Source organism: Manis javanica, chromosome 17 (genome assembly GCF_040802235.1).
Source record: "Manis javanica isolate MJ-LG chromosome 17, MJ_LKY, whole genome shotgun sequence".
NCBI lineage: Eukaryota > Metazoa > Chordata > Mammalia > Pholidota > Manidae > Manis > Manis javanica.
Window position 1 is genome coordinate 113,760 of NC_133172.1, and position 68,581 is coordinate 182,340.

Consider the following 68,581-nt stretch of genomic DNA (forward strand, 5'->3'; position numbering starts at 1 on the left):
GGCCTTGCACAGTCCTGGACAAATTTACTTCTTCCTTCAACCATTTTTCTCCTCATCTGCCCCTTGTTACCCGTTTCCTATTTCTGCTGGGCTCCCCAATGTTGCCTTCTCTGTCCGTCTCTGTCTCTCCGGTTCCGGATCCCTCTGGCCCGGTCTCTGCTTCTGTCTCTTCTCTGGCAGGGTCCTATTGATCGAGAGTCCTCCGTCGTTGGAAAGCCCCCCTTGGGGCATGGTGGGATCATTTATTTATTTATTTATTCATTTATTTATTTAATTATTCATTCATTCATTTACTTATTTATTTATTATCATTGATCTACAATTACATGAAGAACATTGTTTACTAGGCTCCCCCCTTCACCAAGTCCCCCCCACACACCCCATTACAGTCACTGTCCATCAGCGTAGTTAAGATACTGTAGAATCACTGCTTGTCTTCTCTGTGTTGCACAGCCCTCCCCGTGCGACCCCCACATTACACATGCTAATCGTAATGCCCCCTTTCTTTTTCCCCGTCCTGCGGTTCTTGACGAGGGTTGATGCCCAGCCCTTACTCCTACTCCCAGGAGAGGCGGGGCTCCTGCTGACCCAGGTGCTGAACCGCCACCCTTTCGTGGGCTACCGCGGGCCGCGAGAGCAGACAGAACGGAAGTTGGTACAAAACGTGCGGCGCTGGGGCGACGTTTACTACAACACCGGGGACGTGCTGGCCATGGACCACGAAGGCTTTCTCTACTTCCGCGACCGCCTCGGGGATACCTTTCGGTCCGGCCCAGGAAGGGGTTTCTTGAGGCGGAGCTGGGAGGCGAGGCCGCCTGGCCTTCCTGACCCTAGAGGGGGCAAGGCTGAAGGGGTGGGACTGCAGGGTTCCGCAGGGCGGAGCTGGGGACAAGGGTCGGGGACTCCCCTTACCAGGGGCGTGTCCCAAGCATTGGCTCCGACCCCGCAGATGGAAGGGTGAGAACGTGTCCACGCGGGAAGTGGAGGGCGTGTTGTCACTCGTGGACTTCCTGCAGGAGGTCAACGTCTATGGTGTGTCTGTACCAGGTGAGAGGGGTTACCTCGTTTTAAGCTAACAACTTTGTAGGTGGAGGGTTGTTATCCTAGTTTTACAGGTGGGGGACCTACTGGGGCATAGCCTGCAAGCAGAGGTGACCCAGACGAGTGGGTCGGCCACGGGCACTATGAGGTGGGTGAGTCAAGAATGCCCCATGTGCTTCCCAGGGTGTGAGGGCAAGGTGGGCATGGCTGCTGTGCAGCTGGCCCCTGGCCAGACCTTCGATGGGCAGAGGCTGTACCAGCACGTCCGCGCTTGGCTCCCTGGCTACGCTGCACCGCATTTTATCCGTGTCCAGGTGAGCGCAAGGGTGGTAGAAACGGGGGTGGGAGGTCTCTGTGGAGGCAGTCACAGACGGGGTTACGGTCACCGCCCCTGCAGGACGCCCTGGAGATCACAAGCACGTTCAAACTGGTGAAGTCCCGGTTGGTGCGTGAGGGCTTCAACGTGGGCGTCGTTGCTGACCCACTGTTCGTGCTGGACAACCAGGCTCAGGCCTTCCGGCCCCTGACGCCTGACACATACCGCGCTGTGTGCGAGGGAACCTGGAGACTGTGATGATCTGGCCACCCCATAGGACGCCACAGGAGCAGGGCCCAAAGCTGACCCCCCCCCCCACCCCACTTGCAGCATCACCTGCACAGAGGCATCATGAATTCCAGCTTGGCCATATCCTTAGCTGCCCAGGGTGGGACAACACTGGGCCAGGTAGCAGAGCAAAAATAAATTGGGATGTGGAGAGAGATGTCTGTGTGAATGAATACGCAAGCAAGGAGTGCAGGGCCTAATGCCTCCCAGGAACCTTACTTCGGGATCACCCCTCCACATCCCACCAAGAACCTTGTTAACCTCAAAAGAGTCCATTAGAATTAACGCCCACCTGTCTATGGCTTCTCATTGGCTGAGTTGTAACCATCTCCTATTGGCTGGGCTGTAACTGGGAGGTGGAAGGTGGAAGCATTCTTACTCTTGCTGGCTGGTGAAACCGATGAAACAGTATGGCGGCCGTCTTTAACCATGGGATCTGAGAATTAAATGATGGGCATGAAAGCGTCTCCGGCAGGCCTCCTGATGCCACATCAGTGAGGTGACCCGTAATTTTCACAACTTCAACTAACGTGGAGCAGTGGTCCTGTCTGGGCAAGACCGGGGCGTGGAATGAGCTGGTAGCCCCCAACCCACTGCAGGGTTTAAAAGATGAGAACACTGACCCTATATGTGGGTCTTTTGTGGACTATGATGGAGCTGGTCCCGGGCCAGTGGGCGTGGGTCTGGTCTGGAGGATGTGGGGAGAAGTGCTACGATGGGCGATCTGACAGGGCCACTGGAGTGAGGCAAGACGGGGGAGCCGGAAGTAGCTGAGGGAGGTGCACGTGCAAAGGCCCTGGGGCGTTAGCCTTGGGGTCAGATGTCGGGTACAGAGGCCGCTAGGAAATAGAGTCCGCAGTGCCTTAGGGCTGGAAGTGCCCTCTGGGGCATTGTGGGGGCTGCAGACTGGGACACGCGAGAGCCCTTCTTAGGGAACTGTGGTCCGCGCTGTGACAGGGGTTTTAAATGCCGCCTAATCTTTGTGGGAAACGTGGCCTAGGGGCAGGGGAAAAGGAGTGCTCCTCAGCTCCGAAGCCTTGGGGGAATAAATAGGCCTTGAGGTCTCCAGGAAGGAAGTGTTGCTAGGGCATCAAGCTGGTGTAGGTGGCGGCGCGCCAGCGTTGATGCCTGGAGCGTTCTAGGAGCTGTGGCGGAGGCCTCTTGGAAGTGTAATCAGCTGCGTGGAGGACCTATGGTGGTTTCTGCAGCGTTCTGGGAGCTGTAGCAGAGGCCGCGGACGCGGAGGCCTCTGGGAAGTGTAGTCTCCGCTGCGTGGAGGTCCCGCGGCCCCGCCTGGAACTTTCTGGGAGCTGCAGTAGAGGCTGCCGTCGCAGAGGCCTCTGGGAAGTGTGGTCTGGGCCGTGTGCAGATCCCATGGTGGCGTCTGGAGCGTTTGGGGATCTGTAGCCAAGGTGGCTTGAACAGGACCAGTTGCGGTGGTCGGTGCCCAGGTCGCGTCAGTCTTGGGCGCGCCCTGGGGGCGGGAGACAGGTCCCATTGGAGTCTCGGCATTTTTAGCATGAGTCTCTATAAGGCTGGGGAGAGGAAATCCCGGGGCAAAATACCTCTAAAAACCGAAATCAGTCAAAGGGAGAAATAAAGTTTAAAATCCGTTTATTGCTCACAAACTGCAGTCCTGCGCTCTCTTTCCTGCTCAAGCAGCAGCAAAACGGGCCCTCCCCCGTCCCCTCTCGGGTACGGGCCCTCCCCCGTCCCCTCTCGGGTACTGATAAGCCCTCCGTTGCCCAGGTAATTACCCATTGATATGGAGATGAACTTCTCCACCCCTGAGGAAAGATGCAAATGCACTAAAGCCATACTTCTTTCCACCTCTGAACGCCTGTTGATATGCAGATGTACCAAAGCCAGGCGAGATATTCTGGAAATGTTAGAATATTACCCACAAGGTTCAAAGAAAGAAATGCATATGTGTCTTTATGTTGCAAATGTTTTCCTGTTAGTATTTTGCTAACCTTTTATATATATTTGTGGTAACTTTTCTCAGATTTATTAAGTTGTCAGTTGTTTCTTGAGTGATCTGTGTGCTTTTTTAAAAATCCTTTTAATTCCAGAGGTCATAACCTTTTATTTTCCTAATATTTAGTAAATCTGTAACCTAATTTGGAGTGTGTATGAGGTGAGAATCTATTTTTCTTCCATATGGGAAGCCAATTGTTGCAGTATGTGAAGTCCCCCTTGTCTTCACATGTACCAAGTTCCAAAGTGTCTATTTCTGGATTCATCTCGTTGCCCACTCCTGCACCAGTATCACAGTTTTAGTATCATGTAATTTAACAATGTTTTTGCCTGGTAAAGCAAGCCTTCCCTACTTGTCATATTTTTCCAAATTGTCATAGCAATTGTTGGACTCTTCCACATGCATTTTAGAATGATTTTGTGGGTTATACCTATGGGATTTTTTATTGGAGTTGTACTTAATTTATAGGTTAACTTGGGATGACGTATGTATAATGTTGTATCTTCTGATTCATGAACATAGTTTGTAGTTCCAGAGTCAGGCTTTTTATGTACATTCCATGTTGTGACACAGGTAGACTGTCATTAAAGGCTACTAATTATTTCATTGTACAAGAAGTACTGTAGTCACTGTAATGAAACTGCTAGCACTGAACATTCTGTTGTGTCTTTTCTCCCTCCATTACAGCCAACACCTGCAGTGTATGCAGACCTTCGCACACTTTGTCCTGGTACTTTCATGTCCTTAACAAATGAGTCACCCAGTTTATCTCTGACCTGACAATCACATATTTACATTATGTGCAGAATTTGGTTTCGCCCAAAGGGATCATAGTATAATACCTTAAGAAAACCTCTCCAGTTCATAAGATCTAGACCAACTCCTTTTAAAGCTTCGTAACATTCAAGGTACTGTCCCCCCAGTTAAACAAACATCCTTATATGGATAGGTATTCAGGGCTTTTTTCATTTTTTCAGTTCTGAGTCTTTTCTTGCTTCTAAACGAAGTTGCAGGCATCCCTGAAAACATACCTTTTGTACTGATATATTTCTATAGGCTAAAGTCCAAGAAGTGGTGTTGCTGAGTCAGAGTCCATTAATTTAAAAATGTTAATAGCTACTGCCAGCTTGCTTTCCCAAAGGTAAAGCAGTCGCTGTTAATGCCAGCAAGGGGTTTTGCCTCCGCATTATTGTTTTCTGCCACATCATCAGATAGCCACTTCAAAAAAACACTTACCTAGGCCCCAAATAACAGGGACATTAGCTATTCCTCCTTGTGACTTGTCCATTTGTGTGTTCTGCCAATTTTTCTTTGGCTGTTTGCCTAGTTCTTATCGATTCACAGAAGCTGTCTGTCTCTTCTGGATAGTGTGTGGCACACATTTGTCTCGGACTGTTCTGATCTTGTTTACCTCTGTGCTATACATGAATTAGACTTTTAGGTAGTCGCATAAGATTATGCCACCTCCATAAGATAACTGGATAGATTTCTGAATTCATTGGGCTTCTATTGTAGAAAACATTTCTATTAGATTTTTAGATGTGTTGCCATGGAGTTGTTCATGATATACATTTGTGTCTTTATATCTCTGGTGTAAATCTCTTCAGTGGGTATATTTTTTTTCACTTTTAGACATACACTTTAGCACACTCTCTTATTTCTTCCCTAGAGTTTACAGAAGGAATGCAGTCCTGCCAGCACTTAGATTTCAGTTTAGCAAGACTGTCTGACTTCTGATCTCCAGAACTGTAATTTTTTATCTAAGGCAAAAAAACAAAAATACCATGCTCCCTAAAACTCACCAGTCCTACTTTGGGAGATATACTCTAAGGAAGTAGTAACCAGAGTAACATTGGAAGTGTAACTGGATACCATGGGTGGAGAACAAGGAACTATCTGGACTTGATAGAAATGACAGTGCTGACCAGAAAATGGCATTAAAGCACATGTTGCATTTTTAATAACAGGGGAATGAGGGGTGATAGAACAACCTACAGCAGCCTCACAAAAAGCTTTATAAAGCAAACATCCCTGTGAGCGAACATCTGGAAAAAATACAGCTGTGAAGACAATGGAGTAGGGGCTATTTTCCTTACCTGTTTTCCTCTTGTATCAAAATTTTTCTAAGTGAACATAAACTACTTTTAAATATGAAAAATATTATTAAAAAACTGCCCACGAACTCTCCCTCAGTGCGGTGCTTCCCTTCATCCCTTTACCTTTCCTGTGTGCTTGGGCCCCCTCACAGCCATCCACACCCTGGCTTTCCTTTCTGGGGCCTGGGCCTGGCTTGAGTATATGGGCACTACTCCATCCTCTTCCTCCATGCCCCCAGCACAGTTATTGCCCACCAGACTACCGCTCCCAGGTCCAGCTCCAACCTGGCTCTGCTTCCCTAGGACGGAGCGCAAGTTAGCAGGTCATCCTAAGACCAGGGATGTGGAAGACACGCCTCCCCCAGGTGGAGACATCCCCTCCCAGCCTCAGCTGCAGCAATGTCGCCATCCCCAGCACAAGTGTTGCCTGCAGGTAGCCCTTCCCCTCCCAAGGTGAGAGGGTCACCGCCACCTTCAAACACCCACCTGCTGCTCCTGCATGTGCCCCAGGCTGCACAGGGCTCCTTCCTTGAGTACACTTCCTGAAACCATCCCCTATAAGAATGACCCTAGTTTTCATGGTAAAGGGACAGAGAAGGGTGCTGAGTAAGTCAACCAAAGACATCCCTGTCCTGATCCTCTGAACTGTGAATATATTATGCGCAAAAGGGATTTTGCAGATGGGGTCAACTGTGCAGGTGGGGATGTGGACAAGATGTGATTAAGGATCCTGAGATAGGGAGATTATCGCAGATTACTAGGTGAGCCCTGAATCAACCCTAAGGGTCTTTACAAGGAGACAGGAGGATCAGAACCAGAGACAGCAGCATAAGAAAGACTTGACCCCTCATTGCTGGCTTTAAAGATGAGGAAAAGGGCTGCAAAACAAGGTCTGTAGTGGCTTCTAGACACTAGGAAAGGCAATAAAAAGGGATTCCCTTCCAGAGCTTGCAGGAGGAACCAGTCCTGGTTCCAAAATAACACCTTGATTTTAGCCCAGTGAGACCCATTTCAAAGTCATAAGAAAATAAATGTGTTGTTTCAAGCCACCAAGTTTGTTAAGAGCAACAGTATCAAACTAATACAGTGCACTGGCCAAAGTCCCAAATAACTGCCCAAGAATCCAGATTGGGGGTATAGCAGGCAGCTGATCCTTTGTCCTACTTTGTCACCCACTGGCCAGCTGTGTAGGCTGTGGGGATGTAGCCCTGACCTGTAGGGGCAGATGGCCTAAATGATACCTATTTGTGGCCCCCTTTCTTGGAGATCACCCTTGTCCATCCACACTTGAAAACAAAGTCCCCTTTGTGCCAAGAGCTCAAAGGACAATGAGGCTGGGGAGTGATGTGAGTGGCTAAGTAATAAGGTAGGCCAGGGGGAACATGGCTGCCCTGTGGCTCCAGCTGTTGGGCAGGAGTGGTGTTGCTCATCTCCTGATTAGCAGAAACCAGGATCCTTACGCAGAAATTTCCCCACTATAAAAGTGGAATTTGTTAAACATCGAGAACTAAGATGGAGAGCCATTTGTCCTTCTAAGGCCTGCAAACAGAAACAGGCCATGCATTCCTGGGCTTGCTGCATCTTCCATACCAAGACCTTAGGTCCATCTGCTTCAGGAAGGGTGGGCAGTTCGTAAGCATCCATCTGGGCCCACCGGGTCCCAGGGGTAGGGAGTCACCAGCATGCTCCATGTCCCAGGTGGGGAGCTGGGAGCTTGGAAGTCACTGGCCACAAGTCAGCAGTGGATTCCAATCCAGGCCTCACCCCGAAACGGCAGGGGAAGGGGAGGACACCACGTCGGGGGCAGGGGGAGCTCATTTCCTTGCACCCAGGCGACTTTTTGGGAGACTGAGTCAGGGGCGGGGACCCTCCTGGGAACTGCTGCCTCCAAGTCCGCCAGGTCAAAGCCAAGCAGCAGGGACAGGCTGGAAGCAGAGGTGAACAGACTGTCCAGGCCCGCAGGGCTCCACGGCCCCAAGGGAGACTGCCTCTCTCTGACTGTTCACGGGGCCGGCCGGTGGCTCTTCCTGTGGATGACCAGCTGGGACTTCCAGTCAAAGCTGCGGCCGCAGTCGCTGCAAAAGTGGCGCCGCTGGCCAGCGTGGCTCTTGCGATGGATGACCAGCTGCGACTTCCAGCTAAAGCTGCGGCCGCACTCCTCACATGCATAGCTCCGCGGGCCCAGGGGTGTGCGCCTGGGGTGGCGCAGGGCACAGGGCTCCCGAGGCCCCTGCACCAGTTTCTCTACACCCCCAGTGGCCCGTGCATCTGCGTGCGTCCGATGGTGGATGACAAACACCGACTTCCAGTCGAAGCTGCGGCCGCACTGCTCGCACATGTAGGGCTTCTTCCGCAGGGTGCCGGGCTCCAGGGCCACTCCTGGGCGCATCCCCACACTGGCTGGCACCGGGGGCAGTGGGGTGGCCCCAGACCGGCCCTCCCAGGTGACAAGCCCTGGGCCCCGGGGTGGCTCTTCACTCTCATCTCCTGGGGAAAGAGGTGGCCGGCCCAGGTCACCTCGTGCACATGATGCTGCACCCCCTCCAGGTGTGTGGGGGGCTCACATCACACTGAGAAGTACTCACCTGAGCAGAGGTTTCTTCCATCCTCTGGCCTCACGCTTGGCATCCCTGGCTCTGACTGGGCCCTTGTCTCCAGCTGGTGGTACGGCAATCCTGTAGGAGGTGGGACTGTCAGGTGCCAGTTCTGGCACAGGGCTGGGTGAGGGGCTCATACCGATGAGGGACAGGGTGGGTGCCCCTTGGGAAGGAGGAAGAACCAGGCAGGAACTGGGAAGTGCACATGGGGGGACTGGGGAGGTCCTCACCCAGGGAGACCACCTTGCCGTACTTCTCCAGCATTGTATCCCAGTACAGTTCCTTCTGCGATGGGTCCAGGAGTCCCCAGTCCTCCTGCAGGGACATGGCCTATCACTGTGGGCGCCTGTGTTGCATCCTTACTAATTACCTGAAGGCACAGGCTGGTTACCGAAACCTCTTATGCCTGCTGGGCTTAGGCTGAAGTTGAGATGGAGGTGAGTGTTGGGAACACAGGGCCAGGAGGGAGCTGTCCTCCTCTCACTGGGCCAATGCTGCCGGCACCCATCCCCTACAGCTGTCCCACTCCATATTCTGGCCAGAGATACTGAAGCTGAGAACCCCTGGATGGGCTTTGGGGTTAGCTAAGGCAGGGGTATGTGTGACTGGCCCCATCCCCTGCCTTGAACAGCATGTGCTAACCAACAGCAAAAAGCCAGAGGACCGAGGAGACGCCAGCCCTCTCGCCCAGACTCTTGTTACAAGAGTGAGAGACTCTCCTCATGGGCGCTGTTGAGGGACATCAGCATCGCTGGGCATGGGGACTGGCGGTAGGGAGGTAGAGGGCAGGAGGACTCCAGCTGGGAGGTGTAACCGTGCACCTCATGGCACAGATGACCTCCGCGGGCAGGGTGGTGGGCTGGCTCCCGTGTTTGCCAGAGGGTGAGCTCAGCCCCCAGTTTTGTTGTGTCAGCAAGACCCTTGTGGCCTTACCAGGGCCTGCTGCTGGGATTTGCCTTCCTTGCTTCCCAGCATCCTATCAACTGGGGCTTTGCTGGGTTGGAAAAAGTAATCTTGACAGTCAAGCCTCAGCAGGGCCAGAGGCCAGGTGGCAGCAGTCACACTGGGCCACAGCCAAGATGCTTGTTGGTGGTGAGGAAGCCTTGGGAGGTGTGGGCTTCCCACTTGCCCACTTCCAACTGTGCCTTCAGGCTGTGGAGAGAGTCTGGGGGTCCCTGCAGCTGCCAACCACATCTCAGCAGCTCTTCTGCTGGGGATGCTCCTGAGTGGAATGGCTCAGGAACAAAGTTGCTGGGAGAGGACATGACCCTGTTACCCACACTCCAGAACCAAGCACTCCAAGTAGCAGAAGTCTCAGCTGAGCTTCCATGCCCAGTGGCCACTAAGGGCTTGTTGACCTTTGAGGAAAGCCCCAGGATAGACGGGGCTGTGGGCATTTCCCAGGAAGAGCTTCTTTATTCTGACTTCAGGTGTGCTGGGGAGGCCAGACTGCTGTGGTGGCACTCAGGCTTTCCTGCCAAGGGTTGGTCATCTTGTCCCTTCCCCACTGAACAAAGGATTCAGATCCCCAGGTACCAGCTCATGGCTGGTGGGAACTGCAACACCCCTACCTTCTCTGTAAGTGAGGAAACCAACCCCAACCAGTTCCCCTCACTCTAAATCTGATTCCATGGTCTGAGGCCAAAATCCTTCTCAACTGTAACTCCCCCAGGACCTGCAGGGGGCACCCTGATACCAACTCCACTTCCGGGCAGCAAAGCTCACAAGAGTCACTGGCCTAGAAGCTGGAGAACTGGCAGGGCAGACAGTAGCTACAAGTGACACACCTCTCACAAGGGACCTCACGTCCCCCCTGGCACTGCTTACCTGAATCCGGGGTGGCTGGAACGACACAGAGACTCGTTCCTGGTATCTGGGGTTCCCTTCATGGCACTGGGCTGGAGTTGGGGGGCTGGAGGGTGCTAGGAAGTGAGGCAGAGAGGATAAGGGCTACTCGTGTGATCAGAGCAGGTGAGCTGCTGTTGGTGGTTTGGCCCTGGCCCTCCTCTGCCAGCAGGCAGGAGGCCACTGTGTGTGCCAGTCACAAGCAGGCAGCCAGCCCCCTCTCCTCCTGCCTCCCACCTCTGTGGTCTGCAGTCCCTCCTCGGCCCCTACCCTCAGCAGGGCATGTCCACACTCTCCCCAGGGGCTCCCCAGCTCAAGCATCGCCCCCGCTCTCACCCATCTGCTTATCCGCATCAGGATCCTCCTTTACACTGCAGCTGATCTGGGCAGACCCCTCCATCTGGGATTCCTGGGGCTTCTCCCCAGCGGCTTCCCTGAGGGGCTCCACTGTTCCTACAGAGTGGGGGCTCCCCAAGGACTCGTCCATCTTCTGAGCTGCCGGGAGCACCATTCGCTTCAGAACGTGGGCTGTAATCTGAGGGGAAGAGGCAAGCTATGAAAATTCTAGTCTCACTCTGTCCCTTCAAGCGGCCCATTTCAGTCACACTCACCCAGCCCAGCAGCTGCCCAGGGTCCTGCTGCAGGTCCTCAACCAGGGCTGCTGCCTCCTCAGGGCTGCCTGGCCTCTGCTCCCGCACCCAGGCCTGGATCTCAGGGGGCAGCGCGCCCAGGAACTGCTCCAGCACCAGCAGCTCCAGCATCTGCTCCTTGGAGCGCACCTCGGGCCGTAGCCAGCCTCGGCACAGCTCTTGAAGCTGGGCTAGGGCCTCACGGGGACCTGCCACCTCCTGATAGCAGAACCCCCGGAAGCGCAGGCGAGCTGCCTCGGGCTCCTCCAGGGTGGCTGTGGAGACCACGGAGGGCAGACGTGGGGGACCCAGTGGGGATGGCATTGTGCTGGCAGTCTTCCTGGAATCACCAAGAGGGTCCTGCAGAAAAGAAGGAGTTATGGTGCTGGACAAGAGATTAGGGCTAGAGGATGACAGACATATGCAGACAGGCTGAGCCCTGGCCAGAGAGGTCCCTGGCATAGGGATGCATGAGGCTGGGAAAGCTTCATGGAGGGAGGGGTCACAGGAGCTGGATGCTCGTGGGAACTGAGAGCAAAAAAAAAGCCCTGCGAGAAATGCTTGGAGGCAGTTTGTCCAAAGGAGCTTCCAGAAAACTGCACATACTTGGGTACAATGGGATTGTTGGAAGATGATGGAGAGATAGGCAACGGGAGTCATAAGCTTCTAGGGTTAGGCTGAGGAGCCACCCAAGTGCCCAGCAGAGGAAGGAGCTGAGGAGTCTGGCAGGAGGCAGAGGGACAGGCAGCCAGGAAAGCGGTGGGCTAATCCAGATGAGCGGTAGCCATGAGGGTGGGAAGGAGCAGCAATAGGATGTGGGGCCAGGCTGGGCTATGGCAGGGCACGTCTGTTCCCAAAATATCAGACATGTTGCCAGAAGTGGGTCACTCTGAGGGGCTAGCTACAGCGACAGGGCACGCCTGCGTCTCGGGTCGAGGCAGGGGCTGATGAGGACTTCGAGACGTCGCATTCACTGACCACAGCGAATCGTGGATGACACACCATCTGGACCGTGCGTGAGAAAAGCAAAAGCCAAGCAAAACAGAACCACGAGTTGTGTGGAGTGTTGGGCGTCAACTGGGTCCCTGCCCTAAAAGAGAGTCTAGAGTGCAATACGCACACCCAGGGGCCTGCCAGACCCGCTAGACAGGTCTGACCCCCGGAGTCCTCCCAAAAAGAGAAGGGAGGGACAGCAGGGGAACCACGGTCGGGGTAGGAGAAAGCCCGGGCAAAGGCTCGGAGGCGGGGCGCGCAGGGCAGGACGGGAGGTAGGCGGGGACTCCGCAGCGCCGGGAGCCCTGGCCGGCCGCTCCCACCGCAGCCAGGTCCGCGTTCACCCCAACAAGCAGCGACGCCGCTGCCAGAAGGCCACTTCCGGTCAACGGCACGGCGCCTTCCCGCCAGTCTCTCGCAGGACGCATCGATCCGTCCCTCTAGACCATGCTCGCAGACACCGCTCTAGCCAATCACGCGCCTGCTCCGAAGGCACCGCCTCCCCCTCCCTTTGGACTACGTTTCCCACGAGCCTCAGCAAGCAAGACCAGGCGCGGCCTCTGCCAGCGGACGCTCACTTTCAGAAGCTTCTTACGACTGAGAGGCACTCCGTTCCTCCTAGAGGAAGCTGAAGTAATCGCAGAGTTTGGGGGTTCTCCCTCCCTCAACGGCGGCCGCTCCTTTGCCTCCGAGCCTTAGGAGTTGCCAACTGCGGAGATGGACGGTACATTACAATGTCGCGCACGCGCACAACGGAAGCGGGTTCCTATTGGCAAACTGGGCGAGGGGCGGAGAGAAGCGTGGCCTCGTAACCAATCACAGCTGATACTCCACCTAGGTCCCTCCCCTATCGCTATTGAGGCTTCTTTATGGTCGTGCAGCGGTCTCTTTGGGAACCACTGTAAGCACCTACGCCCACCTCGGGCTGCTTTCGAGGCCATGGCCGGAGCGCCGCCTTGCCTTCCCGGGAGGCCGGAAGTGGCGGCCTGGTTAGTTCTGCGGAGATTCACCTCCAGGTGGTCCCCGGAGGAAGCGGGGTCACCAGGTGGTCCGCGGCCTTTCTCCGACATACCGGCGAGCATCTCCAGGGAGGAGGGTGCTGCGGTTCTTCACGAGCTCCTTACAGACATAAGGGGACACGAAGACAATGGGGGAGCCGGAAGGGCACCCTCTTACTGATGAGGAAACTGTCCCGTGATTTACACCCAGTTTCAGATGTATATTCAGAAATCACTTCTGCAAAGTGAGGGATGAAGGTTTTTGTCCATTCTTATGGGACGTGCTTAACCTTTATTTGGGGGACATAACTAGTAAGAGGGTGATATTTCATTTATCTCAAGAGGCAATGTACCTGTTTTTAAAATCTGTGAGATGAGGTCTGTTTTGCTTCCACACCTCAAGCAGCCAAACCATGACTTATTTCAATCCTGAATTGCATCTGCCTTTTTTTTTTTTCTCCCATGTCTAGGAATCCCTGGCTGCCAGCTCTCTATAAAGGGTAGTGGTCTTAAACTGATTGGAAGCTGTAAGCTTCATCATAAACGACTCATTCACCGTGTGCAGAAAGAGCTGGTGCTCTGATAGCTTCTCCAGTAGCTAGCTCTCCCCTAGCAGTCTTTGTTTTAGGTCTCCCCTCTCAGGGGGCTGCTGGTTTTCAAGCTTTCTGGAGGTCTGCAGCATAAACCTGGTGGGACCTCCCACCACTTCCCGTGTTGCCAACTCAGTACTTGGCTGAGTGACTGCTCCTCCATCTCCATCTGCTTCTAGCTACATGATGCTATTGCTATCGGCCCCTTTTACCACCTACCTGTGGGTTTGTTTTAAACACTTCTCTGTGGTTCAGTGAATTTCTGAACCAAGTGAGATGCATATATTCAGTCCTCCATCTTGACTCAGAAAGCCCAAGGACGCTTTTACAGGCACCACCTACTCAGGGTTATTAGCAGAGGCCAGCCTGACACAACAGGGTCCAACATGACGAAGAGATTCGAGGGGAGGACAACTTAGGGGCCAAAACAAGGGCAAGAAGGGTACTTATGGTTGTTCCTGTAAGAGAGCAGAGGGACTGAGGGATAGCAGGGGCTAAGCCCACAGGTGTGAAGGAGCTCAATGAAGTGGGGATGAGGCTGATGAAGAGACAGAACAGGGCATCAGGCCCACCTTGAGGGGCCAGGAGGGATTAGGGTGAAACTGCTCCAGGAGCTTTTGTCCAAGGTGCAGACATTGCATGTGACTCTTGGGGTATCTACTTGCTATTCAACCGATGCCTTTGCTACTGAATCCCACCGGTTCCCCAGAAGAGCCTTCTGTCAGTCAGAGAAGGGATGTGACTGTTTCACAGCTATGCGGACTGAGATTGGCGTGACCTGCTCAAGCCTCTCTCATGGAGGTCAATTTGGGTTAGATGGGGGCAATGCCAAATAGACCAGAGCATGAGAAAGGATGAGTCCATGAGGGGCAGACAATAGCTCAGGGGTCCACAAGGTTATCAGGAGGCCTGGCTTAGAGTACCTACCCTTGAAAGGTCATGGGGAGCCAAGTCCTGCAAGACTCCACTCCCCACCCCAGTGTCTCTCCTTTGCAGAACTTGTGGGGTCCCAGGGGCAGAAGATAGGTCTGGCACTGCTGGCAAGTCAAGAATGGAGGACATCATGTCTGTGCTGTGTATGGCAGTTGCCTATGAGGTCTTGATGATGGGATTGGGGCACCCACTAGGGTCAATCTTTTGGGTCAGAACTTGTGGCCCCTAACTCAAGACTCCCTTCCTGGGGTCCATAAAAAATTAATCTCCTAGTAGAGCTGCTGCTTGGGGCAGCCTACCCTGCCCAGTTCTCCTGGCTTCCCCCCAACCCACTTCTGGCTGTTGAGACACAGGTGTCCCAGGCCCTCCATAGGCCACAGACAGGCTTCGTCTCTTCCCTGTGGCCTCTCAAAGGTACTTCAGGGTTGCAGCCAAATCCCCACAGCTTTGTGATGACAGCATACCCTGATGCCATGTGCTAGGGTGAAATGGGAATCATGCTGTTACTTTTCACGTTTTTAAAGTCATCTTTATCATGGACCTTCCCTGGACTCTGTTGTTAAAACCTTTTTAACCATGACCTGGAAGCTGGTAGGGGAGGTGAAGACAGTGGGATGCAAGAATTTACAATATACATCCATTCAAATTTGTAACTTTCGCTCTTTTTCTTCTACCTAGTAAAAACACCAGTAATTTCCCTGGGGGTGAGGCCTGAGGTTGTTATGTGTCTTGGTTAGCTGAGGGCCACAGGAAGCAAACTGGGCCCCCACCCCACCAGTCTGCCAAGGTGTTCCCACCATGTAGGCTATCATGGTGTGGGGGCTGGGGGCGCATATCGCAGCAGGGCACCACACACAGCCTTAGGTAACAGCAAGTGCTCCTTCCAATCGAAGCATCATATACTCAAATTATACTATGCTGTACACAACTCACATGGCGTCTCGCCGCTGTGGATGCGCTGGTGCTGCGTCAGGTGTGAGGTCTGGCTGAAGGCCTTGCCCTACTGCGGGCATTCATACGGCCGCTCCCCAGTGTGGGTGCGCAGGTGCTTGAGGAGGTCGGAGCTCTTGATGAACACTTTGCTGCACGTCCTGCATTCGAAAGGTTTCTTCCCCGGGAGGAGGCCAGGGCCCACATGGAGGGCTTCGCCCAGCTCGTCCCAGGTCGGGGACTCCTGGCCAGCGGGCAGTCTCTGAGGCTCGTGCTAAGCCTCAGCCTTTCCTCGTGGGCACATGGCCAAGGAACCCAGCAAAAACAAACAGCCCCATCTTATCTCTTCTGAAACTGTTACTAAGGTCACCTCATCAGGGCAGTGGGGATATAAAGGATCCTGGCAATGCTTTGGTGGCAATAGGACAAGGCCAAGGTTGAGGCCTGGATGAGAACACGAACAAGTGAGTACAGCTGGAGAGCTACCATTCTTGAGCCTTGTCTCCCTGCAAGAATCTCCACCCCCCTCATCCACCTCCACTGGCTTTACCATGTGCAGGAAGCCAGACCATGCCTGGCTGGCCCTCAGATAGAGCTGCAGATAGAGCATGGGCGTGGAGTGGTGAGCTGTCTGGATGCTGGGCCAGTGGCCTGGGCTTAAATTATACTTATGCTGTACACAACTCACACCCCCTCTCTGTGCCTCAGTTTCCTCATCACAAAAGTAGGGATACCAGCCCACAGCAGCCACCTTATAGTGCTGTTAGGAGGAAATTTGTGGTTCTCTGAACAGGGGCCTGCAGTTGGCATGTTAGCCATTATCAATGCCCTGCCTGTCAGAGTAGAGCAAATACTCTACGTAGACCCAATCTTTTTCCTTCTTTTTCTTGATTTTCCTATAGGAGGAAACTGAGGCTCAGTGCCCAGTCACTTGCCCTACACCATCCATTGACCTTACATGACCACCTTTCCACTGGGCCTGCTCTGAGGAAGGCCCCGTAACCCGAGCCCTGGGGGAACTATCCTGAGTATCACCACAGCCAGTTTCTGAGTGGACATAACAGGTTCTCTGGACCACTTCCACCCTATACCACACTCTGAATCCTCACCTTAGCCCCCACGAGTCACAATACACCTGATGTGGCACTAGTTGACTTTCAGGTCTCCATCCCACCAAAGTTCCACCTTTTAGGTTTGGCCCCACACCCAGTATTTTGGCTGCTTGCCCTGCGAGGAATAAGCTGTGTCTAAAATAGCATAGCTTGTCTCCATGTGCATGGGAACTGCTATAAACATACTAGGATACTATGCAGTGGCCATTTGCAGAGGAGACGTGATGTTCAGCCTTGGGAGGGATTCAGGATAGGCAAGAAAGGGCGGGGCTGTGACCTTACACCTTGGATGCTTTGGGAACTTCTGCTGGCCCTGAGACAGGGGTGGGGCCGGTCTCCCTCCCCAGTGCAACCTCTGACGATGCCCCCGAAGGAGGCCTAGCTCGGGGCCGCCGCACGGGCCTCTCACCGGTGTGGATCCTCTGGTGGTGGAAGAGGGCGGGGCGCTCACGGAAGCCCCGGCCGCACTGCGTGCACACAAACGGTTTCTCGCCCGTGTGGATGCGGCGGTGGCTGAGCAGCACAGCACCCTTGGCGAAGGCCTTGCCGCAGTCCCCGCAGCGGAAAGGCCGCTCACCCGTGTGCAGCAACTGGTGCTGCGTGAGGTTGGAGCTGTGGCTGAAGGCGCGGCCGCACTGCGTGCAGGCAAAAGGCTTCTCCCCAGTGTGCACGCGCTGGTGTTTGAAAAGCGACGAACCCTGGCTGAAGGCCGCCCCGCAGAGCGCACAGGTATACGGCTTCTCGCCCGTGTGAGTGCGCTCGTGCTGGATCAGGTGCGAGTTGCGGCAGAAACGGCGGCCACACTGCGCACAGGCATAGGGCCGCCCGCCAGCGTGGATCTTGCGGTGCTGGCTGAGGTTGGAGCCGTGGCTGAAGGCCTTGCCACACTCGCCGCAGCGGAAGGACTTCTCGGCCGTGTGGATGCGCTGGTGCCGCACCAGCGAGGAGCTGTGCCGGAAAGCCTTGCCGCAGGCCGGGCACGCGTACGGCGTCTCGCCGCTGTGGATGCGCTGGTGCTGCGTCAGGTGTGAGGTCTGGCTGAAGGCCTTGCCGCACTGCGGGCATTCATACGGCCGCTCCCCGGTGTGGGTGCGCAGGTGCTTGAGGAGGTCGGAGCTCTTGACGAACACTTTGCTGCACGCCCTGCATTCGAAAGGTTTCTCCCCCGGGAGGAGGCCGGGGCCCGCACGCAGAGCTTCGCCCAGCTCGTCCCAGGTCGGGGACTCCTGGCCGGCGGGCAGTCTCTGAGGCTCGTGCCAAGCCTCAGCCTCCCCTCGTTCCCCGCCAACACGACCGGCCAGGAGGTCCGGGACACCCAAGAAGGCTCTCCCAGAGGCCTCCCGCACACATGGCTTGTGCCGCTCGGGCGTCCTCCGCTGCTTCCCTGGCGCCAGGCGGCCTATGAGGGTCTTCTCCCTGGGCGGGCCGCTCTCGGAAGCCCTCAGTGGGGCGGTCAGCCGCAGGCTAACGCCGGCCTCCCCGCTGCCCGGGCCCAGCAGGAGTCTTTCCCAATAGATCACAGACACCCCTGTGGGTTTTCTCTCCCGAGACGGGGAGGTGCCCCGCCGACCCTCCAGGCTTTTCCCACGTTCACAGGCACCAGTGACGGAGAGGACCCTAGTAGGTGCCATAGGGGGGCTATCCCAGAAGGCCCCTGGCAAACCTGGTTCTCCAGAAACATCTCTGTCCTCTGCCAGAAGCTGGGAACCTGTAGGCACAGAAACGGGGATGATGCCTGGGTCACCCTGGCCAGGGCACGTCGAGTTGGTGGGCAAGGGTGCGGAAGCCGGGTAGGAAAGCAGAGGGGCCAGACACCCTTCCTGCATGTGGCTTGCACCTGTCTCGGGGTTGCGGGGACTCTCCAGCCTGCTTCTGCTGCTTACCCTGGTGGCCGCTCGGCGCTACGGATCTTACTCAGGGACTGTTTGCCGACAGGCCCTCTCACCTGGCCTGGTCGGGACCAGGAGCGCCCCGGTCAGGGCTGGGTCCCCAGTGCCTGGAATGGGCCTGGCTGTCTCAAGTACTCAAGAAACGATGAGCACGTGAACAAATGAAGAAAGGAACGGCCCCACAGATGGCCCGGGGGGTACCCTTGGAGCCCCCGTTTCTAGGGCAGGCAAGGCCAGAGCCTCCAGGAGGGCTGATGAAGGAAGAACAGAAGCGAGCTGGGTGGGAGGCAGGAGAGGAGCATGTGTGCCAGAAGGGCAGGGAAAGGGGAACAGAAGCTTGGCCACAGACGGCCCCCAAGTTCACGCACCCCAGGCCCCCACTCACCAGGACAGGGCTTCCTCTGGGCATTCCTGGCCGGGGCCACATCTGTCCCACCGAGAACCCAGGGCTCCTCGCCACGCTCGAGCTGGATGACCACACGGGGTCGGGAGGCAGAGAGTCCTGTGAGAGGACCAGCAAGTGAGGGGGCCGGCCCCAGCTCGGGACGACCCACCGCCCCAGAGGATGGTGGAAGTCAGGGTTTCACGGGACTTAGACGGTGTCATCTATGAAGCCAAGAAAACCCCAAGGTCATGCCACGAGGCAGGACTCACAGGAACAGCTCAACGGTCCTTGTGGGGGGAACCGTGTTGGCAGTGCACCAGAGGAAGGGAACCGAGCCCGGGAACAGAGGCGCCACAGCTGGACGGGAACGTTCCGTTGGCGGGTGCAGGGCTGCCCATGGCCGCCAGGAGATTAGGCGTTAGTGTTGGTGGCCCAGCCTGACGACAGCTGAGCTTTCCCTGGAGGACCCAGGGCCTTACCCAGCGAGGTCACTAGTGAGAAGTTCTCCAGCATCACGTGGCGGTACAAGGCCCTCTGGGCTGTGTCCAGGAGTCCCCACTCCTCCGGGGAGAAGTACACGGCCACGTCCTCAAACGCCATCAGGCCCTACAACAGCAAGGGCAAGGGAAGACGGACACGACCTAAGTCACAGCTGTGCGACCCGGGGCTCACCAGCCTGTCCCAGGGGCTACCTCCCTCGGGGCTCTGCAGATGGGACTTCCTCACCTGTCTGGGCGCCCCCCTCCACCCTCCCAGTCTGGGCCCCAGATGCCTCCTCGACCTCTCCGCTGGCCACTCCACGCAAGGCAGCAAGAGAACGCTCGCCCCAGGGGCAGCCCCAGGCGTCCACTCGTGATCCAGCCTTTGCACAAGGTGACCCTCCCCAGACATGCCCTTCCTGCTCATGCAATATGCAACCGCACGTGTCCCAGCTGCGGGACCACGCCGGGCGTGCCCATCCCTGTAAGGTGCCTCCTCCCCCACCCCTGTGGAACTTAGGCCTGACATTTCAAGGCTGCTCCTCCCGCCTGAAGGACTGCCTGATCCCCTCGTCACCCCAGGTGTGGACCCAAGGATCTGGTGGGCACACAGGAAGCCAGTTGCCGCCTCCCTCCATAGCCACGCTCCCTCCATTTGCTTCTCACTTGGCTGCACCCTCCCTTCCCTCAGCCACCTGCCAGACTTCCCCTCAAGGCCCCAGGGACTGCCAGCCACTCTTCATCTCCCTGGAGCCCTAACTGCCCGTCCCCGGCTGAGTCTGTGAGATCCCCTCTTCCTGAGGTTCCTGAGGCCCGGCCTCGGCTCAGGACACCAGGACTCTGTCCTCCAACATCTGCAACTCTAGGTCCACGTGATGCCTCCGCTATGGGACTTCCTGACTTTTCCCTGGAACGTGCTTCCCTCCAAATTCCTGTTTTTTTTCTACCGCAGTTCCATTCTTATGGGTGCTGAGGCCGAATAACTTGCGAAGTTCTTCACTCAGGACACTCGCTCACACCCCCGCGCCTGATGTATCAGCCAATCTACCCAGAATCCAACCGCTTTGCCCATTTCCGCCGCCCCAATGTGGTCCAGCTGCCATCATCGCCCCACCAGGACCGTGGCAGTAAATCGCGTCCGCCCTACACACCGCCAACCACCTCTGCGTCCGTTCTCCGCTCAGCAAGTGGCGCGATTCTTTTAAAAACCCTAACTCGAGGCACGGCCAGCCTCTGTTCAAAACCGTCCCTGGCTCCCGGCGTCCTCGGGATAAAGCCCGAACTCCGCGGCTTGCTTGCCATTTCAGGCACACCCAATCTTCTCCCTCTCCCGGAGCTCCACGACAGGGCGTTCAGTTCCGGAAGCACCTAGGCTCAGTCTCCCCTCACAGTTTTTTTAAGTGCGGCACCGTCCCTCCCCTCGGAACTTCCTTCCACACCTCGCCCCTCTGGCTTCCAGAAGCGGGGATCCCACACGTGCACGCCCCACTGGTCTGGCAACAGGGGCCTACGACGAACCGAGAGAGGAAGACACGTCGTCCAGGTGAAGTCCCTCCCTCAGTCAGGGCCCGGGTCCGGGGACGCGGGACCCGGGCGGGTGGGGCTCTGGGGCTCCCTCCACCCACCTGCGCTGGGTCTGTCAGCACCGCCTCCATCGGGCCCTGCACCTGGGACGGCGCAGATGCGGGCGGACGAGCCAGGCGCCCCGGCTCCCGTCTTCAGTCTCCCCGTACGGTAAGGGCGCAGACGCCCGGGGCGCCGCCTCAGGGGACGCCCGGAGAGCACGTGGCTCGGGGCACCGCCCGCACCACACCCGGAGAAACCGAGGCTGGCGGGCGGGGCGCGGCCGTCGGCCCGCGGTTACGGGACGCGCGCGAGGCGGGCTCTGCCCGCACCTTCCTCGCTGCCCTCGCCTCGGGTCTCCAGAACCTCCTGGAAAACCGGCCCCGACGCGGCGCGCTGCAGTCCCCAAGAGCGGGGTAGCCCAACGACCGGCAGCAAAGTGACAGTCCCACACGCCGGAAGCTCAGTCCCCACAAACCCACATTGGCCCAATGCGCGCGGTGGGCTCACGCGCACCGCCTTCTGGGAAGCGTAGTTCCCGCCGTCTTTCTGCTGCGGCCGGCCGTTGGCGGCGTGAGCCTTCCCGGTATCGATGGCAACGGCGAAGCATCACCGCGTGGTCGCTGGGAAGTGGAGTCCCGCGGCCGCGCCCCAGTCACCGCGGGCCTCGCTCGTGGACGGCGTCGACCTTCTGTCCACGCGCCCACACAAGCCGCCCGGGAGGTCAAGCGCTGGAAGTACGAAACGGAAAATACTGCAGCCGCAGGAGGCGACGCAAGCGCGGAGCTGTAGGATCGAGCGTACGGGGAGGAGCGGGATGGGAGGAAGACGATCTTCGGTCCAGAGACCCGCATGCCAGCTCCACCTGGTGACTTCTCGGAGGCTGGTCGCTCCGGTCAGCGCTTTCACCTCTGTGCATCATTTGGTGACTATGATCAGGAGGGGTTCGAAAAGTAGCAACTGAACTTTGTATAAGCCATCTCTAGTGTCTACTGTGCGCATAGTCACTGGTCTATTATGCCAACATGCAAACAAAAGAAAGGTGAATCTGTGGCAGATTTTAAGCCCTCTTCCTGTGTCATTCAGGCTTCCATGCCATAAACTTACCACGCCTATCCTAGCTGACCTACTTGTAAATACGTTATACTCTGAGGTTAGTGCATGGAAAAAAGCAGAGTAAAGGGTGGAAGGCCACCAGAACAATTGAACTCAATGACTATACCGGAGCATTTGAAAGGACACTTGAGCAAGATTGAAAACGAAAATCCCCCAACACTTCAGGTTCAAGAGAAAGTAAGGCTTCCAGTTCTTCGTGTACGGGCTGCAAAACCGATGCCAACATTTTCTGGTCACGGATGTCAACCCTTTTCAGGGGAAGTCGGCGGGAACTACGCTTCCCAGAAGGCGGTGCGCGTGAGCCCACCGCGCGCATTGGGCCAATGTGGGTTTGTGGGGACTGAGCTTCCGGCGTGTGGGACTGTCACTTTGCTGCCGGTCGTTGGGCTACCCCGCTCTTGGGGACTGCAGCGCGCCGCGTCGGGGCCGGTTTTCCAGGAGGTTCTGGAGACCCGAGGCGAGGGCAGCGAGGAAGGTGCGGGCAGAGCCCGCCTCGCGCGCGTCCCGTAACCGCGGGCCGACGGCCGCGCCCCGCCCGCCAGCCTCGGTTTCTCCGGGTGTGGTGCGGGCGGTGCCCCGAGCCACGTGCTCTCCGGGCGTCCCCTGAGGCGGCGCCCCGGGCGTCTGCGCCCTTACCGTACGGGGAGACTGAAGACGGGAGCCGGGGCGCCTGGCTCGTCCGCCCGCATCTGCGCCGTCCCAGGTGCAGGGCCCGATGGAGGCGGTGCTGACAGACCCAGCGCAGGTGGGTGGAGGGAGCCCCAGAGCCCCACCCGCCCGGGTCCCGCGTCCCCGGACCCGGGCCCTGACTGAGGGAGGGACTTCACCTGGACGACGTGTCTTCCTCTCTCGGTTCGTCGTAGGCCCCTGTTGCCAGACCAGTGGGGCGTGCACGTGTGGGATCCCCGCTTCTGGAAGCCAGAGGGGCGAGGTGTGGAAGGAAGTTCCGAGGGGAGGGACGGTGCCGCACTTAAAAAAACTGTGAGGGGAGACTGAGCCTAGGTGCTTCCGGAACTGAACGCCCTGTCGTGGAGCTCCGGGAGAGGGAGAAGATTGGGTGTGCCTGAAATGGCAAGCAAGCCGCGGAGTTCGGGCTTTATCCCGAGGACGCCGGGAGCCAGGGACGGTTTTGAACAGAGGCTGGCCGTGCCTCGAGTTAGGGTTTTTAAAAGAATCGCGCCACTTGCTGAGCGGAGAACGGACGCAGAGGTGGTTGGCGGTGTGTAGGGCGGACGCGATTTACTGCCACGGTCCTGGTGGGGCGATGATGGCAGCTGGACCACATTGGGGCGGCGGAAATGGGCAAAGCGGTTGGATTCTGGGTAGATTGGCTGATACATCAGGCGCGGGGGTGTGAGCGAGTGTCCTGAGTGAAGAACTTCGCAAGTTATTCGGCCTCAGCACCCATAAGAATGGAACTGCGGTAGAAAAAAAACAGGAATTTGGAGGGAAGCACGTTCCAGGGAAAAGTCAGGAAGTCCCATAGCGGAGGCATCACGTGGACCTAGAGTTGCAGATGTTGGAGGACAGAGTCCTGGTGTCCTGAGCCGAGGCCGGGCCTCAGGAACCTCAGGAAGAGGGGATCTCACAGACTCAGCCGGGGACGGGCAGTTAGGGCTCCAGGGAGATGAAGAGTGGCTGGCAGTCCCTGGGGCCTTGAGGGGAAGTCTGGCAGGTGGCTGAGGGAAGGGAGGGTGCAGCCAAGTGAGAAGCAAATGGAGGGAGCGTGGCTATGGAGGGAGGCGGCAACTGGCTTCCTGTGTGCCCACCAGATCCTTGGGTCCACACCTGGGGTGACGAGGGGATCAGGCAGTCCTTCAGGCGGGAGGAGCAGCCTTGAAATGTCAGGCCTAAGTTCCACAGGGGTGGGGGGGGAGGCACCTTACAGGGATGGGCACGCCCGGCGTGGTCCCGCAGCTGGGACACGTGCGGTTGCATATTGCATGAGCAGGAAGGGCATGTCTGGGGAGGGTCACCTTGTGCAAAGGCTGGATCACGAGTGGACGCCTGGGGCTGCCCCTGGGGCGAGCGTTCTCTGGCTGCCTTGCGTGGAGTGGCCAGCGGAGAGGTCGAGGAGGCATCTGGGGCCCAGACTGGGATGGTGGAGAGGGGCGCCCAGACAGGTGAGGAAGTCCCATCTGCAGAGCCCCGAGGGAGGTAGCCCCTGGGACAGGCTGGTGAGCCCCGGGTCGCACAGCTGTGACTTAGGTCGTGTCCGTCTTCCCTTGCCCTTGCTGTTGTAGGGCCTGATGGCGTTTGAGGACGTGGCCGTGTACTTCTCCCCGGAGGAGTGGGGACTCCTGGACACAGCCCAGAGGGCCTTGTACCGCCACGTGATGCTGGAGAACTTCTCACTAGTGACCTCGCTGGGTAAGGCCCTGGGTCCTCCAGGGAAAGCTCAGCTGTCGTCAGGCTGGGCCACCAGCACTAACGCCTAATCTCCTGGCGGCCATGGGCAGCCCTGCACCCGCCAACGGAACGTTCCCGTCCAGCTGTGGCGCCTCTGTTCCCGGGCTCGGTTCCCTTCCTCTGGTGCACTGCCAACACGGTTCCCCCCACAAGGACCGTTGAGCTGTTCCTGTGAGTCCTGCCTCGTGGCATGACCTTGGGGTTTTCTTGGCTTCATAGATGACACCGTCTAAGTCCCGTGAAACCCTGACTTCCACCATCCTCTGGGGCGGTGGGTCGTCCCGAGCTGGGGCCGGCCCCCTCACTTGCTGGTCCTCTCACAGGACTCTCTGCCTCCCGACCCCGTGTGGTCATCCAGCTCGAGCGTGGCGAGGAGCCCTGGGTTCTCGGTGGGACAGATGTGGCCCCGGCCAGGAATGCCCAGAGGAAGCCCTGTCCTGGTGAGTGGGGGCCTGGGGTGCGTGAACTTGGGGGCCGTCTGTGGCCAAGCTTCTGTTCCCCTTTCCCTGCCCTTCTGGCACACATGCTCCTCTCCTGCCTCCCACCCAGCTCGCTTCTGTTCTTCCTTCATCAGCCCTCCTGGAGGCTCTGGCCTTGCCTGCCCTAGAAACGGGGGCTCCAAGGGTACCCCCCGGGCCATCTGTGGGGCCGTTCCTTTCTTCATTTGTTCACGTGCTCATCGTTTCTTGAGTACTTGAGACAGCCAGGCCCATTCCAGGCACTGGGGACCCAGCCCTGACCGGGGCGCTCCTGGTCCCGACCAGGCCAGGTGAGAGGGCCTGTCGGCAAACAGTCCCTGAGTAAGATCCGTAGCGCCGAGCGGCCACCAGGGTAAGCAGCAGAAGCAGGCTGGAGAGTCCCCGCAACCCCGAGACAGGTGCAAGCCACATGCAGGAAGGGTGTCTGGCCCCTCTGCTTTCCTACCCGGCTTCCGCACCCTTGCCCGCCAACTCGACGTGCCCTGGCCAGGGTGACCCAGGCATCATCCCCGTTTCTGTGCCTACAGGTTCCCAGCTTCTGGCAGAGGACAGAGATGTTTCTGGAGAACCAGGTTTGCCAGGGGCCTTCTGGGATAGCCCCCCTATGGCACCTACTAGGGTCCTCTCCGTCACTGGTGCCTGTGAACGTGGGAAAAGCCTGGAGGGTCGGCGGGGCACCTCCCCGTCTCGGGAGAGAAAACCCACAGGGGTGTCTGTGATCTATTGGGAAAGACTCCTGCTGGGCCCGGGCAGCGGGGAGGCCGGCGTTAGCCTGCGGCTGACCGCCCCACTGAGGGCTTCCGAGAGCGGCCCGCCCAGGGAGAAGACCCTCATAGGCCGCCTGGCGCCAGGGAAGCAGCGGAGGACGCCCGAGCGGCACAAGCCATGTGTGCGGGAGGCCTCTGGGAGAGCCTTCTTGGGTGTCCCAGACCTCCTGGCCGGTCGTGTTGGCGGGGAACGAGGGGAGGCTGAGGCTTGGCACGAGCCTCAGAGACTGCCCGCCGGCCAGGAGTCCCCGACCTGGGACGAGCTGGGCGAAGCTCTGCGTGCGGGCCCCGGCCTCCTCCCGGGGGAGAAACCTTTCGAATGCAGGGCGTGCAGCAAAGTGTTCGTCAAGAGCTCCGACCTCCTCAAGCACCTGCGCACCCACACCGGGGAGCGGCCGTATGAATGCCCGCAGTGCGGCAAGGCCTTCAGCCAGACCTCACACCTGACGCAGCACCAGCGCATCCACAGCGGCGAGACGCCGTACGCGTGCCCGGCCTGCGGCAAGGCTTTCCGGCACAGCTCCTCGCTGGTGCGGCACCAGCGCATCCACACGGCCGAGAAGTCCTTCCGCTGCGGCGAGTGTGGCAAGGCCTTCAGCCACGGCTCCAACCTCAGCCAGCACCGCAAGATCCACGCTGGCGGGCGGCCCTATGCCTGTGCGCAGTGTGGCCGCCGTTTCTGCCGCAACTCGCACCTGATCCAGCACGAGCGCACTCACACGGGCGAGAAGCCGTATACCTGTGCGCTCTGCGGGGCGGCCTTCAGCCAGGGTTCGTCGCTTTTCCAGCATCTGCGTGTGCACCGAGGTGAGAAACCTTTTGCCTGCACGCAGTGCGGCCGCGCCTTCAGCCACAGCTCCAACCTCACGCAGCACCAGTTGCTGCACACGGGTGAGCGGCCTTTCCGCTGCGGGGACTGCGGCAAGGCCTTCGCCAAGGGCGCTGTGTTGCTCAGCCACCGCCGCATCCACACGGGCGAGAAACCGTTTGTGTGCACTCAGTGCGGCCGGGGCTTCCGTGAGCGCCCCGCCCTCTTCCACCACCAGAGGATCCACACCGGTGAGAGGCCCGTGCGGCGGCCCCGAGCTAGGCCTCCTTCGGGGGCATCGTCAGAGGTTGCACTGGGGAGGGAGACTGGCCCCACCCCTGCCTCAGGGCCAGCAGAACTTCAGAAAGCCCTGAGACCTCAAGTTACAGCCCGGCCCTTCCCTGCCTATCAGGAATCCCTCCCGAGGCTGAATATCACGCGTCCTCTGCTCGTACATACTTCGGAGTAACCCTTTACGTTTATAGCGGTTTTGTTGCACATAGTGACAATGTGTTAATTCCTCTATCCCCAGGAGGTCAAGCAGCAGAAATATTGTCGGTGGGGTACTGACACAGAGGCTGTAACGTGGTGGGACCAAGATCTGAGAGTCAAGAGTGCCACGTCAGGCATATTGTGACTAGAGGGGCTAATGTGAAGAGTGGGAGTTGCGGTATACGGGGTGGAGGTAGTCCAGAGAACCTGTGATGTCCACCCACTGACAGCCACGTTTTGGAGGTCCAGGTGGCATATGGGGGTAGGGGTTGTTGTAAAGCAGTCGTCAGGTACCTTTGGCTGCCTGCTGGGTGGTTGACCACCAATATCTAGCCAGTGTCCCCTGATCCTGCATCAGTTCTGCCGCCATCCCAGAGAGTGGCTACTCTTCCCCATTCCAGGCAGTTGGTGGCCCTGGCCTGGGCCCTCTGCTTTAAGGAATTGAAGGGAGTGCAGCCTAGAGAGTTATGCCCTACGCTGACCTCCTGGGCCTGTGGTGGCACCCCTCTGACCTCCTCCCTGTGTCTGCCTCCCAGATGGGAGGGCCTAAGTAAGGCTTTCTGGGTCCAACACCATAGACTGCCCCACTCACCTTCCAGGCACAGTTCAGCCTCCTGAACCCCAAGCGTGGTCCCTGCTTATGCCAGAGAGCAGCACACTGGGGGGTGGTCACAGCGGGGTTTGAATTCGGCCACTGCACGTGTTTCTTCAAGTATTTATTGAGCATCTGCTGTGTACCTGGCAACAGGCCAGGGGCTCAGTCCCACCGAGCCCCATCTCCCTGCCCTTGAGGTGGTTGCCACAGGAGAACCTCCCAGCAAGGTGTGCAGAGTGGCAGTGCTTGCAGCCAGATTTGCCTTGCTGTCCTGAAATTTCGCATTCGTTCTGACCAAAAGGTCAGTTCCCTGAGAGAAGGGATTTCTGCCTGTTTCCCGAGGGCCTGGCACACGGTGGGTGGCGACAGGCAGAAGAGACAAACAGATGGGTTAAGACAGGCTGGGAGCAGAGTCCTGGTGACAGGAACACCACTGCCAACAGCTCTGGGCCACAGCCAGGGGGCGGGGTTGATGGGTTGCCCTATGGGGCACGGGGGCAGAGACCAGGCCAAGACAGCCCTGGACAGGGGTGAGCATTCCGTGGACACCTCTGAAGAGGGAGCAGGTTCCATGGGCCTTGGGTCGCGAATGGCCTGTGGTGGTGGCTCTGGCTCTGCTGTGGCTTCTGGGGACTCGCCTGCAGTGTGCTTCTCAGCCTGATGGTGCTGCTTTGGTCCCAGCTCAGCCCCTGTATGCCCCCCCCCCCCAGCTGCGACTGGTGACCATGGCCCTTACACTGGTTCTGCTGTCCCTGTGGCTGCCTGCTGATGTGGCCTTCAGTGTCAGGATCCCCCATAGGGGATGGCCATCAGGGATCCCTTGAGCTGCTGTCTGACCAGCACCATAGTCTGTCACTGACCCTGTAGCTCAGTAAGAAGCTGCCGACCGTGGAGGTGTACAGCCTGCAGCTACTGAGGTCCAGTGGGCCAGGGGTGGGGGTGGGAAGCTGGTAGTACTGACCATACCTCAGGTGTCCAGCCTGCCCAGGTAAGGCTTGGAGATGCCATGTATTCCCAGCTGGGTCCTCCTCCTGGCAAAAGGTCACCTCATTCCGCAGAAGTCTGAATGGCTTGTCCTGACAGATAGACTGACTGTCTTTGTTCATAGACAGATGGCCAGAAATTGCAGTGGGCATAAGACGTAAGAACCCTAGAATCATTAAAGAAGGGAAATGTGTCATACTTTGTGATCTAGTGTAGAACACTTAAAGATATTTTATATAGTTATTCATTTTCTAAACTATGGGAATTCAGAAACCAATTTCTTGAAATAAAGTCTTTGAAACAGTAACTCATAAACTCAATATTTGAGCCCAGAGGTCATATAACTTGACATTTGGTTCTGTAGAGTCTTCTAATGTGTTAGCTAGGTCTTTGTTTCCTCTTGTGTATATATTCCTGTGTTACCAGTAACATATTCTTGGTCTTGTCACAAGAAAGAATTCAAGGACAGACACAAAAAAGACTGAGTTTTATTTTTTTGGAAAATAAGAGTTTAAGGAAAGAGAAAGTACTTGGTTGGGAGTTGTCCCGAGGGTAAGTCTCGCCAAGGATACAGTAAGGAGCTTTTCTATGTCAAAGGTGATGAATATTGACTAAGTGGGAATAGGTTGCAAAGGGAACAGGTGGAGTCTTCTGGGAGTTCCAGCATGTAAACAACCAGCTGTATGTGTGTACAACATCCTGCTAAAGTCCTCTTCCCTCATTATGTCTATCTACCTACTCTAACACCTGTATTAAATTTTTTGCTATAAAGTGGTATTGTAGTATGTAGGTATTTGTTGGTGGCTGTGCATGGGTATTCTCTCGAGACTTTTTTCGTTCAAGAAAGCTAGTTCTCCAGTTCTCTAATACCACTGGCTGTCCAACAGTTCAGTTCTGACACAATCTACCCAGCGTGGACGCAGACCCCATGGGTATAGGGCTCAGTTCCTCAAGAATGCCTCTGCTTCTGTTGGATTCTCCCTGAGGAGGACGCCGCCCCAAATCACTCACGAAAGGCGTCTCTTGATGCAACAAGCAAGAGGAATTTATTCAGGAACCAGCTAGCAGGGGTCCAAGTTAGCCCGACGCAGTGGGTCTCAACGAGGACCCAGAGCACACAAAGCCAGAAGGTTTTATAGCATTTTGAAAAGGGGTAAAATTTTCCATAATCACAATAGAGGGTTTTTTTCTATAGGCTCATAAATCTTTTGCTGGCACCACATCCTGGGGTCTGGTTAGATGAGATCACCTTCGGAATGTCTAGGGTGGTTCTAGCAAGATAAGCTAGGCATGTATGATTAACTGATTTACAGTTGCTAACTAAAGGTCACTACAATCGACACAGGCTGACTAACTTGTTTTTCAAGATTCTAATGATTTTCTTTCTTCTAGGTTAGGGGGTGGTATTTAAGCCTTAAAATGGCTGTACTTATGCTAACTTTTGATTTTTCAGATCCTACACTTCAGATGCCAGCCCCAAATGGGGTCCCAAGGCACCCACTTTTCTGCCTGGCAGATTACAGATTCAGCGTTTCCACACCCCATGTCCCCCCCATTCATTTATTTACTAGAACATCTCACAGAACTCATGAAAGTGCTTTACTTACTGATTTATTATTATTATTATTATTTTTTTTTTTGAGAGGGCATCTCTCATATTTATTGATCAAATGGTTGTTAACAACAATAAAATTCAGTATAGGGGGGTCAATGCTCAATGTACAATCATTAATCCATCTCAAGCCTAATTCTCGTCAGTCTCCAATCTTCTGAAGCATAACGAACAAGTTCTTACATGGTGAACGAATTCTTACAGAGTGAATAAATTCTTACATGGTGAACAGTACAAGGGCATTCATCGCAGAAACTTTCGGTTTTGATCATGCAATATGACCTATAAACCATCAGGTCAAATATGAATATTCATTTGATTTTTGTACTTGATTTATATGTTGATCCCACATTTCTCCTATTATTATTATTATTTTTATTTTTCATAAAATGCTGAAGTGGTAGGTAGATGCAAGATAAAGGTAGAAAACATAGTTTAGTGCTGTAAGAAGGCAAATGTAGATGATCAGATGATCAGGTATGTGCCTATGGACTAAGTATTAATCCAGGCTAGACAAGGGCAGCAAGACATCCACGGATGCAGAAGATTTCTCTCAAAGCAGGGGGGGTGAGGTTCTGAGCCTCACCTCTGTTGATCCCCAAATTCTCACCTGATGGCCCCCCTGCGACTGTGCCTGTCTTAGGTTGTTCCTCCCTTGAGGAATCTTACCCGTCTCTGGCTAACCAGTCATCTTCCGGGGCCATACAGGGAAATGTAAAGTTGGTAAGTGAGAGAGAAGCCATATTGTTTGCAAAGGTTAGCTTTTTACTTCTTTGCAGATTTATGCCCTGTGGCTTCTATGCCCAGCACTTGTCTCGAGGTATCTTTACCACCTGGAGGAATTATGATACTCGGTAAATTCGATATGAGGCACGAATTCTATTTAAGGGTTGTAATTAGGAAGGAAGAAGAAAAGCTATAGATGTAGCATATGAAGGAAACTTGGGAGGATTGATTATTTCTTTGACATATCTTCTTGTATAGTACCTTAAGTATGTATAGGTTTTAAACTACTAACTAATTTGCACACACATATTAACATAATAGGAATACGGTGACATAAACAAAGCAAATCTATAATTACCAGCCATCTCCAGTGAAGCCAAGAAAACCATTTAGGCACCCTAGGCATTTGTGAAAATTTATCTATGATATGATGGATATTTTCCAACTGTACTTGAACCATCAGACAAATTAAAGCAGCCCATTTCTGGGATCTGTTCACATCCCATATGTTCTTTTAACCATAGATAGTCTATAGTCATGAGATTTTGGGGTGCTACAACTTGCACCCCTCCCAACTCCTGGTTGAGTTCCAACAGTACAGATCCAGTCAAATTCGTTGTCTCACTGTATGCACATGCCAGCCTAGACATCTCCCTCCTCATTCCTATGGCAAGTCCAGGAGACGGTGGGCTGGATGCAGCCACAACCGCAGCATCGTCCGGATCCCTGTGGAGGCTTTTTGATGATCATCCCCCGGCACGAGTCCTCCAGAGAGTGCTAATGCCGGAAGCTCCTCCTCATATCGTATCTTAGTTCATTTTCTGGGTATCCAAGCTAGGCTTTGATCTTCTGCGTAGAAACAAACAGACCCTTTGCCCACACTTTGACATGCCCTCTATACCACTGTGAACTCATTGGAGGTCAGCACACAGTAACTGCTTTTTTTTTTTTTTTTTTTTAATTAAGAGAAAGGAATATTATCAGAAAAGAGTACCTCCATAGCTGATCATCTGACACCCTTTAAGTGATCAACATTAAGGATATTTAAAGCATGCGTTGATCTTTGATTTACCAATAGTTTTATCCTGTTAAGGAGTAATCCCCCTTTTCTTTCTTTCTTTCTTTTTTTTTTTAAATTTTTAATCTACACTTACCTGAAGAATACTATGTTTACTATGCTCTCCCCTATATCAGGTCCCCCCTAACAACCACATTACGGTTACTGTCCATCAGCTTAGCAAAATGTGGTAGAGTCACTACTTGTCCTCTCTGTGTTGTGCAGCCCACCCTCCCCTTTCTCCCTCCCCCCCATGCATGCTAATCTTAATACCCCCCTTCTTCTTCCCCCCCCTTATCCCTCCCTGCCCACCCATCCTCCCCAGTTCCTTTCCCTTTGGTACCTGTTAGTCCATTTTTGGGTTCTGTAATTCTGCTGCTGTTTTGTTCCTTCAGTTTTTCCTTTGTTCCTATACTCCTCAGATGAGTGAAATCATTTGGTATTTCTCTTTCTCCGCTTGGCTTATTTCACTGAGCATAATACTCTCCAGCTCCATCCATGTTGCTGCAAATGGTTGGATTTTTCCACTTCTTATGGCTGAGTAGTATTCCATTGTGTATATGTACCACATCTTCTTTATCCATTCATCTACAGATGGACATTTAGGTTGCTTCCAATTCTTGGCTATTGTAAATAGTGCTGCGATAAACATAGGAGTGCATCTGTCTTTCTCAAACTTGATTGCTGCGTTCTTAGGGTAAATTCCTAGGAGTGGAATTCCTGGGTCAAATGGTAGGTCTGTTTTGAGCATTTTGATGCACCTCCATACTGCTTTCCACAATGGTTGAACTAATTTACATTCCCACCAGCAGTGTAGGAGGGTTCCCCTTTCTCCACAGCCTCGCCAACATTTGTTGTTGTTTGTCTTTTGGATGGCAGCTATCCTTACTGGTGTGAGGTGATACCTCATTGTAGTTTTAATTTGCATTTCTCTGATAATTAGCGATGTGGAGCATCTTTTCATGTGTCTCTTGGCCATCTGTATTTCTTTTTTGGAGAACTGTCTGTTCAGTTCCTCTGCCCATTTATTTATTTATTTATTTATTTATTTATTTATTTATTTTTTTTTTTTGAGAGGGCATCTCTCATATTTATTGATCAAATGGTTGTTAACAACAATAAAATTCAGTATAGGGGGGTCAATGCTCAATGTACAATCATTAATCCATCTCAAGCCTAATTCTCGTCAGTCTCCAATCTTCTGAAGCATAACGAACAAGTTCTTACATGGTGAACGAATTCTTACAGAGTGAATAAATTCTTACATGGTGAACAGTACAAGGGCATTCATCGCAGAAACTTTCGGTTTTGATCATGCAATATGACCTATAAACCATCAGGTCAAATATGAATATTCATTTGATTTTTGTACTTGATTTATATGTTGATCCCACATTTCTCCTATTATTATTATTATTTTTATTTTTCATAAAATGCTGAAGTGGTAGGTAGATGCAAGGTAAAGGTAGAAAACATAGTTTAGTGCTGTAAGAAGGCAAATATAGATGATCAGATGATCAGGTGTGTGCCTATGGACTAAGTATTAATCCAGGCTAGACAAGGGCAGCAAGACATCCACGGATGCAGAAGATTTCTCTCAAAGCAGGGGGGGTGAGGTTCTGAGCCTCACCTCTGTTGATCCCCAAATTCTCACCTGATGGCCCCCCTGCGACTGTGCCTGTCTTAGGTTGTTCCTCCCTTGAGGAATCTTACCCGTCTCTGGCTAACCAGTCATCTTCCGGGGCCATACAGGGAAATGTAAAGTTGGTAAGTGAGAGAGAAGCCATATTGTTTGCAAAGGTTAGCTTTTTACTTCTTTGCAGATTTATGCCCTGTGGCTTCTATGCCCAGCACTTGTCTCGAGGTATCTTTACCACCTGGAGGAATTATGATACTCGGTAAATTCGATATGAGGCACGAATTCTATTTAAGGTTTGTAATTAGGAAGGAAGAAGAAAAGCTATAGATGTAGCATATGAAGGAAACTTGGGAGGATTGATTATTTCTTTGACATATCTTCTTGTATAGTACCTTAAGTATGTATAGGTTTTAAACTACTAACTAATTTGCACACACATATTAACATAATAGGAATACGGTGACATAAACAAAGCAAATCTATAATTGCCAGCCATCTCCAGTGAAGCCAAGAAAACCGTTTAGGCACCCTAGGCATTTGTGAAAATTTATCTATGATATGATGGATATTGTCCAACTGTACTTGAACCATCAGACAAATTAAAGCAGCCCATTTCTGGGATCTGTTCACATCCCATATGTTCTTTTAACCATAGATAGTCTATAGTCATGAGATTTTGGGGTGCTACAACTTGCACCCCTCCCAACTCCTGGTTGAGTTCCAACAGTACAGATCCAGTCAAATTCGTTGTCTCACTGTATGCACATGCCAGCCTAGACATCTCCCTCCTCCTTCTTATGGCAAGTCCAGGAGACGGTGGGCTGGATGCAGCCACAACCGCAGCATCGTCCGGATCCCTGTGGAGGCTTTTTGATGATCATCCCCCGGCACGAGCCCTCCAGAGAGTGCTGATGCCGGAAGCTCCTCCTCATATCGTATCTTAGTTCATTTTCTGGGTATCCAAGCTAGGCCTTGATCTTCTGCGTAGAAACAAACAGACCCTTTGCCCACACTTTGACATGCCCTCTATACCACTGTGAACTCATTGGAGGTCAGCACACAGTAACTGCTTTTTTTTTTTTTTTTTTAATTAAGAGAAAGGAATATTATCAGAAAAGAGTACCTCCATAGCTGATCATCTGACACCCTTTAAGTGATCAACATTAAGGATATTTAAAGCATGCGTTGATCTTTGATTTACCAATAGTTTTATCCTGTTAAGGAGTAATCCCCCTTTTCTTTCTTTCTTTCTTTTTTTTTTTAAATTTTTAATCTACACTTACCTGAAGAATACTATGTTTACTATGCTCTCCCCTATATCAGGTCCCCCCTAACAACCACATTACGGTTACTGTCCATCAGCTTAGCAAAATGTGGTAGAGTCACTACTTGTCCTCTCTGTGTTGTGCAGCCCACCCTCCCCTTTCTCCCTCCCCCCCATGCATGCTAATCTTAATACCCCCCTTCTTCTTCCCCCCCCTTATCCCTCCCTGCCCACCCATCCTCCCCAGTTCCTTTCCCTTTGGTACCTGTTAGTCCATTTTTGGGTTCTGTAATTCTGCTGCTGTTTTGTTCCTTCAGTTTTTCCTTTGTTCCTATACTCCTCAGATGAGTGAAATCATTTGGTATTTCTCTTTCTCCGCTTGGCTTATTTCACTGAGCATAATACTCTCCAGCTCCATCCATGTTGCTGCAAATGGTTGGATTTTTCCACTTCTTATGGCTGAGTAGTATTCCATTGTGTATATGTACCACATCTTCTTTATCCATTCATCTACAGATGGACATTTAGGTTGCTTCCAATTCTTGGCTATTGTAAATAGTGCTGCGATAAACATAGGAGTGCATCTGTCTTTCTCAAACTTGATTGCTGCGTTCTTAGGGTAAATTCCTAGGAGTGGAATTCCTGGGTCAAATGGTAGGTCTGTTTTGAGCATTTTGATGCACCTCCATACTGCTTTCCACAATGGTTGAACTAATTTACATTCCCACCAGCAGTGTAGGACGGTTCCCCTTTCTCCACAGCCTCGCCAACATTTGTTGTTGTTTGTCTTTTGGATGGCAGCTATCCTTACTGGTGTGAGGTGATACCTCATTGTAGTTTTAATTTGCATTTCTCTGATAATTAGCGATGTGGAGCATCTTTTCATGTGTCTCTTGGCCATCTGTATTTCTTTTTTGGAGAACTGTCTGTTCAGTTCCTCTGCCCATTTTTTATTATTTATTTATTTATTTATTTATTTATTTATTTTTTTTGAGAGGGCATCTCTCATATTTATTGATCAAATGGTTGTTAACAACAATAAAATTCAGTATAGGGGGGTCAATGCTCAATGTACAATCATTAATCCATCTCAAGCCTAATTCTCGTCAGTCTCCAATCTTCTGAAGCATAACGAACAAGTTCTTACATGGTGAACGAATTCTTACAGAGTGAATAAATTCTTACATGGTGAACAGTACAAGGGCATTCATCGCAGAAACTTTCGGTTTTGATCATGCAATATGACCTATAAACCATCAGGTCAAATATGAATATTCATTTGATTTTTGTACTTGATTTATATGTTGATCCCACATTTCTCCTATTATTATTATTATTTTTATTTTTCATAAAATGCTGAAGTGGTAGGTAGATGCAAGGTAAAGGTAGAAAACATAGTTTAGTGCTGTAAGAAGGCAAATATAGATGATCAGATGATCAGGTGTGTGCCTATGGACTAAGTATTAATCCAGGCTAGACAAGGGCAGCAAGACGTCCACGGATGCAGAAGATTTCTCTCAAAGCAGGGGGGGTGAGGTTCTGAGCCTCACCTCTGTTGATCCCCAAATTCTCACCTGATGGCCCCCCTGCGACTGTGCCTGTCTTAGGTTGTTCCTCCCTTGAGGAATCTTACCCGTCTCTGGCTAACCAGTCATCTTCCGGGGCCATACAGGGAAATGTAAAGTTGGTAAGTGAGAGAGAAGCCATATTGTTTGCAAAGGTTAGCTTTTTACTTCTTTGCAGATTTATGCCCTGTGGCTTCTATGCCCAGCACTTGTCTCGAGGTATCTTTACCACCTGGAGGAATTATGATACTCGGTAAATTCGATATGAGGCACGAATTCTATTTAAGGTTTGTAATTAGGAAGGAAGAAGAAAAGCTATAGATGTAGCATATGAAGGAAACTTGGGAGGATTGATTATTTCTTTGACATATCTTCTTGTATAGTACCTTAAGTATGTATAGGTTTTAAACTACTAACTAATTTGCACACACATATTAACATAATAGGAATACGGTGACATAAACAAAGCAAATCTCTAATTGCCAGCCATCTCCAGTGAAGCCAAGAAAACCGTTTAGGCACCCTAGGCATTTGTGAAAATTTATCTATGATATGATGGATATTGTCCAACTGTACTTGAACCATCAGACAAATTAAAGCAGCCCATTTCTGGGATCTGTTCACATCCCATATGTTCTTTTAACCATAGATAGTCTATAGTCATGAGATTTTGGGGTGCTACAACTTGCACCCCTCCCAACTCCTGGTTGAGTTCCAACAGTACAGATCCAGTCAAATTCGTTGTCTCACTGTATGCACATGCCAGCCTAGACATCTCCCTCCTCCTTCTTATGGCAAGTCCAGGAGACGGTGGGCTGGATGCAGCCACAACCGCAGCATCGTCCGGATCCCTGTGGAGGCTTTTTGATGATCATCCCCCGGCACGAGCCCTCCAGAGAGTGCTGATGCCGGAAGCTCCTCCTCATATCGTATCTTAGTTCATTTTCTGGGTATCCAAGCTAGGCCTTGATCTGCGTAGAAACAAACAGACCCTTTGCCCACACTTTGACATGCCCTCTATACCACTGTGAACTCATTGGAGGTCAGCACACAGTAACTGCTTTTTTTTTTTTTTTTTTAATTAAGAGAAAGGAATATTATCAGAAAAGAGTACCTCCATAGCTGATCATCTGACACCCTTTAAGTGATCAACATTAAGGATATTTAAAGCATGCATTGATCTTTGATTTACCAATAGTTTTATCCTGTTAAGGAGTAATCCCCCTTTTCTTTCTTTCTTTCTTTTTTTTTTTTTTTAATTTTTAATCTACACTTACCTGAAGAATACTATGTTTACTATGCTCTCCCCTATATCAGGTCCCCCCTAACAACCACATTACGGTTACTGTCCATCAGCTTAGCAAAATGTGGTAGAGTCACTACTTGTCCTCTCTGTGTTGTGCAGCCCACCCTCCCCTTTCTCCCTCCCCCCCATGCATGCTAATCTTAATACCCCCCTTCTTCTTCCCCCCCCTTATCCCTCCCTGCCCACCCATCCTCCCCAGTTCCTTTCCCTTTGGTACCTGTTAGTCCATTTTTGGGTTCTGTAATTCTGCTGCTGTTTTGTTCCTTCAGTTTTTCCTTTGTTCCTATACTCCTCAGATGAGTGAAATCATTTGGTATTTCTCTTTCTCCGCTTGGCTTATTTCACTGAGCATAATACTCTCCAGCTCCATCCATGTTGCTGCAAATGGTTGGATTTTTCCACTTCTTATGGCTGAGTAGTATTCCATTGTGTATATGTACCACATCTTCTTTATCCATTCATCTACAGATGGACATTTAGGTTGCTTCCAATTCTTGGCTATTGTAAATAGTGCTGCGATAAACATAGGAGTGCATCTGTCTTTCTCAAACTTGATTGCTGCGTTCTTAGGGTAAATTCCTAGGAGTGGAATTCCTGGGTCAAATGGTAGGTCTGTTTTGAGCATTTTGATGCACCTCCATACTGCTTTCCACAATGGTTGAACTAATTTACATTCCCACCAGCAGTGTAGGAGGGTTCCCCTTTCTCCACAGCCTCGCCAACATTTGTTGTTGTTTGTCTTTTGGATGGCAGCTATCCTTACTGGTGTGAGGTGATACCTCATTGTAGTTTTAATTTGCATTTCTCTGATAATTAGCGATGTGGAGCATCTTTTCATGTGTCTCTTGGCCATCTGTATTTCTTTTTTGGAGAACTGTCTGTTCAGTTCCTCTGCCCATTTTTTAATTGGGTTATTTGTTTTTTGTTTGTTCAGGCGTGTGAGCTCTTTATATATTCTGGACGTCAAGCCTTTATCAGATCTGTCATTTTCAAATATATTCTCCCATACTGTAGGGTTCCTTTTTGTTCTATTGATGGTGTCTTTCGCTGTACAGAAGCTTTTCAGCTTAATGTAGTCCCACTTGCTCATTTTTGCTGTTGTTTTCCTTGCACGGGGAGATATGTTCAAGAAGAGATCACTCATGTTTATGTCTAAGAGGTTTTTGCCTATGTTTTTTTCCAAGAGTTTAATGGTTTCGTGACTTACATTCAGGTCTTTGATCCATTTTGAGTTTACCTTTGTATATGGGGTTAGACAATGGTCCAGTTTCATTCTCCTACATGTAGCTGTCCAGTTTTGCCAGCACCATCTGTTGAAGAGACTGTCATTTTGCCATTGTATGTCCATGGCTCCTTTATCAAATATTAATTGACCATATATGTTTGGGTTAATTTCTGGGGTCTCTAATCTGTTCCACTGGTCTGTGGCTCTGTTCTTGTGCCAGTACCAAATTGTCTTGATTACTATGGCTTTGTAGTAGAGCTTGAAGTTGGGGAGTGAGATCCCCCCTACTTTATTCTTCTTTTTCAGGATTGCTTTGGCTATTCGGGGTCTTTGGTGTTTCCATATGAATTTTTGAATTATTTGTTCCAATTCATTGAAGAATGTTGCTGGTAATTTGAGAGGGATTGCATCAAATTTGTATATTGCTTTCGGCAGGATGGCCATTTTGACGATATTAATTCTTCCTAGCCATGAGCATGGGATGAGTTTCCATTTATTAGTGTCCCCTTTAATTTCTCTTAAGAGTGACTTGTAGTTTTCAGAGTATAAGTCTTTCACTTCCTTGGTTAGGTTTATTCCTAGGTATTTTATTCTTTTTGATGCAATGGTGAATGGAATTGTTTTCCTGATTTCTCTTTCTATTGATTCGTTGTTAGTGTATAGGAAAGCTACAGATTTCTGTGTGTTGATTTTGTATCCTGCAACTTTGCTGTATTCCGATATCAGTTCTAGTAGTTTTGGAGTGGAGTCTTTAGGGTTTTTTATGTACAGTATCATATCATCTGCAAATAGTGACAGTTTAACTTCTTCTTTACCAATCTGGATTCCTTGTATTTCTTTGTTTTGTCTGATTGCCGTGGCTAGGACCTCCAGTACTATGTTAAATAACAGTGGGGAGAGTGGGCATCCCTGTCTGGTTCCCGATCTCAGTGGAAATGCTTTCAGCTTCTCGCTGTTCAGTATAATGCTGGCTGTGGGTTTATCATATATGGCCTTTATTATGTTGAGGTACTTGCCCTCTATTCCCATTTTGCTGAGAGTTTTTATCATGAATGGATGTTGAATTTTGTCAAATGCTTTTTCAGCATCTATGGAGATGATCATGTGGTTTTTGTCTTTCTTTTTGTTGATGTGGTGGATGATGTTGATGGATTTTCGAATGTTGTACCATCCTTGCATCCCTGGGATGAACCCCACTTGGTCATGGTGTATGATCCTTTTGATATACTGTTGAATTCTGTTTGCTAATATTTTATTGAGTATTTTTGCATCTACATTCATCAGGGATATTGGTCTGTAATTTTCTTTTTTGGTGGGGTCTTTTCCTGGTTTTGGTATTAGGGTGATGTTGGCTTCATAGAATGAGTTTGGGAGTATTCCCTCTTCTTCTATTTTGTGGAACACTTTAAGGAGAATGGGTATTATGTCTTCTCTGTGTGTCTGATAAAATTCCGAGGTAAATCCGTCCGGCCCCGGGGTTTTGTTCTTGGGTAGTTTTTTGATTACTGTTTCAATTTCTTTGCTTGTAATTGGTTTGTTTAACTTTTGTGTTTCTTCCTTGGTCAGTCTTGGGAGGTTGTATTTTTCTAGGAAGTTGTCCATTTCTTCTAGGTTTTCCAGCTTGTTGGCATATAGGTTTTCATAGTAGTCTTTAATAATTCTTTGTATTTCTGTGGAGTCTGTCGTGATTTTTCCATTCTCATTTTTGATTATGTTGATTTGTGTTGACTCTCTTTTTCTCTTAATAAGTCTGGCTAGAGGCTTATCTATTTTGTTTATTTTCTCAAAGAACCAGCTCTTGGTTTAGTTGATTTTTGCTATTGTTTTATTCTTCTCAATTTTGTTTATTTCTTCTCTGATCTTTATTATGTCCCTCCTTCTGCTGACTTTAGGCCTCATTTGTTCTTCTTTTTCCAGTTTTAATAATTGTGATGTTAGACTATTCATTTGGGATTGTTCTTCCTTCTTCAAGTGTGCCTGGATTGCTATATACTTTCCTCTTAAGACTGCTTTCGCTGCATCCCACAGAAGTTGGGGCTTAGTGTTGTTGTTGTCATTTGTTTCTATATATTCCTTGATCTCTATTTTGATTTGTTCATTGATCCATTGATTATTTAGTAGCATGTTGTTAAGCCTCCATGTGTTTGTGAGCCTTTTTGTTTTCTTTGTAGAATTTATTTCTACTTTCATACCTTTGTGGTCTGAAAAATTGGTTGGTAGAATTTCAATATTGTGGAATTTACTGAGGCTCTTTTTGTGAGCTAGTATGTGGTCTATTCTGGAGAATGTTCCATGTGCACTTGAGAAGAATGTATATCCTGTTGCTTTTGGATGTAAAGTTCTATAGATGTCTATTAGGTCCATCTGTTCTAGTGTGTTCTTCAGTGCCTGTGTGTCTTTACTTATTTTCTGCCCGGTGGATCTATCCTTTGGGGTGAGTGGTGTGTTGAAGTCTCCTACAATGAATGCATTGCAGTCTATTTCCCTCTTTAGTTCTGTTAGTATTTGCTTCACATATGCTGGTGCTCCTGTATTGGGTGCATATATATTTAGAATGGTTATATCCTCTTGTTGGACTAAGCCCTTTATCATTATGTAGTGGCCTTCTTTATCTCTTGTTACTTTCTTTGTTTTGAAGTCTATTTTGTCTGATATTAGTACTGCAACCCCTGCTTTCTTCTCACTGTTGTTTGCCTGAAATATGTTTTTCCATCCCTTGACTTTTAGTCTATGCTTATCTTTGGGTTTAAGGTGAGTTTCTTGTAAGCAGCATATAGATGGGTCTTGCTTTTTTATCCATTCTATTACTCTATGTCTTTTGATTGGTGCATTAAGTCCATTTACATTTAGGGTGACTATTGAAAGATATGTACTTATTGCCATTGCAGGCTTTAGATTCGTGGTTACCAAAGGTTCAAGGTTAGCTTCTTTAGTATCTTACTGCCTAACTTAGCTCGCTTATTGAGCTGTTATATACACTGTCTGGAGAGTCTTTTCTTCTCTCCCTTCTTATTCCTCCTCCTCCATTCTTCATATGTTGTGTGTTTTGTTCTGTGCTCTTTTTAGGGGTGCTCCCATCTAGAGCAGTCCCTGTAGGATGCCCTGTAGAGGTGGTTTGTGGGAAGCAAATTCCCTCAGCTTTTGCTTGTCTGGGAATTGTTTAATCCCGCCATCATATTTAAATGATAGTCGTGCTGGATACAGTATCCTTGGTTCAAGGCCCTTCTGTTTCATTGCATTAAGTATATCATGCCATTCTCTTCTGGCCTGTAGAGTTTCTGTTGAGAAGTCTGATGTTATCCTGATGGGTTTTCCTTTATAGGTGACCTTTTTCTCTCTAAGTGCCTTTAAAACTCTTTCCTCGTCCTTGATCCTTGCCATTTTATTTACTATGTGTCTTGGTGTTGTCCTCCTTGGATCCTTTCTGTTGGGGGTTCTGTGTAATTCCATGGTCTGTTCGATTATTTCCTCCCCCACTTTGGGGAAGTTTTCAGCAATTATTTCTTCAAAGAGACTTTCTATCCCTTTTCCTCTTTCTTCTTCTTCTGGTACCCCTATTATACGAATATTATTCCTTTTGGCTTGGTCACATAGTTCTCTTAGTGTTGTTTCATTCCTGGAGATCCTTTTATCTCTCTCTATGTCAGCTTCTATACGTTCCTGTTCTCTGGCTTCTATTCCTTCAATGGCCTCTTGCATCTTATCCATTCTGCTTATAAATCCTTCCAGGGATTGTTTCACTTCTGTGATCTCTTTCCTGACATCTGTGATCTCCTTCCGGACTTCATCCCACTGCTCTTGCATTTTTCTCTGCATCTCATCCCATTGCTCTTGCATTTTTTTCTGCATCTCTGTCAGCATGTTCATGATTTTTATTTTGAATTCTTTTTCAGGAGGACTAGTTAGGTCTGTCTCCTTCTCAGGTGTTGTCTCTGTGATCTTTGTCTGCCTGTAGTTTTGCCTTTTCATGGTGATAGAGATAGTTTGCAGAGCTGGTACAAGTGACGGCTGGAAGAGCTTCCCTTCTTGTTGGTTTGTAGCCTTTTCCTGGGAGAATAGCGACCTCTAGTGGCTTGTGCTGGGCAGCTGTGCGCAGACAGGGCTTCTGCTTCCTGCCCAGTTGCTTTGGGGTTTATCTCCGCTGTTGCTGTGGGCTTGGCCTGGCTGGGGCTGTTCCTCCAAAATGGTGGAGCCCCATTGGAGGGGGAGCAGCCAGGAGACTATTTATCTCCGTAAGGGGCCTCTGTGCTCCCTGCTGCCCAGGGGGTTAGAGTGCCCAGAGATCCCCAGATTCCCTGCTTCTGGTCTAAGTGACCTGTCCTGCCCCTTTAAGATTTCCAAAAAGCACTCTCCAAACCAAAACAACAGCAGCAACAATGAGAGAGGGAACAGAAAGAAAGAGAAAAAAAAAAGGAAAAAACAAGCGATTTTTTTTTTTTTTTTTTGTCCTCAAGTGCCGGTCCCAGGCACCCGCTCACTGGTCCTGCTGCCCTGTCTCCCTAGCACCAGGGTCCCTGTCCTTTCAAGGCTTCCAAAAAGCACCCACCCACCGGTCCCGCAGGGAAGGAACGCTCAATATTCTTTGTCCTCAGGCACTGGTCCCACGCACCCGCTCACCAGTCCCGCCGCCCTGCCTCCCTAGCACCGGGGTCCCTGTCCCTTCAAGGCTTCCAAAAAGCACTCGGCAAAAAGAGAGAAAAAAAAGGGGAAAAATGCGCGATTTCTTCCGTCCTCAGGTGCTGGTCTCAGGCACCCACCCACCGGTCCCACAGGGAAAAATGCGGGATATTCTTTGTCCTCAGGTGCCGGTCCCAGGCACCCGCTCACCAGTCCCGCCGCCCTGCCTCCCTAGCACCGGGGTCCCTGTCCCTTTTAGGCTTCCAAAAAGCACTCGCAGAAAAGAGAAAAAAAAAGGGGGAAAACGCGTGATTTCCTCTGTCCTCAAGTGCCGGTCTCAGGCACCCGCCCACCGGTCCCGCAGGGAAAAACGGGGGATATTCTTTGTCCTCAGGCGCCAGTCCCAGCCACCCACTCACCAGTCCCGCCACCGTGCCTCCCTAGCACTGGGGTCCCCGTCCCTTCAAGGCTTCCAAAAAGCGCTCGCCAAAAAGAGAAAAAAAAAAAAGGGGAAAAACGCGCGACCTCCTCCGTCCTCAGGCACCGGTCTCAGGCACCCGCCCCCAGGTCTCGCAGGGAGAAACGCGGGATATTCTTTGTCCTCCGGCGCCGTTCCCAGGCACCTCCTCACCGGTCCCGCCACCCTGCCTCCCCAGCAACGGGGGCCCGTCCCTCTAAGGCTTCCAAAAAGCGCTCGCCAAAAAAAAAAAAAAAAAAAACCGCTCCGGTTTCTCTCCACCCGCCGGGAGCCAGGGGGAGGGGCGCTCGGGTCCCGCCGGGCCGGGGCTTGTATCTTACCCCCTTCACAAGGCGCTGGGTTCTTGCAGGTGTGGATGTGGTCTGGATGTTGTCCTGTGTCCTGTGGTCTCTATTTTAGGAAGATTTTTCTTTGTTATATTTTCATAGCTCTATGTGTTTTGGGGAGGAGATTTCCACTGCTCTACTCACGCCGCCATCTTGGCTCCGCCCCCCCTGATTTATTATTTTTAAAAGTACAGCTTGATATAGCCAACTAGAAGAGGTAGGCAGAGCAAAGTGTTGGATGAGGTACGTGTGCGCGGGGCTGCCATGTCCTCAGGGTGTATACACCACGCGACACCATGATGTGTTCACCAACTGGTAAGCATGCGAGTTTTCATTATGTAGGCATGATGAGATTATGTCATTGGCCAGGTGATTGGAGCCAATCACATTGTTCTTCTGGCGACCAGCTGCCACCCTGAAGCTATCCAAGCCCCTCCCTGATGCTGTAACCTCATTAATATAAACTATGGTTGAAGGGGGCTTGTTATGAGTAACAAAAGATACTCCTGTCACTCAGGAATTCCAAGTATTAGGAGCTCTGTGTCAGGAACCAAGGATGAAGACCAAATATGTATATTTATTATACAATATCTGTAAAATGTAAGTCTAGCCACAGAGCTTTTCTCTTGATCTTTATGAAGAAGAGAGTGGGTGCAAGAAGCTCAGCAAGGGGCAAGAGGGGTACTGATCAGGCAGGATGGCAGCCTGGCTATGCGTGGGGCAGGATTAGCCGAAGCGCCAAGACCGGAACCCCTGGAACCGGGGAATATCACGACAACCAGACGACAGTGTGAGTGGCTGACACGAGGCTGTCAAATGATGAAACAAACACTAGTAGTGAGTTTGAAGTCCCTTATTCAAGAGAAAACAGTCCATGATGGGGGGAGTGCAAGCAGTGGGACACTTTTCCAGAGACATTTTGGGGGTCCAAATATGTGAATTAACTTTATTGGGACATACTGTGTCCTAGGCATTACTGTGAGCTTCTTATGTATGTTCACTCATTTAAAACTCGTGACCACCATTGGGTGGGCACCGTTGCTGTCTTTGTACCTTTCCCAAGATCCCTTAGGTAGGAATAGTGGAACTGGGTGACCAGCTTGCTCTGGAGTCCGTGTCCTTCAGTGCTGTCCTATTCAGGCTATTTGCCATGAGGAGAAGGTAATTGTAAGAAAGTCACTAGTTAACTAGGGCGAGTTTGAGGGTCTGGGAAAGGAAAGGGAAGACAGCAGAGGTGTGGAGGGGGCAGAGGGAACCTGAGCACAATGTCAGTGTCTCCCTGCTGACTGAGCCAGCCCCCCCAGGGAATCACCACACGCGCGGCTGGCTATGCCCTGCGGAGGTGATATCAGGCAGGAACAAAGGGGGGCGGGACCCCGTCATGATGGTTCCCTGGCTTGTTCTTGGGAAGGTCCCAGTGTTAGGCAGGAAAGTAGATACTAGCGGGGTGGAAAGAGAACAAGGTCAGTAAAGCCCCTAGAAAGGACTCAGTTAACCAGTTAAAACTAGAAAGCCAGAAAAGACTCAGAGTTAATGAGTTAATTAGTTAAAGGCTCAAAAGGTCAAGAGCACCTTGGCCTAGAATGTTTGAATATTCCCCAGATAAAGAGAAAATCTGAGCACAGCCCATGTCTTCACTGTGTCAATTAGATCATTGTAAGATTTACTCTAGCCTGCTAAAAGGCCCACCAATAAACATCTTTACACAGGGAGAGTCCACCTTAAAGCCAAAACTGCATTTTGAAGAAACCAAGGAAGTTAAGAAGAAAAATTCTTAACGTACTCTTTAGTGAAAAACAAACAAATAACTCTGCCCACCTTGGAGGAAGGGCGGACAGTCTTGGTTGATAGGCTCCCAAACCAGGAAGCTACGATCCTGGGAGGGGACCAGAGCAGTAAATTTCTTGTGTTAAGCTAATTTTGCGGAATTACCTAGAGGACTGATAAGAAATTTAACGTCTCATCAAAGATACCTGGGACTGAGACAGGGACCTTGGGTGTATAGTCAGAGCAGGGTGAGGGCCTCTGGAAAAAGATCCTTACCAAAACTCCATATTAAACAATTAAGCAGTCAGAGTCACATTAATTCTCTTAAGTAAAATATCAAACTAGGAATATAAGCATTCTTTAGTGAGATTAGTTAAAACTAAAAAGCCAGCAGTAACTTGGCCTGGAATGTTTGAACATCCCCCAGATAAGAAAAATACCTCAGGATAGCCCATGTCTTCATTGTGTCAATTAAATTAGACTACTGTAAAATTTACTTTAGCCGCTAAAAGGCCCCGTTTATCATTTTTTTTTTTGAGAGGGCATCGCTCATATTTATTGATCAAATGGTTGTTAACAACAATAAAATTCTGTATGGGGGGGTCAATGCTCAATCATTAATCCATCTCAAGCCTAATTCTCGTCAGTCTCCAATCTTCTGAAGCATAACGAACAAGTTCTTACGTGGTGAACAAATTCTTACATAGTGAATAAGTTCTTACATGGTGAACAGTACAAGGGCAGTCATCACAGAAACTTTCGGTTTTGATCACGCATTATGAACTATAAACAATCAGGTCAAATATGAATATTCGTTTGATTTTTATACTTGATTTATATGTGGATCCCACATTTCTCCCTTTATTATTATTATTTTTTTTATTTTTAATAAAATGCTGAAGTGGTAGGTAGATGCAAGATAAAGTTAGAAAACATAGTTTAGTGTTGTAAGAGAGCAATTGTAGATGATCAGGTGTGTGCCTGTAGACTATGTGCTAATCCGAACTAGACAAGGGCAATAAAACATCCACTGATGCAGAAGCTTTCTCTCAAAACAGGCAGGGGTGAGGTTCTAAGCTTCACCACTGTTGTTCCCCGATTTCTCACCTGATGGCCCCCCTGCGACTGTGCCTGTCTTAGGTTGTTCCTCCCTTGAGGAATCTTACCCGTCTCTTGCTAACCAGTCATCTTCCGAGGCCCCGTTTATCTTCAACTTTGCCCAGATGCTGCTTTTCCTCCCCCAGCCCCTAATCAAGTAATAATATGCAAGTAAGCCCACTCACAGACGACATAGTAAAAGGCAGGAAGGATCTCATCTTAAAGATAAGACTGCATTTTAACACCCAGAAAGTTAAGAAGTAAGATTCTTAACTTACTCTTTAGCAAAACAGACAATAACAGCCCGCCTTCGGGGCTGGGCAGACAGTCTTGTTTGATGTGCTCCCAGACCAAGTTGTTGGTATCCCAGGGAGAAATCAGAGCAGTAAATTTGTGTTGTTAATTTTAAATATTCAGAGACCACTTAACAAGTCCACACCTCTAAGCCTTTATCTCATTCCCAAAAATCCTCAACTGCCTATAAAACCCCTAGACAACGCACAACCCCAGGCTCTCCTGTCCCCTCCTGGTGTGAGTCGGGAGCTCTGTCCTCTCACTGTATCTCTCAATAAAAGCCTCTCCCTGGCTCTCCTACCTTGGGTGTTTGCTAAGTTCATTCTTCCACTCTGCAAACAAGAACCCCAGCATCAGGACCACTGAGCAAGTCCACACCCCTAGCCCTTTGTCACATTCCTGAAAAACCCTTTAAAGGGGGCACCCCAACCTTTCAGGGTGCTCCTTTCTCCCTGAGGTTGCCTGTACTTTCTCTCTGAGTAACTTTAAATAAAACTTTTACTCTGTTTCACTACAGTGTCTCTGCCCTTCAGTTCTTTTTTGTGGTGGGGACAAGAACTGAGGAAAATACACAATGACTCTGCTCCCACACCAGCACCTGTGAAGTGCCTGGGAAAGTATCTGCTGCATCATCTGATTTGGGGCTGGGGGTTCAGAGACTGGGAACTGTGTATTTCTTAGCTTGAAATTGCTTGGCAGGATTGGAAGGTCATGAATGGCACTACGTTTAGACCTAGAATCAAGTGTGACCCACTAGCACTGTGCTGAGAAGCAGAGAGAATTGGAGACATTTTCCTTCCCAGAAGGGGTTTATGATCACATTATTTCACATCACAAAATAGAAAGAAAATGTCTTGACTGAATATTGAATTGTGTAATTCTGACTGCACTGGTACAGCTGACCTTGTAAGCTGTTGTGGGTAAAATTGTAGTATTTCCAGAATATCTTGCCTGGCATCAGTTCATTTGCATATCAATAGACACTCCTCAGGGGTGGAGAGCAGCTCATCTCCATATCAATGGGCAAATTACCTGGGCCATGGAGGGCTTATCTGCACCTGAGAGGTGAGGGGAGGGCCGGTTTTGCTTCTGCTGGAGCAGGAGAGGGAGATGCCCCCGCCTGCAGCTTGTAAGCAATAAATGGGTTTTAAACTTTATTTCTCCCTTTGACTGATTTCGCTTTTAGGGGTATTTTGCCCCGGGATTTCCTCTCCCCAGACTTACACTGTGGAATACCCTTATTGTCTTGTGAAGTTCAGCATATGCCTAACTTACAGCTCAGCCATTCCTTTCCTTTCCTCCCTCTCTCTCTTTCTCTCTTATTTCACTCTTCCTTCCTTCCTTTCTTTTCTTCCTTTCTTTTTTCTCTTTTACATACATTTTATGTATTTCTCTATTCCTTTCTTTAATAGTGTAAGTCCGGGGAGAGGAAATCCCAGGGCAAAATACCCCTAAAAGCGAAATCAGTCAAAGGGAGACAGGCTGAAAGCTTTTTGACACTGGACTTCTGTCTTGCCAATGGGTTTCATCCCGGGGCAAGTTCGCTATGGATTCAATGTGACCAAAGAAATCGACAGCAAAACGTTCTTGGGGTGAAAGGGTCATACCCAACTTTATTTACAGATGGCAAGTCAGTCACTAGAATCCCATTCACTCAGAGCAAGTCTGCATGCAGCAAGCTGGTCTCTGCCTCTGGGCCCCTCTGTCTGCACAGTCATCCCACACAGCCATCCTCTGGGCCTCTGTCCCCGGTGCTCCCGCCACTCCAGCCTCTGCTCTGCTCTCCTGCAGCCTTGCAGCACTGCCACTGTGTTGTGCCCAGAGCACTGGGCGGAGCTCTTTTTATAGAGTCAACAGCCATGTGTTGCCCACAGGTGTGCAGTGAGCTAGTCAGCCACAGCCAAGTGGGAATCCTGGTCACAGGAACTCTCATTTTATCTACAACTTCTAAGGGCTTTATCTGGTGTGAATTTTGGTGTTTAACAAGGTTGGACCTGTAGCTAAAGCCTTTCCCACACTTGTAAGACCTTTCTCTGGTGTGAGCCTTCTCATGATGAGTAATGGTAGAAGGCTGGCTAACTTTTCCTACATTTGGTGCACTTACAAGGTCTTTCTCCAGTGTGAGTTCTATCATGCAGAACAAGGTGGCTGCTGTGGCTCAAGGCTTTTCCACATTTGCTCTACTCATAGGCCTTTCGGCAGTGTGAACCTTCTGGTGATGAATTATGGTATAACGTTGGCCAACAGCTTTTCCGCACTCCATGCACTCATAATGTCTGTTTCCAGAGTGGATTTTCGGATGCTTTTTCAGTTCAGAAATGTGACTAAAGGCCTTCCCACACTTCTTATACACAGGGGATGTTTTTCCAGTGTGAATTTTTGGGTGATTAATAATGGTTGATTGATCTTTGCAAACACTTCTGCCTGTTGAGCATCTGCATGGTCTGTCTTCACAGTGAATAAGGTGGCTGAGGAGGGCGGAGCCCTTTAGGAAGACTATCTTACAGTTGCTGCACTTGAATGGCTTCTGAATGGCATGGACCCCTGGCAACCACCCAATTCTGAAGCTCAGTGGGAAGGCTTTCTGAGCTCAGTGCTCCGGCAGGGCATCTCCTCGTGTGGGTGGCCTAGTGCTGCTAGAGGTCACAGCTGTCAGGGCCGTCCTTACCACCCTTCCCACTTGTGTAAGGCTTCTCTGCTGTGTGCCTGCTTTGATGCATAATCAGGAGTGAGGCCTCATACTTACCACAGGTGGGAGGTTTCTACAGTGAAGTCCCCGTTAAGTTGAAGGCTTAAGTAGAACCAGAATCTCTCCTACATGCCTTGCAAATGTATGGTTTCTGCCCACAGGGTCTATTCTGTGATGCTTCTCCCAGGGCAAGGTTTTTCTGAAGACTTGACCATCTGTGTAATAAGGGTGGGATGCCTGGCTCGAGGGACCAGCACTGGGAGTTCAGACCTGTGCTGTGCCTTTTATGAAAGCATCCAGTTTTGATGATGCCTCCTCATCTTCTCTTCCACATGGACCATCTGAAAACAGGGAAATAACCTCTTTATATGTCACTGTAGATGAGAAGGGATGGACCCATCATTAACTGGTGTCTGTAAGGCCAAACTTGATTCCCTGGGTTCTTGGAAACTAATGGGGCCAGAATCCGGGTGAGGAAGGGCCAGTCCTGTTGGACAGAGTCTAGTCGGACCACAGTGCAAAAAAAAATCCTGGCTGGCAGGAGCTGCTGTACACCCTCTGCAAACACAATGCAACAGGGCTGCCGGGACAGGTAAATGCCATGCATAAAGAGCCCAGACTTGGGTGTAACTTCCAGCCACCTCCTAGGACTAGGCTTCCAAGGACTATTTACAAATAAATGAACATCTAACAGCTAAGTGGAATTTCTGAAGGAGCTGGAGCTTCAGATTTCTTAATGGAAACTTCTGCTTTTAACATTTTGGCACCTGCTTTAAAATATCTAATAGCCATAAGAGTTCAGTCCAGTAGTCAGAATCATGTGGCCCCAAAGATGTCCCACATTCAAATCCCCTGAAACCATTACCTCATATGAGAGGCTTCAAAGACATGATTACATTAAGGATCATGAGATGGGAAGGTTATCCAGGATTATCTGGGTGAGTCCAGCAAAATCACATGAGCCTTTGGAAACAGAGAAACACAATACAAATTATAAAAATTTCACATTTCTGAATGTCAGAAGTCTGACACTTGTGTCAACTGCTCTAAAATCAAGGTGTCAGCAGCGCTGCCTTCGTTTTGGAGGTGTGGAGGAGTCTGTCCCCTTGCCTATTTCAGATTCTGGAGGCTGCAAGCATTCCTTAGTTCATGGCTCTTTCCATCTTCAAAGCTAGAAAGGCCAACTTGTGTCCTTCTCACATTGCAGCCTCTGCATCTTTCTCTCCCTCTCTCCCTTCCCGTCCTCTCTCAATCTCTATGGCCTCTTCTTCCACTCTGAAGGACCCTTGTGATTACACTGCTGTCCCCCCAATAATCCAGAGTCATCGCCACATCTCAAGGTCAGCTGATTATTAACCTTATTTCATCTACCACTTTAGTTCCCCATTGCCATGTAATTTATTTACATAATCCGGGGATTAGGACCTGGACATCTTGGGTAGGGGTGGGGGGCATTATTCTGCTCACCACAGTACAAGCACATACTTTCTTAAAAATTAAACTTGTGTGGATGCTTGCTAGGTCAAGGATGGGTGCATTTTATATTTTGATAGATATCAACAGTGACTCTCTAGAGAAAGCATCTATAATATACTGCGCATCCCTGGCAGTGTATGTGAGAGCTTTGGGATGCTGCTGATGAAGACAAAAACAAAATAACAGCTCTTTTATACATTTCATAATGTAAGCCTTAAAAATAAAACAGAATTTCTTATCTTACCAATAAAAGAAGGGTTTATTTGGGAATAACAGAGAATTGAAATTCCGACGGGCAAGTTACAGCAAAACCATAGTCAAGTCTGACAAACAAAGGAGAACATTATTCGTTGGAAAAGGAGGGAAGTTGGGAGGGGTTGTTCTGAAGGCAAGTCCACTAGAGAAAAGCAAGAGATCAGGGTGATGAGGCTTTCTCGCTGGCGGAGATGCTGGGGCACCTCTGTCCTGTAGCTGTCTGTAATTGACAATTCTTGCCTAGTATGGTGAAAGGGATCCCCCTTCCGGCTTTAGGACTCTTTTAGTGAGGTTTCTCTATGAAATTTTCATAGCTCCAACCTACCTGACCCCGTGCTAAGTATTTTCATGTCATCTCTCATGGAGAAAGCTGCAGTATTGGGACAGGCAGGAAAAAAATGGAAAGACCAGTCCACGTCTTGGCAAAGTGCCTTGTGACTCAGACCATTGGCTCTGTAAGGTTCCAATACATCTTGTTTTTCATGTCGACCTATTGTTTTAGTAAGTTTTATAGCCACTGCGTCCTAGGTTTAGAGACACATTAGTCAGATGATCACAAAGTGTAAACAACTTGTGACATGCGTATAAGGTAAATTTGGTGTCTGATACTTGCCTTTTCCTCATTCTAATAGTAAATTTCCCTCCTCTGGGTGGAGATTTTATATGCTAATGTTATGTGAGATGACAGTGCAACATACATGTTATGTATGTAATCCAACAGTGCATGTTCTAACTGAAACCATCTTATTCATGTTTGCTGACCTAAAAACTAATGAATAAGACATTTTCACTCCTCGTAATAGGAGCTACCCTAATTTTTCTCAGGGCTGACTCTTGAGCAGCCCACCTTGGTCTATCAAGTTGTTTCTGTTTCCTCACTTCTCCAATAAAGTGCTCTGCTTACTTGCATACTCCTAAGTGTCCCTGTTAAATTATTTTAATATGCGAAGACAGGGACAAAGGACCCTATTCTAGTGTCTGCCAGTAACAGTATTGTCCAAATTTTGTCACTGGACTTTGAATTAGAACTGATGCTGAGTGAGTACCAGGACCCCCAAGAGGGCTTCTCAAAGCATAGAGTGCTAAGGCTTATCCCAGTTTCTTTTGCCTTCCTAGCAAGTCCCCCAGTGATGCCAGCACTGCTGACTCAGGGACCACAGTGAGGACCACTGAATTAGAGACATTGATGTCACTTAAAAAAGTACCCGAGAAGGAGATACCTTCTTTTTCCACCCTCGGAGAAGACCAGCGATTTCCCAGGGGCCATCTCAGAGCTGATAGCCCACGGGTCACTTGCCGGACGTCTCTGAGGGAGGAAATCTTAGGCGCCTTTAAGAGGAAGCCAATCCCCTTTCATTCTTTGTCTGGGGCGCCATCTCCCAGCGCCCCAGGTGGCGCCGCTTGTGTGTTGCCATGGAGAACATCCGGGCGCTCCTAGGGCCGCGGGACGTAGAGCAGAAACTGCATTGCCCAGAGGGCTGCGGGTGGGGGCGGCGCATTCTGGGCCAATCGCAGCCCAGAGTTGCTACTTCCGGCGGCTCGCGTTGTTGGGGGCGGGACTTCTGGCACCGCCCTTGTGGGCGTTCATCCCGCTCCTGAGGGGTCGTTGCCCAGCGAGCGCCCTTGGGACCCCAGTGCTGGGTTGGGACAGCTTTCCAGGAGCTTCCGCGGGGCCAGGCCGGGGAGGGTAGTGAGGAGCCGTGACCCCCTGTAGCGGGGTGCCCTCCACACGTGCCCTCCAGCCCCGCAGGCGCCCCGAGCCTTGTGCTTGCGCTGTGGAGCCTGAGGCCGGCAGTGCCGCGGCCGGCGGGTGGGCACCCGCCCCAGGGCGCCCTGGGGGTCGGCTGAGCCCTCAGGACGTTCCCCCGTGCTGATGGGGCCGGCGTGGGTGGGTGGAGGGCGCCCATCTGCTCTCTCTCCCTCGAACCCTCCCCACCATGGCCCGGGACGCCCTTCAGAGCGGAGCAGGGTGTCTCTGGACATTTCCCGTCCACCTCTCTCCCTTTTCTGCTGGGGACCCTAGGGGTCACTCCACGCCCAAGTCCCCGAGTCATGGTCAGGGGTTATGTGGGAAGGTTCTCATTTATGGATTCCAGTGGGACAAGGTGTAAAAAACTGTGTCAGGCATAAGTACCAGGATGGGCAAATGCTTGGAGGGTAGGCTGAGCTGGGAGTGTTCAGGGAACTGCACTTTTATGTCTGGTGGATGGGTCAGGCCTGGAATGGACGCCTAGGAGCTTGGCCTGTACTCTGAGGATGGTGGGAGCCACAGAAGGTTTGGAGCAGAGGAAGGAGGTGATCTGCTCAGGTGTTAGCACACTCCCCTTGGCTGCAGAGTGGGAAACAGGATGGGGATGAGGGAGCAGAAAGCGAGCCTCATAAGGATACTGCTAATAAATCATGTGAGTGACGGTGGCTTGGCCAGAGTGGTGACTAGAGTTGGGAGAAGTGGTTGGATTTTGGATCTGTCTTTTAAGTTAAGCCAGCCAAGTTCTATGTTGTAGAGGGTGAGAGAGGAGTGGAGGAGACAGGGATGTCCTCGTGGATTCTGGCCTCAGTAACTAGAAGGTGGAAGTGTGTTGACTGAGCTGGGGAAGTTGGTGGTTGGAGCAGGTTTTGGGAAAGATCAGGAGGTGGATTCTGACCATGGCGAGGCTGAGCTGTCCCAGGGACTCCCAGGTAAAGGTGCTGACTGAGCAGCTGGGCATGCAGGTCTACCTGATGCTGAGGAATTTGGCTTAGAGGCATCCAGTCAGCAGCAGCCAGCCAGTGAAGTGAGGGAGCTCTTGTTCAGATTTAGGAGGGGGGATCTTTAGGTCATGGTGATGGATGCCCTATGGGAGCAGCTGAGGACTGGGTGGCTGGCCTGGGCACCAGGGCAGGAGGTGTGGGCATGACCAAGTCCGATGAAGGGAGGAGCAGCTATAAGAGAAGGTGCCGGTTGGGGGGGAGGATCTAGGTCCCTGGGAGGCAGACAGAGGCATATTGTAGGTGGAGGTAGGACGACAAGGGGACAGGAATAGTGCTCATTCACCCCTCTATGGACTCACCAGCCTTTCTTGGCCACCCTCTCTGTGGCCTGGAGGTTTCAGTCGGGCTGGAGGATTATCTCAGCTGGGACTTTCACAGGCCTGAGGTGGGAGGTGGTGGGGCTGGGTTTCAATGTTTTTTTAGGAGGAGAGAGGAATACCATAGCTAGTGAGGGGATAATATGCAGCAAGGCAGAGGGGTCTGGAAGTCCCACAGATCTGTGTGTTGTCTGGGTGGCTGAGGATTGAAGGTAGGAATAGGATCAACTGCAGAAACTATAAAGGAAGGGCTGACTTCTACCCCTGGCATTTGGGACTTTTCGGTCAATAGGACCCAAGTAGCATGTGCGGTGGCTAGGAGCTACCCATTCTGTGTGCCAGGGGATAGTGGTGGTGTCTGGAGATGTACAATACAAAAACTGGTGTATAAGCAGAGGGAGTGTGAACTGACAAACTAGAGGCATGTTACCAGGGTCTATGGGAAAACTCTGTGCACACTAGTTTGCTGTTTCTGGGAAGCAGGATCTGGGGACCCTGGGGAATTGCTGGCAGAAGGGAGTGGGACTCCCAGAGCTTAGATGGTATTTATCTGCCCACCTGCCTTCTGTTTGAAGGTCACAGTGATCAATAGGACATGAGGAGACAGTGGAACCCATGGCATTGGAACTTGGGGAGGGTGACCTAGGAGTGTGTTGGGGGAGGTAGTTTGGGGATCAGAGACTGTCCACCAGAGAGGTGGCAGGATGTGGGGTCCTAGGCCTAGGCCTGGATGGATTTATCTGTGTGATTTTTTTTGTTGCTGTTCATTTTCTGCAGCCCTTTGGTCTGGTTGACTTGGCTGTCCCCATCATGGCAGGGCTGGGGGACCTTTGAGGACATGGCCGTGTACTTCTCCGGGGAAGAGTGGGAGCTCCTTGATGAGGCTCACAGGCACCTGGACCGCGGTGTGATGCTGGAGAACTTGGCACTTGTAGCCTCGCTGGGTAAGGCCCTCAGCCTCCTAGCCTCCTGTTCCAGGCTCTGTCCCTCCTCTTCTTCCAAGAGCAGCTCTGTTTTTCCACAGTGAACATGGGCACTTCCTCCCCTGGACCATCTGCTGTGTGTGCAGGGCTGGACCGCAGGCTCAGCCTGTCGTTCCTCCCTGAGGAGCCCCAACAACTTCCGAAGCCTTCCGGGGAAAGGCGCAGGGCTGGGGGTCTCGGCCTGGCTTTCTGAGTCTGTCCAGACTGACGGAACCTCGGTGCCCATATTCTGCCTCCTTTTCCTGTCAGACATTTCCAGGAGCCTGGATGTGCTGTGAACGGCAGACACCGACAGACTTACTGCTCATGGGGGCCGCTGGGATGTTCCTGTGAGATGTTCCTCAGAGGCTTGACATTGAGATTTTCTTCCTGGTTGCAAAGATGACACAAGCTCCCTTTGTTCGGTCACAGGGTGGGTTGCTCTGAGCTGGGCCTGCCACTTACCTGCCCTGTCTTTGTCCTAGAACTTGCATCTTCCAAGTCCTGTATGGTTATCTACCTGGAACAGGGCAAAGAGCCCTGGGTGTCGAATGGGGTAGATGTGTCTCCAGCCACTGCAAGAGAGGCTGGGAGGGGGTCTGGTTCTGGTGAGTGGGAGCGGGGGCTAGAGGTGACATTGGGGCTGGGCTCACAATGTATTGGGCACTGCCCTATGTCCACTAGTGTTTGATTCTGGGGCCAGTAATCCCACCTGCTTGCTTACTCTCACCTTCTTTCCATATCAACATTGTCCCTGGGCTCTCAATGATGAGTGAGCCCCCACTGCTCTGATCTCCATGTCTCCCCAGTCCCCCTCCTCTCCTCCCTTTGCAGGGTCACCCCACATTAGCCTATAGTCAATATATTATGAGATGTGCACATACCCTTATATATATTTTCACCACCAGATGCCCATTTGCAGCTGGATTTCCCTGCACTTGTACACACCACTCTGTGTCCTCTTTTCCTATCAGAGATCTCCTAGGGCCTGCCTGATTTGGGTCCTGTTGAAAGCTGAGGAGTGAGTTGGAGACCCTGCCTTTCCTCCCAGCCTGACCCCATTCCTATGTTCTCACATATGTGGAGACCTGGCCTTCTGTGGCCTTCCTGGGCCCAGTCCTGCACCACTGGCTCTATTTCACTCTGACATGATCCTACAGACTCATTCCCGAATGTGTCAAACACATGTCTGTGAAGGGACTACCCACACACACAACAAAGCCTACACATACTTCACCAGCATTTCTCTGCTTTCAGGTTGTTGGTGTGGAGTGGAGGGATCCCCTCCTGAGCAGGGTGTTTTTGTAAAAGGAGTGCTCCGGTTTGGGATCCCTAAGGCAGGTCCTTCCACCCAGAAGGCCAACACCTGTGACATGTGTGGCCCAGTGTTGAAAGACATATTATATCTGGCTGAGCACCATGGAAGACACCCCAGGCATAAACCATATAAGGGTGAGGCATGTGGGAGAGGTGTCTGGCTCACTGTAAACTTTCACCAGTACCAGAAGGAGCATGGTGGAGAGAAAACCTTCACATGCAAGGAGTTTGATAAGGATGCCCTGGAGAGCCATGACTTCCTCCAGCACCAGGCCATCCACAGTGAGGTGAAGTCATGCAGGAGCACTGGGCACAAGAAGGCCCTCCCAACCATCTCCAATGGCCAGCAGGGGAAGGGAGTTCACACTGCACAGAAGCCCTTCAAGTGAAGCAACTGTGGGAAGTCCTTCCTGAAGGCCTTTGTGCTCCTCAAACACCTGATAACTCATGCCAAAGAGAAACCATTCAGATGCCCAGCAGGTAGAAGTGACCCCAAGGAGAACTCAACCCTTGTTTATCACCAAAAAATTCACACTGGAGAAACACCCCATGTATGTAAAGAATGTGGAAAGACCTTCAGCCACTTGCTTAAACTAAGGATGCACCAGAAAAATCACACTGTAATAATGGATCACAGTTGCAGTGAATGTGGGAAAGCCTTCACCCGCAAACACTCACTCATTCAGCACTAGAGAGTTAACACTGGAGAAAAGGCCTTATGAGTGTGGTCAGTGTGGGAAAGCCTTCACTTGCAGCTTCCATGTTGTTAGGCACCAGAATGGCCTTATGAGTGCAGGCAGTGCCGGCAAGTCTTTAGCTGTATCTCAAACTTTGTTGAGCACCAGAAAATACACACTGGAGAAAGGCCTTATGAGTGCAATGAATGTGGGAAAGCATTCATTAACAGCTACATCTTGCTCGGCACCAGAAAGTTCGCAACACAGAAAGGCCTTTTGCATGCAGGGAATGTGAGAAAGCCTTCCAGCAAACATCTAAACTTATTCTGCATCAAAGGAGTCATACTGGAGAAAGACCTTATAAGTGTAACCAATGCAGAAAAGCCTTCAGTTGCCCCTCCAACCTTGTTCCACATCAGCGAATTCATACTGGAGAAAAACCTTATGAGTGTCCTAAATTTAGGAAAGCCTTCAGTCAAAGCTCTGCTCTCATCCAGCACCAGAAGGTTCACACCAGAGAAAGGCCTTACGAGAGCAGGGAATGTGGAAAAGGCTTTGGCTATAGTTCTAATCTCGTTAAGCACTGGAAAGTTCACACTGGAAAAAGGCCTTATGAGTGCAACCAATGTGGGAAAGCCTTCAGTAAAAACTCCATCCTCAGTCAGCACCAGAGAGTTCACACTGGAGAAAAGCCTTATGAGTGTAACAAATGTGGAAAAGCTTTCCGATACAGCTCAAACCTCTCTAAGCACCAGAAGGGTCACACTGGAAAAGATCCTTCTAAGTGCAGCAGACATAGGAACATCTTCAGCCAGAGCTCCAGCTACACTAAGCACCAGAAAGGTCATACCAGAGGAGGGCCTTAGGAGCATGGCAAAGGTGAAAAAGCACAAACTATCTGGGGATTCTCCTTGTTCACCTTAAAGGGACTCACTCCTGAGAACTTCAGTAAGGGAACCTTTAATGAGAGAGCCGTCAGCCAAGAATTGGAACTTGAACATCCCAACACCCTTACGGGGGGACTGCCTGTGAGGGCCAGATAGGTGGGAAGCTTCCAGGAGCTACATTGCACTTTCTAACTTGTCCAGTTGCTTTGCCATATTATGTCACTGCCAGATGCCATCTTACCTCTGCCAACTGGCAGGTGCCTATGGCCTGTGCCTGTCAGCATACTCAAGGAAGGCAGACCTTGTGCTCTCCTTCCCTGGAGGGAGCCATGTGTGATAGGAGCACTTTAATGTGGCACCGTTTTCCAGCTGTCCCATTCCCAGTGGGACAGGCAGGAACCCGCAGTTCTCTCCAGGAGGATCTGGACTGGAATCTCAGGACTTCAGAGGTTTCCCTTTGTCAGGGGCATTGTTAAATATGCAGATGATGTCCACAGTGGATGTATCAAATCTCTAGCCTAACCCTGGAACTGCCTGCCTCCAGTGTATGATAATAAAGGTCTTATTGTTGAGGCCACCTTTATTCCCAGGACTCCATCCAGTGTATGTGGGGAAAAGATTGAGAACAGAATTGAGTTCTAATAGTGTAGAAAAAGGGAATCACTTTTGTGGGGGCCCCCAACTTCAACAGCAGGATGGCAGATAATAGCTTGCAGTCTAGTTTAACCTAATTTGCCTTCTGGCCAAAGGCCTCCTGGGACAGACTGAAGTCCTCTGGGCCTAATCTGTGTCCTGGATGCCAGGACTACCTTTTGGGACCAAAGCTTTGGGGATTGGGTATTTGGTGTAGCAATCTCTAATACTTTCTGGGAAGGGATTGTGTCCCTTATTCCTGAGAATTTCACACATTCCCAGTAGTGCTGAGAAGACGGTCTCCTGGGACCTGCCCATGAGTACGTCTCCTTAAGCTCAGAATCCGCAGGTAGGTGTCATTAGATATAAGATATACAGGGGCCAGATGGAACCAAAAGTGGGTGCAGAAATGCAGGGAGTCAGGGAGACTGGCAAATGGAGGCAATATGGCTGGTGCTGTGCCTGGGCCACATCATACCCACTCACAAGAGCTGATTGTGCTCCACTCCATATTCAGTGACATCATAAGTGTAGCTTGAAATCTGACATGATGGAATTTATACCACAAAAATAAGCAAATATCTCTCTGAAAACAAAAGCAAAACTCAGGAAACGATTTGCAGTGTTTGTCAAATTTTCTGACAGTGACCTTGGCCACAGGAGAGACTCAGCTCTGCAGGTCTTGGAAGTCCTGTACACTCTCATCTTGCACACTCTAATCTTGTCTTTTAGAACAAATGCAATGCCTCTTTAGAATGGGCATAACCAGCACTGTGCTGCCCTCTGCCAGAGCAAAAAGTCTAAAAGGTGGATTCCCGTAGTTTCCCTGGGCTGTTCACTTCAAGGCCATCACTGCACAGGCAGGAACCCTGGGCCTGGTAAAGGAAATCCTGTAGCCCAGGATTTCTGTGGCCCAGCCAATATTCCAGGTAAATGTGGCGGCCATGGCCTTCATCATCAGATGGTTTTTATTGCCACTGATGCAGGGCTTCTCCAGGCATAAGGTTCAGAGATGGTGGAGTCAACATATGGTTGCCCCATTTTCTGGTTTTCCAAGAGATGCACATTTTTATGTGGAGGCTTGATTTTATAAATGTTGAAAACTATTTCCCAAAAACTTATGTACCAAGTTTATAGGTATATATGCAACCTGCACATATGGACTTTACAATGTGTTCCTGGGTTCCAGGTTTGCCTTTTGCTGGTAGTGTTCATTCCATAGCAGGCAGCAGCTCTGGATGACTCTCCTGAGGTAACAGGGAATGCCCTGGACTCAGGCGATCCCTTCTGGGTATAACAGTTGTCTTCCACCAACATGGCAGGGGCTTGGGATCAGAGTTAAATTCCAGTTGAACTGTGCTACCTCAGGTGTCCCCAAGCAAAGGTTAAACATGGACCATCGAGAGTTGAATTCCTTGTACCTGTAGAGTCAGTTATGATCAGACAGATCTCATAGCACTATCCCAGTGCATGGCTGAAATCTTTTATCTGTTGTCTACCCTTCCCACCAGGGCTCTGTGTACACCAGCCAACTTACTGGAACCTCAGATTTCCCTGGTAATGCCGTAACGTACCAAACAAAGGCCTGTTGGTTCTGAGTATTTGATCTCCCCAGAGCACCAGCTTCTGTGGAGCTCCAAGTTCTCCCCAGCATTATGAAGTACCCAAGGACCCCTGTTCCGCTCAGGGCCTCCTTCCTGGGTGTAACAGTTGCATCCCACCAACATGGAAGGGCTGCTTGGGATCAGAGTTAAAAGTCCAGCCGAGCCATGTGGGACTCAGGCCTCCAAGAAAGGTACAGCAGACATTCGACATCAGAGCTCAATCCCTTGCATCTAGAATGGTCAGCTATGTGTAGACCTTGTGAAATGAAGTCTTTTGGTAGAGTTCTTGGTGAAGAATCGATTTGGTAAAGTGTGCCTGATCTGAACCTGACTTCTTGTCTCCCTAAAAGGGCTCTGTGCTAGGCAGCTGGCCTTCTGTGTGTGTGCACAGTCTGTGTGTGTGTAATTATGTGCATGTGTCAGAACACCCAAAACACAGTCCTCGTGGCTCTGAGCATCTACGAATTGGGGCTACGGACATTCATCTTGACCCTACAGGAAAGTGGCCGGTGAACTAGCCAGAGAAAGGCAGTGTTGAGTGATGGCCGGAGGCAGCCCTTTTGACGTTTGAACCCCCGATTGTCTAAGTGCCTGAAACCAGATGCCAAGTGTACTATGGGTTCCACGTACCAAAACTGGCCAGGCAGTTCAAAGGGGAAAAGATAATATTTTTGACCGATAATAGGAACAATTGAATAGCCATACACAATCATGACAACAAACCTCTACCCTTACCTCAGGTCATATGCAGATATTAACTTATAATTGATCATAGTCATAAAAGTAAAGCCATAAAACTTCTAGAAGGAAGCATAACAACCTTGGATTTGTTTGATTTCTAAATATAAAAAGCATGACAAGATTAATCAACGACATGAAATTTTTTACTTTTTGCTTTTCAATATTCACTCTCAAGAAAATGAAAATGCAAGCCACCGGCTGGGAAAACTAGCTGCAAAACAAATTCTGACAAAGGACTTGAATCTAAACTATATAAAGAATTCTTACAACTTAATGAGACAAATAATCTAATTTTTAAAATTTGGCAAAAGTGACTTTAATGCTCACTCTGCTAAAGAAGATATATGAGTGGCAAATAAGCACGTCTTCCACGTAAAATCTCGTCCATGTTATTTTACTTAAAGCTCACAACACCCTCCCAGGTGTTCCAGAGATAGTGAGATGGTCAAGGGCACAAACTCTAGAGCCACACGCTGTACGTTCATGTCCCACACAGCTGATAATTAGTTGTGTGCTCTTGGACAAGTTACAATGTTTCAGTGCTTCTGTTTCCCCCATATTGAATGGATGATTTGTATGTCTGTGGCAGATGGCTGTGGCAGATATTAAAGTATACAGGTCCCGAGAAACTCTGCATACCCTCACCCCACATGGGTCGGTCACCAAGAAGTCATGGCTAGCCCATAGACAGGGCAGTGTCACTCCGGGTTTCCAGTTTCTCCTACTCCCTATTTCTTTGAACCCAGTGTTCACCACCTGGCCCTTACATGAATATAAGGAGGTGACCCTGGTAGGATCTGGTGTCCAAAGGGCATGTCTTCTAGCTTGGGAGAAGAGCTAGATGCGCCGCGACACATGCTGCGGAGCAAGAGGGCAGCAGCCCCGCTGATCACGGCGAGATCTTCAACCCTCTTTTCCCTTCCCCAGGTGAGGGAGTCACCCAAGCCAAAGATTTAGTGAAAGATTTAGAACATATTTTAGCCTTTCCCAGGATGGCATGGGCTAGAAATGCAAATTAGGATACACGTTGGAAAGGAAAAAATGTAAGTGTCCTTATTTGCAATAAATTGGTTGCTAGGGGATGGGAGTGGGAGTGGGTTTGACTATAAAAGTGCCCGAAGGAACCTTCTGGGGCAGGAGGGAAAGCTGAGATAATAATGGTTGCGCAACTCTATAAAATTTACTAAAAAATAAATAAATTGTATATTTATAATGGGTTTATTTTACACATAAATTATACTTCATTAAGGCTGCTTAACAAACAGGACTAGGGGCTGTTCTCTCTCACTGTCCTGGAGTTCCTGAGCACATTATGATGCCAAAAAGTGTCCAGCTTACAGGGACATAAAAGGAACATGTAAAACCTTTACAATACGAGTGTGGTTGTGGGAGACATACAGGTCTACGGGCCTTCAGACCCTCTGCATACCCTCGTCCTGCAAGGGCCCAACCTTCAAAGCAGTTTGTCAGGCTTCCCCATGCCCTGTTTCCTCACACCCAGTGTTTTTTACTCACCTGGTCCTTGTACATACACAGGTGGGTGACGTATTACCAAAGTCTGGCCTCCAGAGGGCTTCCTTTCAATACTGCTGGCACAGGACACATTCCCCGGAACAGAGACTATCATCCTGCCTCTTCCAGCCCAACTGCTGCTTTCCCAGGCAAACTCCAAGTCAGAAGCTTCAGAACACAGGGACTTTCTTTTGGAAACATGGGGTAGAAATAAAAATGACAACCGGACACAGCTGCTCCATGCCTTGCTGCTGTGCCCTCTGTCAGGTGCTATAATGGCTCCAGTAGGCAGTCTGGGAGCACATGTTCTGTTCTCAATTCACTCCGTCCACTAAATAGGACCCCAATATTAGAGAAGAATTAATTGGTGATGTACTTATTGTTAAACAGTCCAGAGCAGTCCGAGTTCATGGTACCAGGGCTGGGTGATGACAGGCAGGCATAAAACTTGTATGAGTACTTGAGATGCTCAAAGAAGGCATCATGGATGTCTAATGCAGACCATGCAATGTCCACGAACAATGGGAAGCTCACCGAGAAGCCCTCCAGAAACCATCCCATCAGGCCCCTTGCTCATGGCATCTTGTCCGTCCAAACTCAAAGTCATGGGTAAGCATGATGCCATTCCAGTGGGTGCAGGACCACAAGCATCCTTCTAGGGGAATTCAAGCAGGGATCGGGGGCTGTTTGCAGTCAGCATCAGTGTATTTGGAGGTGACCATCACATACAGAAAGGCTTCTTCCACAGGACCCAGCAGTGCAATGCTCTCCTAAAGTTCCTCAGCAGGTCACAAATTACAGTGTGGCCCCTACTGGCTTCCCCCACATGCAAGACGGTTATGGAGTGTCTCTCCAGGTGGAGGTCCTAAACAAGGTCCAACTTGTGACTGAAGCCTACTCAGGCAGGGTCCTTCTCAGGTGTTATTTTATGTGGAGAAGGCTTTTATTATTATTATTAATTTGTTTTAAGGCAGCTGAAAACTTCACTACATTCACTGCTCTGAAAAGGCTCTTTTTCAGGTGAAGTTTCTGGTGTTGGGCAAAATGGGAGCTGTGGCTGACAGCTCTTCTGTGGCAGCTGTACACATAAATGCTTTCTTCAGTGTGCATCATTCTATGCAAATAAGGCAGGAGCTGCAGCCTTTTGCTTCCCTACTTACTACTCACGATGGTGTAATTTAGCGCTGCAAAACAGGATCAAATCTGTGAGAGGACGCTTTCCAACATTAGCTGTACGTTTATGCCTTTCTCCAGTGGGGATTGTGTGAAACGGGTTGAATATTTTCCTGAAAGCTTTCATTTAATTATTGCATTTGTACAACTGTTCTCTGGTTTGAATTATTTGTGCTAAAGAGAGCAGAGTTCTGAATGGAGGTGCCTACATCCTTTGCACTTATGAGTCCTTTAACAGTATGAATGCTTTTATGCAGGGAGAAATGGCAGATTTTTTTCTCAAGTATGGGCCACACACTCTGCTCTTATAGGGGAGGGATAAAAATTCTGGTGGCAAAAAGTCTGGTGCTCAAAGGCAATAGAGCTCCGCCTACAGACTTTCCCACGTTACCACACTTGTAACATTCACAGATGTGAATATACTCCTGCTTTCTCAGGTGGAGACAGGTGAAAGCCTTCTCACCTTCCCAGTGTACTTGGGACTTTTTCCCACTCTGTGAAGTTCTTTGGTGGTAGAAAACAGTTGCTTCTCCCTGAAAACCTCTGCTTATGATGTACATTTATCAGGTGTCTCTTCAGTGTCAATTCTCTTTAAATTCTGCAAAATTTGTAGTTGGGAGGACCTCAGCATCTGATAACAGGCAGTACTGTGCAGTGAGGATAGTCCAGGCCTGGGATTATCAGCACTGTGCCCACCTTCCTTAGAGGGAACAAGCCAGTCTCATGTAGGAACTGATTTCCAAGAACTATTTAAGGATATGTATCAGCTCCTGACATGTTAAGAGGAAGCCAATAGTGATGGATCTGGCCATAAGAAGGTAGGGAAAAGGACAAGAGGCAGAAGACAGAGAGGAGTCAGCCAGAAGACAGGAATCAGAGGAACACAGAATAGTGTCAGAAGGGGGTCAGAAAGAAAAGAGACATAGCTACTCAATGTGGCACCAGATGAGAGACCAGCCCACTGTCACAGGCCCTCCCACACCTGTATTTCACTCCCCAGGACTGGCCCTCCACGGGCATCTCTGGTCATGAACTGATTCAGGCTGCCCTGTCCGCCAGCCAGGTTTCCCTGCCATGCTCAGGTTAGGTGATCACACCGTACAGGATGGAGGCAGTAATTCTCAGGGCAGATCAAGTGGTTAATGAGAGGTCAGCCCCAAATCAGTGTTTCACCCACCCCATTACAGACCAAGGTGGGTGAGGATCACCTGTGCATCTGGGAGAATGGAACCTCACAAAATGAACAAGAGAAAACCTCACTGGTAAAGTTCACTGGCCCCACAATGACCATGTCAGTGCCCATGACACCAGTATGGGGGCAGACAGGAAACTTCTACTGGGCTGAGGAGATGTGATAGAGGGGACAAAAAAGCCACAGACCCTGACTGAGTCACTTGGCCAAAAAATAACCCACCTGGATGTAATCTACTATGCAGGCTGTGATACTTTTGATCCTTGACCATGGTTGTCAAGGTCCCAAGGCAAAAATTGTTGGGGCTGTTTACACAGCAACACATGGACCAGCAGCACATCCCACAGAGTGGCTTGACCTGCTGAGAACAGCACCACATCATGGCAGAACCCCACTGGGCCTCACGGAGGAGTCCCACTTTTTCTGAAAGAGGTGTGGGACTTTGTTCCCAAAGGTCACTGACATCCCAAAAACAGCAGCCAGAAAGGGGCAGATGGTTGTGATCTTAGGACTGGGTATGGGATCTGGAACCCTGTGTCCTGCCAGCCACCTCCTCTTATGTCTCCCAAACTCTCCCCTGACACACATACTCGCCCTCTATTATCTGAGTGCCTAGGCCCTCCTGGATGTGTGCTCTCCCCAGATCCACTGGTCTTTGGATAGCGCTTCTCTTTTTCTGCACCCATCTCCTCCACCCTGCTTAGTCTAGACACCCTGTCCACAAGACACCACCTAAGACTCTCCTTCCAAGATCCTGTTCTCAGGCCTTTCCCCAGTCCAGGTCACCAGCACACTGCAGCCTGGACATCCAGAGGCCAAAGTGGAACTCCCTGTGTGTTCCCCAGTGCATGTGTCACCTCCCCCCACAGATGTCCAGACAGCTCAGGCCCAACACCTAACAAATACAACTGCTAATTGTGAAAATTGATAAGGGGAAACCTCACTGATGTGGAGTTGGGAGGCCTGCGGGGGGAGCTCTCATGTCCACCTCTCTCCTGGTCAATTGCAGACGCCCACAGGAGGAGGACACCTTGCAACCCTATTATTTTGGCTACTTTACCACCCAGTAGGAGGGAAGAGTTTCTGCTGCCCTAGCAAAAGCCCAGGGAGGCCACCGGCATGAGCGGGCTTTGCCCGAGGCCTTGGCGGCCAACTCCCGCCCGATGCAGCCCGAAGGCCCCACAGAGTCGCTCCCCTGCTGCCCAGGATCAGAGACGGGACATTCACGACGGCCGCGGGCGTACAGGGCAGAGAGCTGGGGCCTCTCCGACTCCCATGCCTTCCCCGCTCGCGTTTCTGCCGGCCGGGTAGCCTCCTGGACGCTGTGCGCAGCCAGTCAGCCCTGCGCGGACAAGACGGCAAGATGCCAAAACCGTGGTCGGACCCAGCCTGCACTGCAGTTCCGGAAATGCCCCTCCCCTGGGCGATCATTGGTCAGAGTGTGTACAGCTCGCCCAGAAATGGCCCTCTCCCGGCTTTTCATTGGCCAAATCTGGTGCGCGCGCTGACAACACGGCCACACGCACGGCAAATGTCTTTCTGAGTAATGTAGTTCGCGTCGCGTGATCAGTGACGCGAGGTGAGCAGTTCCTGGTCACCTAGGCAACGGCCAAGCGACCCCGCTACTGGCTAATGGAAATAAGGTCATAGTCGAAGGGCCCTGAACCAATGAAGGCTCAGAGTACGTCTCCGCGGGGGCACCGAAGGTTGGGGCCGGACTTCCGTCGTCGCCGTGGAGTCTTCAGGTTGCCCCTGGTGGGTGGGTCTTCAGGTGGCCGTTGGGACCCGGAGAGGAGCGCAAGGGAGAAGGGCTGCACCGGTCACTACGCCTCTGCAAGCACTTGGCCCGCGGCTAATGGCTCCTCTTTCCTGAGCCTCTGTTTTCCCGTATGTGGGACGGACACAAGAGTTTCTACACCCCGCCTTCCTCCCTGGGTCCCGGGAGGCTGTTTCCGTATCCTCGGGCGCATTTTGTACCGGGAAAGACTAAGGCCCTGAGTGCGACTGTCAGCCCGCGGCCACCCCGCCCGGCGAGGGTGAGGAGGTTGGGATGAGCCCTCAGGGCCCGTCGCTGTCGCTGCCTTGCATGGCCCTGCCCAGCCCACAGGTGCCTCCCGGGCCGGCAGCCTCCCTGACGGAGCCGGCTCAGGTGAGTGGAGGGGGCCCCAAACGCTCACCAGCTGGACGTTCTGCCGTCGTGAGCCGGGAGATCAGGCATAGGGAATGGTGGTGTCCTGGATTCTTCGCCTACACGTGAGTCTAGGGCCCTGGGAGTCAGTGGCCACGGGAATTCAGGCCAGAGGTTGTATGGAGTTCACGTTTTTGGAATGCTAGGGGATAAGGTCCCAGGCACAGGGACCAGCATGTGCAGATTGCGTGGAGGTGAGTGGAAGATGTAAGTGGACAGGGAACTGCAGGTAGAAATAGAGAGCAGGGGGACCGGCGCCAGGCCTGGAATGGCAGGATGAGGAGTTGGGCGTCTGTGCTGAGCATGGTGGAAGTCATGGAAAGTTTAGAACAGAGGAGGGCGGTGTTCCGACTCAGGTCTTAGCAGCCTTCTGGATGCTGTAAGATCTGAAAAATCAAAAGTTAGCGTAAGTACAGCCATCTTAAAGGCTTAAATACCACCCCCTAACCTAGAAAGAGGAAAATTATTAGAATCTTGAAAAACAAGTTAGTCAGCCAGTGTTAAATGTAGTGACCTTTAGTTAGCTGACCTCAAATCAGTTAATCATACACACCAAGCTTATCTTGCTAGAAGCACCCTAAACATTCCGAAGGTGATCTTATCTAACCAGACCCCAGGATGTGGCGCCAGCCAAAGATTTATGTGTCTATGAAAAAACACTGTATTGTGATTGTAGAAAATGTTGCCCCCTTTGAAAATGCTATAAAACCTTCTGGCTTTGTGTGTTCAGGGTCCTGGTTGAGACCCGCTGTGTCGGGCTGATGCTTGGACCCCCGCTAGCTAGTTCCTGAATAAATTCCTCTTGCTTGTTGCATCAAGAGACGCCTTTCGTGAGTGAATTGGGGCGGCGTCCTCCTCAGGGAGAATCCAACATTTGGGGGCTTGTCCGGGATCATGCGCTTCCCCCGCTTCACTCCCGAT

General features: G+C 50.7%; 4 protein-coding genes and 1 pseudogene across 23 annotated transcripts in view; 3 read left to right on the forward strand and 2 right to left on the reverse strand.

Annotated features, from left to right (window-relative positions):
- Positions 1-3,194, forward strand: part of SLC27A5 (solute carrier family 27 member 5) — a 9,197-nt gene extending 6,003 nt beyond the window's left edge. Inside the window, exons 7-10 of the mRNA XM_017678119.3 lie at positions 567-765; positions 950-1,047; positions 1,225-1,355; positions 1,439-3,194. Of these exons, the coding sequence (XP_017533608.3) occupies positions 567-765; positions 950-1,047; positions 1,225-1,355; positions 1,439-1,615 (605 nt within the window). The 3' untranslated portion in view covers positions 1,616-3,194. The remainder of the gene's footprint in view (positions 1-566; positions 766-949; positions 1,048-1,224; positions 1,356-1,438) is intronic.
- Positions 3,195-5,555: 2,361 nt separating this feature from the next.
- ZNF446 (zinc finger protein 446) lies at positions 5,556-15,374 on the reverse strand. 4 transcript variants are annotated; one of them, XM_017678131.3, is made up of 7 exons: positions 15,238-15,374; positions 10,773-11,150; positions 10,498-10,696; positions 10,144-10,238; positions 8,547-8,631; positions 8,305-8,394; positions 5,556-8,206 (listed from the first exon to the last, which is right to left on the reverse strand). In XM_017678131.3, exons 2-7 carry the CDS (start codon positions 11,112-11,114, stop codon positions 7,722-7,724), a joined length of 1,296 nt encoding a protein of 431 aa, XP_017533620.3. In that variant the 5' UTR covers positions 11,115-11,150; positions 15,238-15,374; the 3' UTR covers positions 5,556-7,721. The 4 variants fall into 4 exon arrangements, with proteins under 4 accessions (XP_017533620.3, XP_073081443.1, XP_036848913.2 ...); XM_073225342.1 differs by lacking the exon at positions 15,238-15,374 and adding an exon at positions 14,299-14,398; XM_036993018.2 differs by lacking the exon at positions 15,238-15,374 and adding an exon at positions 12,362-12,500.
- Positions 15,375-16,624: 1,250 nt separating this feature from the next.
- On the reverse strand, positions 16,625-21,129 carry LOC140846937 (zinc finger protein 324B-like). Of its 7 annotated transcripts, none has more exons than XM_073225330.1 (4): positions 20,995-21,129; positions 19,100-19,226; positions 18,621-18,737; positions 16,625-18,054 (listed from the first exon to the last, which is right to left on the reverse strand). In XM_073225330.1, the coding sequence occupies exons 2-4, from the start codon at positions 19,218-19,220 to the stop codon at positions 16,625-16,627; spliced, it is 1,668 nt and encodes a 555-aa protein (XP_073081431.1). In that variant the 5' UTR covers positions 19,221-19,226; positions 20,995-21,129. The 7 variants fall into 7 exon arrangements, with proteins under 7 accessions (XP_073081431.1, XP_073081426.1, XP_073081429.1 ...); XM_073225325.1 differs by having other exon boundaries at positions 20,725-21,115; XM_073225328.1 differs by lacking the exon at positions 20,995-21,129 and adding an exon at positions 20,618-20,745.
- A 99-nt stretch (positions 21,130-21,228) lies between these two features.
- Positions 21,229-29,087, forward strand: LOC140846936 (uncharacterized). Of its 11 annotated transcripts, none has more exons than XM_073225303.1 (5): positions 21,229-21,955; positions 24,022-24,148; positions 24,238-24,358; positions 24,511-24,627; positions 25,194-29,087. In XM_073225303.1, exon 5 carries the CDS (start codon positions 25,271-25,273, stop codon positions 26,708-26,710), a length of 1,440 nt encoding a protein of 479 aa, XP_073081404.1. In that variant the 5' UTR covers positions 21,229-21,955; positions 24,022-24,148; positions 24,238-24,358; positions 24,511-24,627; positions 25,194-25,270; the 3' UTR covers positions 26,711-29,087. The 11 variants fall into 11 exon arrangements, with proteins under 11 accessions (XP_073081404.1, XP_073081397.1, XP_073081398.1 ...); XM_073225294.1 differs by lacking the exons at positions 21,229-21,955; positions 24,238-24,358 and adding an exon at positions 23,470-23,901 and having other exon boundaries at positions 25,194-26,492; positions 26,774-29,087; XM_073225296.1 differs by lacking the exon at positions 24,238-24,358 and having other exon boundaries at positions 21,230-21,955.
- A 14,467-nt stretch (positions 29,088-43,554) lies between these two features.
- Positions 43,555-59,985, forward strand: LOC140846938 (uncharacterized; annotated as a pseudogene).
- The last annotated feature ends 8,596 nt before the right edge of the window (positions 59,986-68,581 follow it).

Coding starts and splice junctions, on each gene's coding strand:
- ZNF446 (XM_017678125.3), bottom strand. CDS start 11,795: ATGGTGTGTCATCCACGATTCGCTGTG. Junction 10,697..10,772: donor CTGGGCAGCTGCTGGGCTGG/GTGAGTGTGACT, acceptor TCTTCCCCTCAG/ATTACAGCCCACGTTCTGAA. Junction 8,395..8,546: donor CGGCAAGGTGGTCTCCCTGG/GTGAGGACCTCC, acceptor CACCTCCTACAG/GATTGCCGTACCACCAGCTG.
- LOC140846936 (XM_073225293.1), top strand. CDS start 23,494: ATGGAGGGAGCGTGGCTATGGAGGGAGGCGGCAACTGGCTTCCTGTGT. Junction 23,902..24,021: donor GGAGAGGGGCGCCCAGACAG/GTGAGGAAGTCC, acceptor TTGCTGTTGTAG/GGCCTGATGGCGTTTGAGGA. Junction 24,628..25,193: donor CCAGAGGAAGCCCTGTCCTG/GTGAGTGGGGGC, acceptor CTGTGCCTACAG/GTTCCCAGCTTCTGGCAGAG.
- LOC140846937 (XM_073225324.1), bottom strand. CDS start 20,401: ATGGCAAGCAAGCCGCGGAGTTCGGGCTTTATCCCGAGGACGCCGGGA. Junction 19,227..20,260: donor AGCGGAGAACGGACGCAGAG/GTGGTTGGCGGT, acceptor TTGCTGTTGTAG/GGCCTGATGGCGTTTGAGGA. Junction 18,738..19,099: donor CTCACTAGTGACCTCGCTGG/GTAAGGCCCTGG, acceptor GTCCTCTCACAG/GACTCTCTGCCTCCCGACCC.